Here is a 68,792-nt window from a genome sequence, read left to right as displayed (position 1 = left end):
TTTACAGCTGCATAGCTCTGATTGCAGTATTTTTGTAAGCCCTTTTACTCCTGAATAATTGAATGCATATTCAATATACTGCCAGGTATGTTTTTATTTTTTCATGAAGACAAATGTTGGCATCATGATGAGATTTTAGTAGTATATATAGAATTGTCCCTCTTGTTCCCTCTGACACTATGATATTACTTTGACAAGGTATAAATTATCATAAAGAACAGAATGAGTGACTCAAATAATTTGAATGAAAATAAAACTCAGATCATTATTGGATGTCTATTTGTTTCATGGTAAAACCTTAACCATCAGAAATAGCCTATTCCAGCATGGTTGAAGGATTAATGCAGTGCTGTTTATCAGTTGAACCTTCATGGACCACTCTTCTTCCCTTAAATTCATTTATTTCATTGACTCTTTTTCTCTCTCTTTTTCTCACAGTAGCAGTATCACAGTAGTGTAGTGCCTATACACATGTTACTATGTAATCCATATAGGCTCAATGTAGTAAGATTACATCCCAATACAATAACATCAAACATCTGTATTGATATGAGAAAAAAAGGGTTATTTGGATTTAATTGTTCTTATCACATGATATGGATAAGCCCAGTACCAAATGTGACACCTCTGTGGCCAGCCGATTTAGACAATGAGCCATGTCATGGAGCTAATAATTAGATATCTGGACATTTACAGATATCAGTTATGTCTTTTGAAGGGTCAGGCAGTTTGTGTATCTGAAAGTTCATAGAGGTTTGCTACTGGCAAAAAAGATAAGTGTGCAATTACCACTTAGCTCCTAACTGGTGATCGATTCGTCTTGTCTTCTTGATTGTTGATGTAGCTCTAAGATTGTGAGCTATACCTCGTGAGGGCAGGCAATAATATTCCTCCTTCCTCCTTGCTGCAAAATCACTGACTTACTATGTCTAGTCTACCGCCTGACAGGGTGCAAACAACAAAAGACATCCTCCTGTTTACATGTGGTGAGATAAATTCAAACCATACAGTGTTTCCTGTTACTAATTTTCATAACAGTAGCAAGACGTGTGGTGTTGTCAATGACAATGACGTATCCTAGCCATCGTATTTATGAGTAATCGAGCAGAAACACTATTCCAGTTCTATTCTTCACTTGGGGAATGTTGTGCTATAAGATATTATTGAATCCCGACAGTGGAGCCACAGGCCTGAGCCAATCTCACAGGGGTATTCATCCATGCCATGCCACTGAGCTGAACTGTAATGGCACCATAGAATGTCTATCACTAGGCAGCTTGCCTACATAGACCTCTGCCTCCCACATCTCATAAAAAAATTGTATTATGCCTAAAATAAAAATAAAACTTGGATGTCACACTGTATCTTACACTGTAAGATGATGCAACATTGCCTAACTATGCATGTTTTGACTACCAGATATGGATATGACAAGTTACTCATGATAATGACCTGATGACGTTTATTCACAGTGGAGGTAACAAGTAGGAAACTCTTTGTAGCAGAGGGTGGGGCCCTCCAAAGACACTTCTCATTTTAATTAGAAGTGCGTTAAAGTACATGTCCTTGCCTTTCTTTAGTCTTCCCTGTGCTGGTATGTTTGGAAGGTCAGTGCTTAATTTGGTTTTTAATGAAAGATTAATTTAAATGTACTCCCTTCTACTTTACAATTGATCTCACAGTTAATTAATACAATGCACAAGGTCACTACATTGCATCATACAGATAAGAGACACTGGCTTATTGAAAAGCTCCCACAGAACACACATTCAGAAATTTCAGAATAAGTGCTTGGAGAAGGAAAGGGAAAGTGTAAATTCTCCCTATGCCAATCACACACTGATGTATCACAAGTGCATCATGTTTAGTGAGTATTGTGCTGGTTCTAAAAGAATAAGAGCAGCAGTAATCCAGTCATCAAGTTATTCTCAACATGTTTTTTTTTCTTCCCATTGTTCCTTTGTTTTTACGTGCAGATTTTCTCTGTTATGCAACATTAGCTAGCAACCATTAAGCAGATTAATTAATCAAAAAATGTGTTCTTATGTATCTGTATCGTTCCCAGACACTGGGTGATGTATGGGCTTATTTATCTAGATAAACAAAGCCCTGCTGTACACAGTGAAACTGGTAACTAGCTGGAGGGCTAGAGCGAACCTCAAGAATTTATGACCTGGTACTTGGTGAGAAATGGCTATTGTTGAAGATATAAACAAGAATGATGATTTATTTCAATGCAACAGCCCAAAAGCATATGAAAAATGTGGGGACTTGATATACACAAATAGTCATGCTGAACGTTGTAAAGAAGCCATTTTAAATTCTGAGACTTTAATGCACACAATCCCTGTGATGGCAGTGGAGTCTCTGTGGTCTTACTGATAAACTAGAAGCATGCACAGTTTAGCAGGGCAGGGAGAGTGGCTTAGCTAAAGGCCAGGGGATTCTCCTCAGGGGAGTAGTTCCTGCTGAATAGACAGGAGGGAGCACAGTATGTGAGGCTACATTCATAAACAGCTCAGTCCCTTTCAGTGAAGTAATCAACTTACAGCAGTTACCCCCTTTTAAACTATAATCAGTTCTTGCTATTGATTTCATTATATTACATCATGTCCTTTTTATCTGATATCACTGCCTGAGATCAATCTGAGATCATATTTATTTCAGAATAAGGTTGATCTAAGCAGTGGATTGACATGATTAACTGTGTGGTGTTTAGCTTCCTGTATCTGTGCTGCCTGTATGTGCTGAGTAAAGAGGCCAGAAGTGTCATTATGAAGGGTTGTTTCTGCTGACTGTGAAAGACACCCACTGTCAGCAATCTGCCATGTACAGAACACAAACAACCATGCCCCTTGCTCTCTCTCTCTCTTGCTCTCTCTCTCTCTCTCTCTCTCTCTCTCTCTCTCTCTCTCTCTCTCTCTCTCTCTCTCTCTCTCTCTCTCTGTCTCTCTCTATGTCTCTCTCTCTCTTTCTCTCTCTTTCTCTCTTTCTCTCTCTCTCTCTCCCTCCCCCTCTCTCTCTTTCTCCCCCTCCCCTTTCTTTCTCTCTTTGTATTCTATCTTTTTGTCTCACATCCTGGACTGTAGATCAACAATTCTCATCACTGCCACTACAATTTGACACAGTATCACATTTTGACACAGTTATAAAATAACAGAAAAGATATCCCAGCAAAGGCCCTGGCAGATAGAATTACTATTTTCTCCTGTGCATGTTTATTGTCACCCCTACATTTCATATTTTAGTTTACTGCTCCTTTCTCAGCTACTAATTGCCCTACCCTTCTCTATCTGGCTTCTTACAAACTCTTCTCCTTGGAAAGATACTGCTCAATGAAACTCTATGGCCCCAATCATGAGGAGGTGTTGTTGGGATGGCACTGTGGAAATAAACCTGGGCAAACACTCTAGCAACTAGCCCTGCCCCAAATTGATTTTACAGTAATACACAGGGCAATGTTTGACAATACTGTAGTATACTGTGTCTAAGTGTTTGTGTGTGCGTGTAGTAGCAAAACATGTTTCTTAAATGTGTTCATTTGCCTCCTATCTCTATGTTAAACCCCTGCATTGCAGCACTGCCACTGGGATTTCAGTCGGCACATTCTTTTCTTCTCCAACCTTACAACCTCACAATAGAGGGATTAAATTTGGTTCGGATCTCTCCAGTGTGCAGAGCTCCACACTCTAACATACACATCTTCCAATGTTCATAGGCTTCGCTCCAGAGAGCTTGGGGCAACCGACAGGCCTAAAAGTCTCCCCTAAGCTCCCTCTGTCCCACTTGAATTTCCCTTTCCGGTCTACGTGTGAGCAGTGCAATTGCGGAGAGACACGTGTCACACAGAGAGAGAGATAGAGAGAGTGAGAGAGAGAGAGAGAGAGAGAGAGAGAGAGAGAGAGAGAGAGAGAGAGAGAGAGAGAGAGAGAGAGATAGAGAGGGAATAGTTAGGAGCAAGGAGGATCCTGAGGGGCTCAGCAGGGCTGTCTCAGCAGCTGCACAGTAATCTTGTTAAAGAATAAACTGTAGTTTGGTGCTGATTGGCATAGCCAGTTTTTGTGAATGTGTGGATGCCCTCTTCTCCAACTCAGTGTTGAATTGTAGGAGGTTCATATATAGATTCATATAGAATCCATGTGAGAACTAACACTTACATTTCTTTTGGAATAATACAGTACTGAGGAGGGTCAACCAGACAGAAGGTTACAAGATTGATACTTTTCACAAAACAATTACAGCTGTCCATCAAGTTTTTCTCTTCTGAAAAGTTGAAAGTGCATTAGCAGCTTGGACCAGAGCAGTCTGGTCAGTGTTCTGGTCACTAATTGAAAGTACTTTCCCACAGCCCTGACATGTTTTTCTGTTGATTTGGATCCCAGAGGGCCCAGACAGGCTGCAGAAACATCCAATTATCTCCTCCAGCAGAAAATAAGAAAGCAATTCGCTTTTAAAGTGATTGTCTATCAGAATCTCAGCACTGGTTTTTCCTACATCTGTTTGGATGATCTCTCCACTAGAATGCTAACGGTAATATATTTAAATGTGCTACCGTTCATCTGTGGACAAAAGGTATATACCTGTGTTTAAATGCAAGTCACTGTGCACAATCAGCACTTCTATTCCCTTAACCAGCATTTCTGCAGCAAAACTTTGATCTGAAATAATGAATGTGCCCTTTCTACCTCAGGAGGTCTGAGCAGTGAGCTAATGCTAGGCATTGTTTTTCACCTCCTTGTCACCCTAGCCCTCTAGCCTGCCACAAACAGCTCTGACAGTTTCACAGGTGCTGCAGTGAGGGGGCAGGAAGGGGACTCTCTGAATCATAACTCGATGTGCTGGAACCCGAGCAGTCTCTGGCCCATAAAGCCTGTCTGTTGGCGCAGGGCAGACTGCTCTCCCTGCCGCTCCTGTCACCGTGAAATTACTCCTCGTAAAAAAACATTGATTTTACTTACACTCCTTTGGCATCCACCTTTATTTGTAGATGTTTTGTCCTGGAAGTGATAGGCTTTAGTGACTGTTCCCTCATTGTTCTGGATGCTTCCTTTGTTATTTTTAATTGGAAGATAGTTTTTTTTTATCCAGACAATAAGATAAACAGCAGATTAATCACTATGCAAATATTTAAACAGTATTTTCCAAACAAGTGTACTGAATCTGTCTCAGATGAAATTACCCATAGGATCTCTGTGGGATACACAGTGAATTTTTGGTCCTATGACTCCTGAAATAGATTGATTTGCTAATTACTGTAATAATATAAATTGGAGAATACGTTATTCTCTCTAAGGTTTAAGAAATACTAGCTTGCCTCTTATGGCAAAGAGTGTACATAGTGAAGGCCTCTGTAAGCAGTTTGAAAGAGGTGGTGATTCAACGAAATTAGTGACATGGAATTTCAGAATGTTGTTGCTCTCGTATGAGTAAATGAAACTACAACTTCTGTATACTTCTGACTTTTCTCTTTAGAAACTAATCAATCATTCCAAGTGCTCCTGGAATTTCCCTTCCAGAGTCCCTCACAGCTATAATAGATAATGTCCCTATGAGGGGCTCAGGGGTATTGGATCATTTTGTTTTGGTAATTAAAGTCAGAGCCTGCAAACATGTTCATTCAAATATGCACTCAATGCCAAATATCTATCCCATTCTTCAGCTCTGGAGGGCTTCTCCAAAAGTCATTAGTTAAATGTCAGTGGCTTCATCCAAGCCTGAGAGCTGGATAGGGTTTACCAGAGTCTTTCCAGAGGCTTGTTGTCTTAAATAGATGAGGATTAATGAAACAATCACTTACCTCTGTCCAAACACCAAAGACATGGGGAGACATGCTGCCAATACAATGTATATCCATGTGAATGAGAGTGCATGCTGTCTTATGTGAATTCTTGCTTCTATTCGTGTGTTTCTGAAGCTGACTAAATCAGCCGAAATATGGAGCATGACTAATGTATTTAATTGTACAATGACCAAAATAATGAAATGGTTAGGTGTTTTGGCATAAGAAGGCATAAAAGGGGGAATTTGTAATATCTCAGGAAACCAGAAAGGCTGCTGGGTGGTGCATGTATTGTTTCTAGGGAGAGGACAGGAGAGATCAACCAGGACTGGTCACACTGGGCTTTACCTTCCTGAAAATCACATGTTCAATTGAGATGCCGGTAGGAAATAATTATGAATTAATTCAGTAAATGTGGGTTGCTGTAATCAGAGAAAGGAATAGCCCCCAGCAATGATTCATTACAGCTAGAGTTTGTGAACCCAACAGTGGCCTCTGAGCCAACATCAGCATGTTGTGTGTGGGAGGAAGACAACTGTCAAAACCTCTTAGTGCCTACAAGTCCATTTCTGTTATAATTTATTATTGTGGTAATAAAAGCAACACATTTGAATAGAGCTGGACCATTTTCCAACTCCTAAATGGGTGCTGTCCGGCACTGAAATGCACAGATTGCATGGAAACTAAAGGACTGTTTCTCACCAATCAATCTACTTATTTTCAGAGAGAAAGTAGTATTATAGTAAACTTGCTTACTTTGTATTAATAAATACATCTGTAAACCAATGACCAACTTGCCAACACTATGCTTATAACATGCTTTCACTTTTTCAAACTGGATTCATTTGACAGGGGCAGTCAGGGCCATGTAATGGCTATCAGACCATGGCTGTCATTTTAGTCCCATGCAAATCAGTTATGTGACTTACTTCTTAAGGACTGTGTTGCTTTGGATGATGGCTGTGAAATACCGACTCTCTTACCTATTTTTCTCTGTGGAACAAGATCCATGTAAAACCAGTCCAAACTGATGTGTCTGTATGTGAACGAGACATGGCTGCTACATGCAGCAAAAGTAAAACAGCTGCCCACATATGTCAACACAGCACTCAGATTCATCCCTGGCCTCTTCGAGACACATAGAGACAGTTGACTGCACACTGTCACATGGCCATGTTCTCCACCCTTCCTCTAAATGAGAAAATAAATGTAATTTGTGGTCACTCCACAGCGGCCTCCCTTGCCTCAGTCCTTCTAGTCTACATTTCTGCCATAGCTCAGATGGTGGCCCCACTATGAATTGGACACTGTCATCAGCCATAATGATCAGAGAGAACATCCCTGTTGGCCACACGTCTCTGCAGTGGAGTCAGGAGGCCCACTGTGAGCTAGCCTGGTCAACTAGAGGACAGGCCCTTAATGTGCAAGTCTCCAGCAGGTCCCACTGTCTCCAGCACTCACCTGATTAATCAGAGTCATTCCCTTGAGTGATTGTAGCCTGCAGCCTGAGGGGCCAGAGCTGACTAATACACCCCTTTGGAAAGAGGCCTGGCTGGCACTGCCTTTACAACAAAGCAATAATGTCCACTGAAAAAAATCTCTGCCCTGTGTGTGCCACCTAATCAATATTAGCATTGATCAGCCTAACATCTATTGAGAGGATAATGATACTGCAGCCAGCGACTGTTGATGAATTTTCTTTGAAAATAGTACAATAAAGTTGAGCAACAACATAGTCACGTAATTCTAGGTTCTACTGTTTCCACAACTGGATGTCGATGACGTCATTAAATGAGCATAGTAAGTTTGTAGAAACACCTTCTGTTCTGTTGTTATGTCCAGTGATGTAGCAATCTCCAACCAGATAATATAATATCCATTCACTCTGAACCACACTAGAACCTCTTGTTTAGAACTGTCCTAAACACCACTGTCATTAGGGGAACACTGCTCTAGCTAAAAGGCTTCCATCCTCCTACCCTTCCAGACCTACCACTTCCCTGTCCTCACTTAGACCCACGTCCAGCCGTCTACTGTCTGTCTGCAGCTAGCTCCCTCCCTGAAAGCTATTAGCTTGATGTGCATTTGTAGGGTATTCCCTAGAGAGATTGGGCAGAGATTGTCTGACTGGAGAATTGAAACACTGCTTAGCAGACACATTCAGCGCCCGTTGCACACTGTGTAATGGGAATGTGTGTGTGTATTTGGATAGTGTGTACACTTACTATGATGCTTACCAGTTTTCCTAAATAAGAAGGCAGTCACCGTCTGTCCTCTTGTGTAGCAATCAACTCAAAATGTCATCCTTCTTTCAGATCCTGTAGCACTGTAATACAAATGGCAATGTAAACAAGACTTAGATTGATTTAGAGGGAGCTGGACATCATGTACTACAGGAGTACAAGATAATATCCAACCTTTTTAGACTGGTGTCCTCAGTCTGCTTGAGCGCTATTAAATATTCAGTTACAGTTGAATCTCTCCAGAGGCTCGGCCTGCTTAGTTGAAAGAGAGGTTCAATCTGGTAAAGATCCTTTCCTGCTAAATTACTTACTATTGATAGTGCTGATGATGAGGATGGTTATCAAGACAATGAAAATTACGTTTTTAAAACAGAAAAGAACTGATGAAAACATTGATAGTGGTGTTTATAATTAAAGTACAGTTTGTGACTGAATACGTTTCGTAGTAGAAGTAGCCTGTTTTGTGGCCGATGGTTCTGATACAAAGGGTTTACTGCTGCTGCTATCTCTCCCAGTCCTTACGCTCCTCCTCTCCAGTTTCCAGTCTTGCAGGACAGATGTCGTTTACTGTGACCAGAGGTTAACCACATTTGCCATGGATCAGGTTAGATCAATAGCCTACAGCTGCCTCTTGAGATGTCGGATCAGACCTGCTGTTTTGTCCCTATCTTAAACCTAGAATGACTTAAATGTACTGCTTTACAGCAAATGTTGTAATGCTGCTTCTGAGTTTCGTGTGTATACTCTGTTTCTGAAATGAGGGCAACATACCAAAGTCTCTGTGTATCTGTTTAATTTCAATATTTTAAATACTTGGAAATCCTTTGGACTGCTTCAATGGATTGACATGTATAAGTATTGGATCATTTCCAAAGTCATGCCAGTAATAATTTATCAAACACAAAACCAATTCAAACTATTTGTATTGGCAGGAGCAAGGAACAAATTATACTTGTTCTTGTTTCTCCGGGCATTGGCTGTGAAATTGCAAAGGCCATCCCTCACCTCTCCTTTTCGTTCTCAGTGATTGAGGCCTTATTGATTTCATTTCCAAGTGCTCATCGCTGGTCGCTTAGGAGGCTGCTCCACTTAAGGGAAGATGGTAATTTTCTGTGACACACAATAAACGTCCAGAGAGCTCCAAATGATCTGCCACAGCAAAGAAGCCAACACGTGCACCAAATACATCAAGCACAGAAGAATAAAAGAATAAAGGAAAAAATCCATGGCATCCGCAGTAACCGTCATATTTTGAATGGCAAATGTGTTGAGCTCTGAAGCTGCCCCTAGTAGAAATGGAACTCTTTATACAATAATTTCTCATTTGTCCTCCATGTACAGTATCCGTGATTATGATATTGAATTTGCAGAGCCATTACTGAGGGAGTGGTTTAGGACAGTGGACCAGGATATAACTCATGTGCTGCGGCATAAATGTCCTAACATCTTCATCTTCAAAGAGCAGAGTGAGACTGAGAGAGTTTGTAATAGAGAGTGAGAGAAGGAGAGAGAAAGAGGGTAAGAGTCTGAGAGAAAGAGAATCGTTCAACAGTTTCCCCTTCACTGTTTGACAGTCCATCATACTGCAGTAAAAATGACAGAATTAGCTCTCTCCCCTCCCTTACCCCTTCCGCTTTCTTTTCTCCATCACTGTCTCTTCCTCTCCGTATTGAATCTCTTTACTGTCCCCTCCTTCCTGTGCTGTGCCTCTAGTCTGTTACCTCCTCTTTGCCCTGACACATATTGAGGTATCAGCTCAGAGGAAGTCCCAGAGGAGTTGGACTTGGGTGGGGTTATTTGAAATAGGGTCTGGCTGTGGCTTTGATAGTATTGCATATTGATTCTCCCAGATTACCCTTCAGTGTGTTGGAGCGGGGAGCGGAGTGCTGCATACAGCACCATGTGAGCAGAATCACAAATCAGCAGCAGGCTGAGTGAGTGAGGGGGGAGCGATGGAGTGGAGGAGGCTTGGTGGGGGAGGAAGACAGAGAAAGAGCAGGGAAAGGAAAAAAGGAGGGGGGATCCACTCAGTGGGGGAGTGAAGAGAGAGAGAGAGAGAGAGAGAGAGTGGGAGGGAAAGAGAGAGAGTGGATAGACGAGGATAGAAGGAGGAGGGGACTGAGAGGGGGAGGGTAGTGAGAGAGAATGTGTGTGTCTGCGAGCGTGTGTGTGCATGTATGTGTGTGTATACGACAGAGCGAGTACTGCTGCAGTGGAAACAGTGAGAGGAGGACTGCAGTTTCTGGGGCTGATGGCAGAGCGGTGGAGAGACGATACTAAGACACTGTAACATTAACCCTAAGTGCCTCTCCGGTGAATGGGTTAACCCATCGTAAAGAATAGGATTAAGGAGATTGAACTGGTAAGGGTGTTTACCACTGTCTTCTCTGCCTGGTTTGAACTTTTTGCACGAGGGACATTGGGGGCTTTGTGGTTGAAGAGATTAGAGGGGTGTAACTGAATGTTGCTGTCCAGTGATGAAGTGGAGACCAGTCTATGGAGACTAAGTTTGAGCAGGATAGAGGTTGTGCTGTAACCAGATTTGTCTCCTCTTTTGTTGCACCGTTGGACAGTTTTAAGTGGGACATGTCCTGGTCTATTTAGCGTGCTATTTCCTTCTGACTGCAGAGCAAACTTTAATGGCGAGTTAAATTGTGTGTGTATTTTCTAGGATGGCTGTGTATGTGTTTTGATTTAACGACATTTCAATTTGTAAGGTTAGACTTGTTAACCGGTCATGTGTAGCACCAGGAGTCTGTGCAGGATCATGCTGATGGTAAATTCAGGTTGGTCTCAGTAATCATGGCTCATTTATCCCTGGTGGGTGTAGCACCTATTCCTGGAGAGCATCCAGGAGGCTGGCCCATTGATAGCTGCTGTGTTTACCCCACCAGCCCCTTTCACCACCTCCCCCTGAGAAACAGTGATGTGGAGCCCAATAACACGGCACCCTGCCTACCAAATCGCAGACGGTTCTCTACTATAGAGACTTGGGTTTCACCCTGCTTTTTCCCCGTGCTCTCAGATGGGTTTGGTGTATGTGTGTGACATGAAAGGAGCTGAAAGGAGCTGACAGATGTGTGGGATAGTGTAGACACTGTATGTGTTTTTTGTGCAAAATGCTCCCTCTTATGGTTCTCCCCATGGGACCTAGCTCAGGCAGGCAGGACAGTTTCAAGGACACATCTGGGTGTGCTTGGACCCTTCATGGCCCTCACTATTTGGTTCTGCTTTGCTGGACTCATCAGAGCTGTTCAGTTTGTTCCCAGGACATCGTATTGATGGAGCTCTGCATCAGAACAATGTGACATTCACATTCCGAAGAAGGAGTAAAAGTTGTTGCAGATCTAATTTCCTATTCAATTGAATATGAAAGTATAGTATAGTCTTGAATAATATCTGAGGTAAATCTTCATTCCTTTATAGATTTTCTCCTTGCCACTTAAGGGGCTTCTTGAGATGAGAATCAATTGATCCTGTCTCACTTTCTGCTGTTGTATCACTCAGCCTCAGACAATTACTTTCAGGCGTGAACTGCATTACAATAATGGTTTCAGTCTTCATAAGGAGGACAAGGTGTATCTGAGAAGGATTTTGCATTTCTACATACACTTAATTCATCTAAAGAAAACAACATTTGGTTGATCAACTCCTGAATTCCTTTGCTATAATAAGGGGTGTTATTGTGTTTTCCTCCACCACATATGGAACATGTATGACAGCATTATCAGGAAGATCATGGTAAAGCAAATCAAAGCCCTTCCCCAATACTAGCTTAATTTTTTGTTTTGTCTTTGAACTTTGAATATTTTAGCCCACAGAGACTGAGCAATTAGAGCAACTGAGCATTATTTTTCACACAAACCACCACTACTCAACATACGTACAATGAGCAAGGATTCAATCTTGCTGATACATCATCATAACATTTAACGCAGCACTTTCATTGTATGACTACTCAGCTGTCAGCTTCTCGCTCCAGGTGAGGGGCCTTGTCCATTTGATGTTGTGTTGGCTGGCAGACGGTGGCAGAGCTGTCGGGTGGATCACCCAGACCCGGAGTGCTGACAGTGCATTTTCACCACCCTTTAATCTGGCCAGCTGAGAGATAAGTCTGTTGCTTTCACAGGGCCTCTCCTAAACTCCTTTTCCATCCTATGCCTGGAGTGTAGTTTCGGATGTCGTGCCAAAAGTCCCGATTTAATAACCTAGTGTTGATGTACTAAAGAGGTGTTAATTTAATGCAGGGGGTCAGTGTCACTGTAACAATCACATTTAAATGGATGCATCATTTGCGTGTGGGATGACCGTGTTTTGTCTCCAACATGTAAATACTGTATATTCGTGAGCCGGAACTGTACCAATAGGTCTGCCATCCATTTTAAAACCTAAGGCTGTTGGCTCCCAGTAGATGTGGCCTATCTGCGTTGCTGCAGGAGCGTCCTGCTCTGTCTCTGGTCTCACACAGCCTCACATGCAGATTAGGTCACTATCTCCATGGCAGGATGATTAATCAGTCTATCAGGGGCAAGGCTGGGGAGAGGGGCTGAGCTAGGAGGGGCAGAAGGGGACATGGGGAATAGCTGTAAATGTTTCCAGCTCTTCATTCAACATTCAAGCAGCCACCCCAGCCTTTTGAAGGTTCCCCTCTGATAATAGCTGAGTCACAAGCAGCTGCAGGTAGGAGGCCCCATTGTTTTATCGACACAAGGCCTGAGTGTAAATCAGGCCTCAGGGACTGTCTGGACACAATGTGACACGATTGGGAAAAGCTCTTGATTTGTTAAGGTTGATGACATTATCCATAAGGCTTTTCTTTGACATCCTTATCCGGCTGTTGCAGTCCCAGTCTGTTCTCTCTGTGTCTTCTAATAGGGTCTGTAGTTTCAGGGGCCTCTAAGATTGTGAGACTTAAAAGTAAGTGTGGAAAGGAAATGGGTCCTCAATACAATACAAATACAGATAGGTGAATGGAGTTACATGTGTCTTCTGTGTGTGTGTGTGTGTGTGTTCGTGTGCGTGTGTGCATGCGTGTGTGCGTGTGCACGTGCGTGCGCGTGTGTGTCAGTCAGTGTTAAAGTCCTCTCCTTGGGTACCACTCAAGCAGTGCTGATGACACGGTAGTGTCAATCAATTGCTGTGTGAATGGGTTCCCCTTTCTGACAGAACACAGTGTGGAGATACTGTAGAGGTTGAGGTCATCTAGATAGTGACCTTGAAACAGAATGAGAATCTTGCTCAACTTCAGTACCACAAAAGCTGCGCTCTCGTTAAATGCCAGAGATGGTGGCAGTCGTGAAGACCACAGTGGCGGTTTGAACAGTAGACAAACCGTAAATATTTAAGTATATTTAAACAGACTTTCAGGGCTAGTCTGTTCCGATCAGCCTCTCCATTTCACCCTCAGATGGTAAATAAGCATGAATGCAGCAATCCTTTGAGTGTTTTCTCAGTAATCCTATTAAAACTTTGCACAAACGAGCCCATTAAGGTTCAGGGAGCCCCCAGTCCGTTTCAGCAGGGGTAAATTGCCATGCCAAGGGAAGTTAAGAGTTTTGGAACAAATCTCAACAAGCCTCGTTTCAGCAGAACTGAGATGCATGGAGACTCAAGATACCCATTGGCTATCATTATGATTCAATAATACATGGTCACAAATCATGTCACGTTGTATTATAGAGAAAAGGCAGGGAGAAAACCTGGTCGCCAGGCTACAGCTAAAGGCACAGGTAAAACCACAATTACCAAAAAAGCTCTGTTAAACCTATCTGGTGCTAGATGGACAGTAATGTGGCTTTTTGGATGTTATTTTTTCTAAATGATCAGTTCAAATAGATTCTGTGGAGGGCCAGTGGTCAGTGGTGACTCACTGCTAGTTCAGACAATATTTGTTTTATTTTCATTAGGGACCAATTCACTAATTTAAATTTATGAGAAGTTCCAGTGCAGTGTCATGTCTTGGAGCAATGACTTTTTAATTCCTTTCTTTGACAACCTTTTCCAATTAACCCAGAATAGCTCTGTGCAATATGGCTGAATACGCCTTCTCCCTTTGTTGAAATTGAGAGAGCAACAATGTTTCCCTTGAGGTACATTCAATAGACAAAAGCTTTACTAAGTGGATGCACCACTGCCATCTAGTATTTAGCTCCGTCTGAATTCAACAGACAGTAAAATCGTGATTATTTGTCAAAACATAAGATTGAAGAAGACTCTCGACTGTTCCTTAACTGAAAGAGCTATAAAAATGACGACTACTGGCGACATTGAGATGCAGGGGTGGTGAAGCTGCAGAGACCAAAGGCCAGTTCAGCTCGGGGGGAATGCACACCACCCACACACACCCCATACATTTGCAGATGTCAGGGAACGTTGGTGGCGATCTAATACTTCTATTGGGGTCATACACACATACAAACATGCACACACACACACAAGCTCACTGTGGCCAAGTGAAGGCTTGTTTGTCAAAGACCCTGTGACCAACCACAACTATATAGATAACTGTGACATTCCTGTGAATACAACAACCTTTCCACAATGCCTAACGTCCAATACTTAATTTACCGCCCGAATGCTCTCAGCAACATTGCCTCAAGCCGCAGCCTCATGCTCCTGTAACCAATTTTCTCTTTGGCTACATGAAGTGGCCATTTTAACGAGTCAAATGTATTTTCCATGCTTTAGACTGAAGTATTTCTTTCAAAGAATAGAATATGTGGGAGTGATCAGAAGGTTACCTCACATCAAGGTAGTAACACAAACATACACACTCGCATACACAAGTTTGCACACTGGCAGACAGCTGTTCAAAGTGGAATGGAGGCAGGTTGTCAGGGCCAAGGGAAAACAAAGAACTTGTCCGTCTGGCTGTAGTGTGTTAATTAATTCTTGTCAGGGTACTTGTTGTTGTGTAATGAAACAGCTGCAGTACTACTGCGCACTCTCCTAAGGTTGTTTTGTGTCCGGTCTGACCAGAGTGCTAATAAGCCCTCCTAGAGAGACTCTCCTGCACTGAAACACCTTCTGTATGCAGGATGGGGGGCTGGTCTTGATTTTGCTAGTCATATAGATTGATTTCCATGACCAATCAGAAACACTGATTTGAAACACAACAAACTCTGTAAGTTAAGAATAACTAGGTTAAGTGTGTGTATGTGTGCATGCATTCAAGTGTGTGTGTGTTTTTGTGTGTGTCGGGAGCACTTCTCTCCCTAGCTTGAGGAAGTATTTTAGAACGGAGAGGTTCAGTTTACTCTTTCCTCCTGTTGATAGCATGGCAGCAACAACAGTGTTAGAGTCAGAACACCCGTGTTCAGAAGAGGAACACAGACTAACAGCTGCCAATCCCCTTCCAACTCTGAACCAGTGTATTTAGTGATAAGGGCCAGATCATGCCCAGAGCTGTGTAACTCTGGGTGCTGGAGCACAGCCATTTTGTTTAAACTCATAGTGATGAGCCAAAGAATCTCTCACTATTGAAATGAAAAGCACACTGGGGGACAGGCACCCAAAACTGACACTGATTACAGTATATTTCTGTGAATGGAAGCCCTTAAAGGACAAACATTGTAGAGAGTTAATTTGCCCGGAGTGAGTGGTGAAAGCTGATGATGAAACAGGGATAATGGCCGTCATAAAACAGCAATGCAGCCCCTGTCCTCTGAGTCCCGGACGGTCGCAGGAGAGAGGAGGAGATAAAAGGGTTCACCACACCATATCCCTGAATGTTAATTCAATTCTGCCTGGCCTAGCTTGTCGTGAGGGTCAAACAGGAGATTAATCTTGCAGCCAAAGAGAATGCTGATCATCCCTATGTAATGTCGTCCACACCCTTTATACACTGTAACTGCAGTGCAACCCTAAAGGAGGCGTTAAGATGAAATTGCATGTTATTTATGTAAAGTGTACTTATCTCAGGTTAGTATATATTTAAAAGTGCCCTTGATGCTTCATGGGTGAACTGAAAGGAAATAGGATGGAATTACTGGATCTAGAATCTAAGCAATCTTGCTCAGGAGTGGAACCTATATTTACATTTACATTTAGTCATTTAGCAGACGCTCTTATCCAGAGCGACCTACAGTAAGTACAGGGACATTCCCCCGAGGCAAGTAGGGTGAAGTGTTTAGGTGAGAAAATTATACTTTGTGCAAATTCACTTTATATAAATCTTAGGGTGCTTTCTCAGTGATTCAATGCAATTTTGTCAACCTCTAATGTAAACATAACCAGAACTGCACAAAAGAACACAAAGTACTATTGTAACTATTGTACTACCTCTTGGTAGCAGTTGTTTTGCAGCAGTATCTATGAACCATCTTCTTCTTGCATAACAGACACATAAGTTATTCCACCACCATACATTTAAACAGTCCTCTTGCCTGAATAATACAAAGTATATCCTGTCTGTAGTCATCTTAAATTTGAATTATTGATGCTCACCAACTGTCGGAGACAGGATCTCTGTCATTGACAAATGAGAAATCTGTTCGCTTTAATTACATTTGACTTCTTTTATTCTGCCGGTGTCCTCTGCAACCCTCTGAATCCAGCTCTGGCTCAATCACTCACACCTCGACACTAGACTGCTCTCAGCTGCACTCATCACAGTTTGACTCCTGCTGATAAGAGCCCTGATTGAACAATTGTTTGGATGGGGGAAACATCACTAGAGAGTGATAGCTGTGTTTCTTTTTGCTTTAGCCCAGTAACTCCCATTCCAGACACACTCTACTGGGTTTACAGCAACGTTTTGTTTTGTCACAGATCAGAGATATGCCACACTATGAACAATACATGAAATTGTGCATCATCGTTTTGGGCACAATGATTGCTCTTCACTGTTTGATCTTAACTACATTGTTTCGTGTTTGCAGGGACTGTGTGTGGCCTAGATGTCGGGAAAGTGGAACATTTTGAAGAAGAAACCAGAGGCCATGGTAGCACCCGAGCCCACCGGGGCCAGTGCCTTAACTGTTGCCCCGGCCCCTGTGGCCTCAACCTCAGCAGATAACTCCACGGAGGTCAACAAGAACGACCCCTTTGATGAGATCAAGAACAAGTTTCTCAATGAGATCGACAAGATCCCACGTGAGTGGCTGATCATAGCTGATCATGGGTTAGGTATGGGTGAGGCTTGGTGAGGGAGAAAAGCTGGACAAACACCTGTCTAGATTGCCGGACATTTATTGATATGCTTTGGAACAATGGCTTTGGAATTAGATCTTGTCTCTCCCTGCAGGCATTGACAGACACACAATACCGCTTAGTCTGAATCGATCAACCAAAGCCTCTGCTAATAGCACTCAAATCAAATTTTCGCACAATCTAATTGTTATCTTAGCACATCTTATCCAATGTATTTGGCCTCACATCAATGAGCAGGCTTAGTCACTGGATGGTCAAATGTCAATCTGCTTGCCTTTGTTATGTCCATGTGTTTGCGTGCAACCGTGTGTGTGTGTGTGTCTGTATTGGTTGACGTGTGTGTCTGTGTTTGTGTGTGCGTTTGTGTTTGTGTGCGTGTCCACTTCAGTGCCGTCATGGGCCATCATTGCCATTGCCGTGGTAGCGGCCCTCCTGATCCTCACCTGCTGCTTCTGCATCATCAAGAAATGCTGCTGCAAGAAGAAGAAGAACAAGAAGGGGAAGAAAGGGAAGGGGGAGATGGGCATGACCAACATGAAGGGAGGAGAGGTATGTCCAACCCTGGGGGGGTCATCATGTCAGGCTGCTGGAAACCACTTCCTGATTGCTTTGGTTATCTCAAAGCTCATTTCAGTGCTCTAAATACAGCAATAACGATTTAAAGGACCGTGTTCAGGACAAGAAGAAAACTAAAAAGAAAAGAAAACGTCTGGTATCCCAACACTGTGCTTAATTGCCTGAAACTTACTTTGAAATGACATGTTATAGCATATTGGTCGAATCTGTAAAATGGCCTTACTAGAAAATTGGTCAATAAGCTTATGACCAACTTTTCATAAACTGACCATATCACTAGGGTTGACTGTTGAACTCATAAATCTTGATAAAACAAGATTTTTTCCCTCCCTTCTTTGTTGTGCATTGTATTTTGTCAAAAAGTTGTTTGTTGAGTTACAGGATCTGGGTGAAGAATGACACAACTGAATGAAACTGATGTTCATGCAGCCTCTAATGGCAATTCAAATGACCCAATGGTACAATGGCCTTGGCACAATTCAGATTCATAGTAGCCTTTGGAATCATGTAGCAATTTTAGAAATACAGTTTGTTTTGTAAATGTAAGTTTCAATAAAAAAACATGAATTCATTGTTAATTATAATTCAAGGGCCGGAATACAAATACAAAGTTGTATCAAAGAACAATTCTGTAGACTTCCAGTGTGTCATTTTTCCTCTGTATCCTAGTGTTGTTGATTATGATCTGATTTCCCTACTCTGGTGTCTGCTGTGAGTTCAATCTCTTCCTTTCTCTCTGCTCTCCTTCTTCCTGCTTTGTGTCTTATGTGTGCTCCGTGTATCTTGACTGTGGTGGACTTCTTTGCCTACGGTAGGTCTGACGGCACGCGGCGCCCCTCTCTGGCCGCTTTGTGTAAGCGCAGACCAGGGTGGGGGGAGAGGTGGGGTGGGCTGGGCTGGGATTGGAGGGGTTTGGATGGATGGCAATGATGACAATGAGTGCTATGGCTTCCTTAGTCTTGCAAGCTTAGGTGCTGCGGGTGCTTGAGGATCTATGGGAGCAATTAAGCTGCTTCGCAAATCCACTGAAATGATATGCCGCACTGACTGCCATGTCTTGAGTATCCAGAGGTCGCAATTGGGGCCAAAGATGGAAAAACAAATGTAAACCTTTACATGTCGGTGGAAATGAACTTGAATCTCATCCTATGGTTGAGCCTTTGAATGACGAGTGCACTGAAGCAACTCACTAGAGATCACTAACATGCATGTGCAAAGGGTGAGGTTGGCTATTTGTCAAATAACGGGTTCAACTTTACCTTATTGAGATCTTTGTACATGTTTCCATCATAATATATGTACCATATATAATGCAATATGTTATAAACATATGTGCATCACAAAGATGAAAGTACAGTAAGTCACTGAAATAACTCATATTTCGACATTTCGAAAATCCGCAGTGGTATTACTGCGTCCCAATTGACCAGTGCAAACATGCTCAGAGATCAAGGTCAGATAAAGCGGTGTGTATCTCTTGACAAAGACCAAAACCTGCCCTTTCAGTAGGTACCATTGAATGGCCACAACTTGACTTGAGAGTAACTATCCTGGATGACCCATGCTGCTGACATACGAGGTGGTAGTCAATGAAGCCCTTTATTCCTGAAGCGGTGGGTTGTTACTGAAGACAGTTGGTGGGCCTGACAGTGTGCATGAGTACATATGAGCTATAGCTAAATTGTCTTTTGATGCCCAATTCAAGTAACCACCTATGTGGTTCAATTGGTGACCATCACAGATATCGTATTGAAAAATATTTTTTCAAGCTCACATATATAATGTCACACGTTCAGATGTACCTCGTTGTCTTGTAACCCCACTGCAAGTTTGGTGAAGAACTTCTGCAAAGCATGACCTCCGATAGTGGTGGTCCTATGCGAGTTTATCATTTAGTAAACAGAGTTTTTATAAGCATTGCCAAACAACCAATCTTGACCACCAAGATTATCACTGATATTGACACATGATATGTCTTGTCCTTTAGAATTAAGGCAATTTCAGTCACATTTTGCAATCAATAAGGAGTGTTCTTCTACAATCCTGCATTGTGTGGCCTGGCATGCTTGAATGTACAGTAAAGCATTTACCACAATCAATACCATATATAATGCAAGTATAAGGAGATGACCTGGGAGGAGTGTTTGAGGATGTTTAGGAGTGAGTGTGTCTGCATGCAAGGCAAGCTGCATGCTTAGTTTGTATGTGTGTGTGTTTGTGAAAGAGAGAGAGAGAGAGTTTGTTCCTGTGTGGGTGTGTTTCAATTGTGTGCTAGGGACGAGGATTGTGCATCAGGTACCATATAGTGTGTGAGTCGTTAGGGTGAGTATATAAAGTATAGTATGCTGTATTACATAATGTGATTTGTATGTTACAGTAAATGGGTATCAGTGAGTGGATTATTTGCTTGTGTGTGTGTGTGTGTGTTTGAGAGAGAGAGAGAGAGTCGAACTGGTGTCCTTATTATGAGTATACTGTTCCTCTTCCAGCCATGAATACTGTAGCTGGCCCCTCCTGTCTTGAGAAGCCACCAGTGTTAGGACAGAAGACAGCCATAGTAGGCCACACTGACATACCATCCAGCACCATTAATCTTCTCTTATGATTTTTCTTTGATCTGGCCAGTGCACCAGCACTAGAATGACAATTCTGGTGGTTCTGAAAAGATGTAAATGGTGAGGGTTATAGTGGGTTGCCAGGCCTGGACCAGCTTCATTCTCTCTGAGGCGTCTTTCTGCTTACAGTAGTGCATTTTACAGGTCTTCATGTGTCTCACAGGGACTCTCAAATTATTTTAGAAAGGGTGAGTAGAAATAAGGAGCTAATTATCAAAATAAGAAATGTATCATTTTGCTAACAGTTACATAACTGAGGTGGAGTTAGTATTAGTATTCCCCTTTAAGGAAATGTAGAGGAGGAGAATGAGAAATTGTAGTTTTAGTTCTCCAGCTATTTCTTAGGTTTGTACTTAACTGCGTCAGAATCAGCATGCCTTCACCAGTCGGCCAGCAGGTTCAGCACAGTAGAGCTAGTTCTGAGGTCTGACCTCATCCACGTGTGATGGAAACTGTTTGTGACTGTGCCCCCTAGTCCTTTCAACATGCACTGAGCCATATGCTTACCCTGTATTCATTCTGGTTGGGGACATTTTTGTCTCAAATATCTGTCTACATACAGTATTTACAGCTATTTTCTCTTCCCTTTTTTCAATTTCTATCTTCACCGAGGATATTGACAAAGAACTTGTGTTTATTCATTTTGTAGAGCACTCTAGTTTTTATAACAAAAAGGAAGCCCAACTTCCTTATCACTGATTATCAACAGGAACATGGGTCAAAAAAGACAGCAAATGGTGTCATGCAAGGAATAGTGAAATCAAGTCATGTTGCAACTGTGGCCATCGATGTAAAGATTGCACTAGTAACAGCAGGGTTAACAGGGGTAAGTGGTAGGTAGGTTCTGTGACTAACCTGACTGTCGGCGGCTTACAGAGCTTGAGTTAGGTGTGCAATGTAGAGCCCCTGTCATGGTGTCTGATGCATCCCTTCTGCCCCCACCCTTCCTTGTCATTACAGAAACAGGATGATGACGACGATGAGGATGATGCTGAGACTGGGCTCACTGGAGATGAGAAGGAGGAAGAGGTGAAGGAGAAGGAGAAGCTTGGGAAGCTTCAGTACTCCATAGATTATGACTTCCAAGACAACAAGGTAGGTTATCTGGGACACTTATTATACTTATTCAAGCCAGACACATCATCATGTATTTTTTTTAGAACCAAACAAACGTTTCTGCCAAGAATATAAATGTTTCCCAGTTATGTAAGCTATGCTGCTGGAAGCCTGTACAGTAAGTTGTTGCATTATATTCTGGTCTTTTCATTTATTGTTGAGGGTCGTTGTTTACTGGGCCTACCATCACATATACAAGCCTTTATTGCTGTTAGATCCTAACAGTACAAACATTAAAAAGGGCTGCATCTGTGTGAACAGGATGAGCTGAGATAGACATTAACTGAGTTGTATCTCCTGACCCCAGCTGACCGTGGGCATCCTCCAAGCAGCAGACCTTCTCTCAATGGACAGCGGTGGCACCTCCGACCCTTACGTCAAGGTCTTTGTCCTCCCGGACAAGAAGAAGAAGTTTGACACCAAGGTGCACAAGAAAACCCTGAACCCTGTCTTCAACGAGACTTTTGTCTTCAAGGTAAATTGAGGAGTGCATTGATCTTGTGTCGAAGTGAAAAGTAACATCCATAGACAGAGAGACCAAGGTAGTCTCTGCTCTTTACACTACATACTGTATATCATACAGTATATTTTTATGTTTGCGTAGAATCTTTAGGAATAGTACGTTTTACACAAACACCATTGTGCATTATAGATGTGGTACGGTGCTTACTTGAAGACTAGTGTCAGCATAGTCTCAAGTACCATAAAGTCTGAGCCTAATTAAAGCTGCCGTATGCTTTCCTTGTGTGTGAAGGCTATATGAGTGTTTGTATGTGTGAATGTTTGCATGAGAGAGAGAGACTGCAAGTGTGCAAGAGAGAACCATAGAGGGAGGGCTACTGTAGCATGTGTGCCTGACTCATTACCCGTCATTACTGAGCTCCAGTAAAATACCTGGTGGTGGTATGCAATTGGGAATCACTAGACCTTGGACAATGATAAAGCAAACTTGTGAAGCCTTCTGCTGAAGGGTAGATGATAGGGATTCAGTTAAGGGACAATACATCCTTTGTCCTCCACCACTCCCTGTCTGCTGACACAGTTCTCAATGAGAAGGGATCAAACCACTCAGCTTTCCCTCTTCAAGGACAGGCTGTTCTGCTGAGTGGGCACGCCATTATGGCTAGATCTGGACTCGCACCGCCAACCCCTCGTTCTCCACCACTAACCATGCACACACACACACACCCACACACATGCAAGTGATGCCTCGGGAACATACAACATGTGGTTAGGATGAAAAAGAGAACGGATTCTAATACTGGTGTGACCAAAAAGGTCCAATGAAAATTATCCAGAATTCTGATCATCTTCATATGAAATAAAGCTATTTAAAATAGAGATGGAAATAATACCCTCAAATCCAAACTGAGACACTGAACCTTCTCTCTCTCTAATGTCTTTCAGCTTCCATTCCAAGAGATGGGTGGGAAGACTTTGGTGATGTCAGTTTATGACTTTGACCGCTTCTCTAAGCATGATGTCATTGGGGAGATCAAACTTCAAATGAAAGCCCTCGACCTGGCTCAGCCTATTGAGGAGTGGCGGGAATTGGACAGTGCTGACCAGGAAGAGGTGAGAGTGACGGACCTTCAATTGTTATTCTAATCTTGTCAAGACGCCAAAGACAGATATTGACAGCTGATTTAAAAGACAGATGCTTTTTGATGTGAAAAAGGCGTTTTTGCTAAACTGGTGTTTCACAACTAGTCATAACACATGACATATTTGGATACTGTCCGAATGTAGACTGTAGATTATGTTCCTATCTTTAACCTATTCGCATATTCTCTTCTTCATGCAGCCAGAAAAGCTGGGAGATATTTGCATCTCTCTGCGTTATGTGCCCACTGCTGGCAAACTCACCATCTGTATTCTGGAGGCTAAGAACCTGAAGAAAATGGACGTGGGTGGACTCTCAGGTAAATAGACAGATAGTCAGCTTCCCACAACATATCTATCTATTCTCAGACAAACACAGAGATACAGTACATCCATACTGCAGCACATCGAATGCTGCATGTATTCATGTAATACTCCATTGACACCCTTATGCAGTCTCTCTATGAGAACACTGCGAATTTAGCACATGCAGCTCTGTTCAATCAATTTTTTTAAATCAAATGTATGCATGGAACGTGCTATCAAAAATATGCTTTGGAAGCAATGTGAAGTGTGATCCAGTACAAACCTGCCAGTGGGATCTGTATGGTACACTGCTGCACGTTGCACGCCAATCTTTTTTTGGTGTTTGCTCACGTGCTGACGCTGCAGTACTCTCCATGCAGTGGTTCAACTGCCTTCAGCTAAATTGCACTGGCCCCATCTGTTGGCCATTTGCAGCATTGCGACCCCTTTACTTCAGTTGTGGAGGTAAGATCACCACGGCTATGGTTGGAGCCAGAGGCATAGCCACGGGTAGGCCTGGGTAGGCACAGGCCTACCCAATTTGTTCTAAGGCCTACCCAAAAACAAAAATATCTCTGAAGAATTATGCACCGGGTGCACATCGCAAAGTAAATAACAACACTTTTTTTTTAAAGATGCCAATCCATATTTTTCTAGGCCTACTCAAAAAGTTTATTCTGGCTACGCCCCTGGTTGGAGCTGAATGGTTGATGAAGTGTTGGTTTGCCAATCAATCTGTTTGCAGATCCTTATGTAAAGATTCACTTGCTGCAAAACGGTAAGAGGCTGAAGAAGAAGAAGACCACAGTGAAGAAAAACACTCTGAACCCTTACTACAACGAGTCCTTCAGCTTTGAGATCCCTCTGGAGCAGATGCAGGTAGACCGGGTGAAAGTGTGGGCAGAGAAGGATAACTACACTTAGAACCTATTTAATGTTTGATATGAAAGTACCAGTTGACTCTTTAAATGAGATGTGGTTTGTACTGTACTACATGCCTTTCTTCAACTTTTCTTCAGAAAATCCAAGCTGTGATCACAGTGCTGGATTATGATAAGATCGGCAAGAACGATGCCATTGGGAAGATCTGGGTGGGCAGCAAGTCTACAGGATTGGGGCTGAAGCACTGGTCTGACATGCTGGCTAACCCACGTCGACCCATCGCCCAGTGGCATCCACTGCAGCCTGAGGAGGAGGTAGACGCTTCCCTCGCCGCCCTGAATGCCAAGAAGTAAACCTCCTCCACCCACGTCAACATCAACTACACCTACCTACAGTCCCCCACACCACACGTCCTACCTAAACCCCAGGTTCCGCATATCACCACATATCTAAAACAACACACCCAGAGATCTGCCCGCCCCCCCCCCCATACAAAACAAAACATAGATCATAACTAACATGATGAAAATAAAGAATAAAAGGGGATATGACATCATGTGATCCTCAGCAGTGCCATTTCCATATGGAGACATGTTACAGGATGGACAGATACTATAGTTGATTTCATTTAGATATATTTTTGTATCGGGGTAGTGGTTTCATTGTCATGAAGGCAGAGTACAGTATGGAGAGGGGAGTACTATGTGGGACAAGGAGAAGTATTCCTCATAATGTACCTTTCACACCCTCCCTTCAGAGACACAGTTTGCTTAGAATACTGCTTAATACTTAAAATGCTTTATACTGCCATACAATAGAGGAATAACACAAGCAGGTCCATTCCTTAGGTGTGTTGTGCACCATGTACAACACCTGCCAGTAAACATGTCTATATATGATTCCGTTAGTTTGAAGTACATTCCTAGAGATGGGTAGCACTTAGGGGTAGACACATATCCTAGTTACCAACAAACACACTGCCTTTTTGATCAGCTCATCTTCTCACCCATATTCTCAGGTAAACTGAGAGAAAACAAAACTTCATGCCTATGTTTTCCAAGAAATCTTGTTCCAATTGCTCCACATGATCAGAGAATTAGTTTGATTCAAAATGTTGATCAGGTGTTTTCCATGATCAGAGATTCCTGGCTAGTCTTAGTGGATGAGTGAGTGATGTGACTAAGCAGGTGTCTGTCAGTGATCATGACTGGATGTCAACAGTAATTATGTCAACTTGTAATGACAAGGAGAAATGAGCTGTGACTGCTATGTCTGTCATCATGACAACTGATACAAATTGAGAACCTGGATGGGAACTTAATGACTGGATCAGACCTTGCATAACATGATGCTCTTAAAGTGTCTCTTTTACTGCCTGCAGTCTACCATCATCCCTCCAATGCCTACAATTCTATTTCACTTGTTCAGTGCTACTGCCATTAGTCATGGACTCAAAACAAGGATTTCACTTCAAAGAAATCCCTGTAACCGTCTTACAGTCATAAAGGAGACAAGCCTTCCAAGTAACAAAAATAAGCAATTCTCAACTACCAGGGACGCCTTCCAATTAGCGGTGTTGTTTTATTCCATCTTTAATTGAACTTCAAACACTTTTGATTCCTCAAGCACTTTAAATCAAAATGTTATGTTGTTTTACTCTCAGAAACCAGAGCTTTAACTATTTATTTTGTGAAGATTTCCTGGTCAGAAAGAGCATGAGAGCTGAAACACACTTTATGTTTGGTTTGTTACCTCACCTTTTTGTCCTGTTGTTTTGTGGAAACACTAATTGGTCTTTTTAGTTTTTACATTCTTGACTGCAAAGGTATGGTCTGAAAGGTGGCACTGTTAAATGTGTGTTTTATACACAGATGACCAAACTGAATCTAATTGCACTACTGGATATACATCTGTTATGTGGTACAGTAATTGGCGTTGTTCCTTGATCTATGTAGTTTTTGTAAAGAGATGTCAATGTGAGCTTGAGTTGTTTGTGGCACATGCATGCCAGACAAGTCACCTCATAGTGGAACGTCCTCTAATTGGAAAGGATACACATTTCAAACAAATGCTGCTACTCAAATAATTAAAGGAATGGGGTTGTAGATTTGAGTTCTCAGACAGAGACTCAAATTCCTTGAGACTAAATGTGGTTATTCTATTGAAGACCTAACCTACATAATGCATGAGCTATTTGAGCCATAACATTCTGGACATTGTTGTGGCTTTGTCAACATTGCTAATTGGTTATCTAAAAATACATTAACTGTCCCTGAGCACAATCTTTTCTCTATGGTCTCATATAAGGTGATCAAAGAAGGAAACCACCAGACATGATTGTGTTCAAGAACATGCAAGGTCAATGCACATTCGTGCAGGTTATATTTGATCAGTTTTACAACTTTTAAAAGACTTTGGAATTCAATGAATGTTGACTGTTGAATCATTTTATCTATCAGACTCCCATTTCTTTATCCATTTGTCCAGTAGAGGTCATATTCTTTCCAAATTATGTTTTTCATTGAACTTACTGTAATTTGCTTTCTTCTATGTTAATCAAGCAACACTAAAGAAAAGACAACATGCAAGCAATCAAACAGCTCATTAATGTGTAGTTTTGCCTATATACAGAGTTCATACATGTTGATACTGCATGTTTATACAAAATATTGTACATAAAAGGCATGTTTTAGAGACAACGCAAAAATATCTTGTGTACGTATAAGTGGGTGTCATTTGTCATTTTAATAACACAATGGAGGAAAAAAAGATGCACTGTATATTTTCTAAATGCAACAAATGTGTATTTATTTTCCATGAATGGGTCATTAGAGAGAATGTCATACTACAGTATATTAGAGTCCTATTACTACTAAGAACCTTTCCATGTCTGAAATTCATAAGCAAGTGTGTTGTCAAGTACTGTGCGTGAGTTCATGTAGGATGAACATTTAGTAGCATGCTTGCTATCTAACTCCTTGTGATCCTTTTATAATTTGAAAATGTACATTTAGGAACTTGTTTTGTAATTGTTTATCTTTGGGTCAATACTTGTCATCTTACCAACTATTAAACTTCAAAGGGGGGCTCCAAGTTAAATAATACATATTTGTCAGTTAAATCATAGACATACAGACATTCAGTAATGAATCCAAGCAATTTAAAGAAAGAAATTACTGAATTTGAAACTGAAAACAATCAAAGTGCAGTATTTACGACAAGAAATAATTCAGCACTTCCTCATTGTGTACAAAAGGCTTGGAATCTCATACTTTTCAGTCCTAAATTTGACTTAACCTTTTGTTTCTTCACTTGACACCCTTTCCAATTATGTATATTTTACTATGTTTATTAACACTAAATGTATATGTGTATACAAATAGATGAATAAGATAAAACTTAAGCCATAAGACTCAAGCACTATCTCTTTAGAGCTCAATTGAGTATCTAGAGTTGATTTTGTCAAAAACACTTGTTCATTTTCCTTGGCCAGTGTTACTCTTACACATTCCGTTCAGTGGTCTTTTACCCATCGTGAGGGCAGAATGCATTCTACATGTGAACAATGAGAACAGTTGTGATTTTAGTAGAGCGAATGTGTCTTTTTTCTACTTGTTTATGTCGTTTATAGAGAAAGCTGATTTTTTGGTGATTAGTAATGTGTACGCTTGTTTTGATAGTATGAATCATGGATAATGGATGTTATCTAACAGGAAGTTCTCAAAGACCAAATTATGTCACACTTTGCGTGTCTCTTATACCTCTTTAATGGCACAGAAATTACCAGAGCAACACTATATTTTTACCATTTTGTTACACATGGATTGAGTGAAAGACTTCCTTTGTGAAGCACTCTGTAACCATGTCAATGTAATGTTGACTGAGTAATTGCAGCATTATAGAGGTATAAAGCACCTTGATGTGAAGTGGTGTCCATGGCTGAAACCTACATCCCTCCTAGTTCCTATATAACTATGCTTTCACTAAGCAGCTGGGTTTACATGCTGTTTACAGTAGCTACTCCTGACTTGATCTTTTAAAATACTTGGGGGAGAAATTGATGTTTAACTCATGATTCAGCAACTGTTAGATCATTTTGTTGCTTACATGATAAGCATTTAAGTTATATAGGAAGCATCAAGGATAAAATGAAAAACAGTACCCAGAGATACAGTGATGTATGTTGCCACAACATCCCTAATAGCTGCCATTTTATAATCAAGCCACTGATGTTATTTATTCAATATCCCAATTAATCCCATTGAACTGTGACCAAGGGATGCACTGACTACTGTGGTAATCCACAACAGATTTCAGTATTTCAAAAACATACTGCCAATAGTCATCTCTAATTACAGTTGCTGGTAATCATCAGCAATCTGAATATATTTCAGAGCCATGCTAACCCAGTTTATGCAGTGGCAAAATAGGCTAGATGATGAGACAACTGTGAATGAAGGTGCATTCCAACAAAGTATAGCACATAGAATGATTGTTTCAATGCTTTTTACACTGCCCAGGTCACCACAATCACACATGACCACTTGACAATAGGTTCCATGAGGGACAGAGACTGAGAACTGTGTGTGTTTGTGTGTTAAATAGATGAAGCATAGGCCCTTTATAAAGTTAGCAGTTAAAGTGCAATAATGCAGCACCATAACTTTCTGTTACTACTGTATACCACACAGTGTCTGCATGCGTGGGACACATATTCCGGGTTGTACATGTATGTGGGTGTGAGAACAATCTAAATACGTTTTAATCATAATAAATAGGAAAAGTAATTCTTTCTATACAATTGTTACTTATTTTTTGACTGATACACATACCTTATGTTCAACTGAATTTTTCATTTTCAACAAAGGTTTTAGAGCACGATTCTCACATATTAGGGTTATGGTGCACTGGCTCTTTGTTTTTGCAGGCTTTTTGTAATAAGGTACATAGTTTAATGAAAGGTTCCTTGGAACGATATGTACATCCATCTTCTAAACTCCATAACTACATCTGGTACTAACTGACCTTGCCCAGGTCTTCACCTAGCCAGCTGTTCTTCTGTCTCTGGTGTGGCTCTTTGTTTCTTCTCTGTATTCTATGTGATCACTGTTAGTGTTCTGTCTCTATCCTGTAACTGTAGAATACAGGATTGCATTAGGAACAATGGAAGACACAAATTCAACTGTTCTTCCATTCTCTTATTTGTCTTTGTACCATTATTGTGCTAATGTGGACCCAGCTGACTGGATTCTCGCATAGCTCCATGATGACACTGAATTTAAGTGTGTGGAATGCCGGCCTTCATGTTTACAACATGGATATGTATACTGCCAAACAAGCAGAACTGTTTCACCCTTCCCTCTTCAACTTTAGTCCACCGCATTTCATATCCCATGATAGAATAATATTCTAAAAACTCTTTTCATTTCATTTTCTCCTCTTTCTCTTCATCTTTTTAAGCATCAGGGGACCTTAAGGTTGTGTCCTCTGGCTGTGTTTCTTCGTGTCTAGTGTCGTGGTGCGCGTGTTCATGTCAGTACTTGTGCCTACTGTGGATCGCATGCTTTAGCCCTTGACTGGACACAAAAACATTGCTCACAAATGCCCCACAGCCCTTATGTGGATGAGCATCGGGGATCCTTGTAAAGTTATCAAGGGAACCAAACAACTCAATACAGATTTATCATATGTGTTACCAGTTCTGTAAGAAACAAATAGGAAATAAAGGCCTTTTAATTATCATGACTTGTGTGTTGTCTGTGCCTTGTCAAGCATATGTATTCAAGTAAACAATTAAGAAATATGGCAGTACTCATATCCAACCATTTTCCACCGATATAGTTTATCAAGCATGTGATCAAACAACAGCAATACCATCTCAGCTTTTCGCTCTCTTAAAATACATTGTCCACTGTAGTTGCTTTGATATAGACACAAAGCTGCATCTTTCCTTATTATTTACAACATCATGTAAAGAGATAGCTGTATTGGTCCTTGAGGAAGGCATGTGTAATATATTGTACATACAGATGGGCCTAGAGAGTTGGTCCCCGGGCCATCAGACCTGTTTTACTGGCAATGATAAAAGACAGCATTCGTATAATCACATGCAGCTCTATTTGGTTTCCAAAGCCACTATTGAAAAAAACATATAAGAGTATTACAAGTAAAAATACATTTTACCTGACTAAGGATGTAGAAAGATTATAAGCAAAATGCACAAATAAATACAAAAATATTCCAAAACATATCCAACAAGTGTGAGATTTTATATTCTTACGCTGGCGACCACACTTAAATCTGGAAAAAGCTGGTGAGCAGCTTAGACAAGCAGTGTCTATAAAAGGACATTGTAGCATTGGGCTGAACTTAGTTACATTCTAATCATTCAACAACACCTGTGATCACTAACATGCCAATGATCAGGTATTTTATGTTTGTGTCATTCCAATTCATGTGCCTATTTGACAATGTAGGGAGGTATAATACTAGTTAGATCAAACTGTAATAATACTGTCATGGAATTTCAGCAAATATTTTTACGATTATATATTTATAAACATAATACTGATCAGTAGTTATATGTCCCTACTCCATTGTTGACAAAAATACCACAGGAAGAAGCATTTGCAGTGCACAATAGAGAAACTAATACATGTGAAGCCAGGGGATGTTGGCATGATAAACACTGATCTAAGTACTGATCTATGTACCCCATGATAAAATAACAGAACCCTTCACTCATTACCTTCTCTAGGAGTGAGGCCTGAAAACCCTGCATGGAATAATCCCCAGTTCCATATTACCCTTTGAAGTTCATGGTGGGTGAATGAATGACTTTGCCATAAGAAGAGAGGGGCTAGGAACTGGGGTTTGTACCTGGGCAAGGTTCCTCACGACACACCTGAGCAGCACTGGGTAACACTGTGAACATGAATGTGACATGTCAAGGCGGTGAGTGAGCTTCTGGATGTGATCTCTTCTCTTCTTCACTTGGACAGTTTGCTGATGACTCGGATCAGAGCCCCGTTCTCATCCTTCAGTCTCTGGTTGTCAGATTTCAGCTCTGTCAGGACCTTTGGGTGCAGAAGCAGACAGAATGCCATTAGGTTAAAGCAGTATTTGCCTACTGAAAACATTTACTGATGGTTAAACATATTCAACAATAATGAATATTATATTAACTGTCAACATTAATTTATACAAACAAACACTTTTTTCCTTTTGGAATGTGACCACTAATTGAACACCAGACACCAGAATGAAGTAAATGATTGAAGCTGGACAGTGCTGGATGTGAGCATACAGTGAGATGAGTGGATCTGAGTGAGTGAATGTAAGGAAGACAAACAGAGGCAGCAGGATAAAGAAAGAGAGAGGGAGAGGATGGGGAAGAGTGGGAAAGAGAATGATGACGGAAGGAAGATGAGAAAGAAAATGTCCTCAATCTAGGTCAGTTCTTCCACAGCATGAGTAATGACTAAAAATAACCACAATATTTTTCAAAATGTCCCCAATCCTCCATAGACGTTGAAATGCCTGGAAGAAAGTGGATGTAATACTGTTCTCTAAAACTTGTTTGGCGTTTCACTAGCAATACTGTATTCTGCATGATGTTTAGTGCATAGTGGTGATGCTTCTCAGAAACAAGCAGTGTTTGTCCCTGCTTCGACAGAGAAACATAGACACACACACACCCTATTATGCACATGTTTGGAACAGAGGAAAGTGTTTTTTTACTAACTGAATGCTGAATGAGAGCCAATGAGCTCAGACATTCCACTCCCACTGAACTCTGACAAACAGAAGAGTCCAGAATGTCCCATTTCTTAAGGATCCCTAATGCTGCATTCAGTGCTACAGCATGATACAAACTGCCCAGGGGGATAGTATACAAGTGTTGAGATTGGACACCTTTATGACTTTTCAACAACCTACACTGCATTGACACCACCAGTGAAGCGTCACAGTTGCACAGGCCTTGCCACAGTCATGTTAGTGGTTTCAGCCATGCAGCATGGATGTCTCTATAAATAGACTGAACATGGTCACGAGATGATGTTGGGAGAGAGGGAGGGCGCAGGGGGGTTCCCTCTTATGGCCTTATGAGAGTGAGTCAGGGTGAGGTAGTGGGAGAGACACGATGGTGGGACATGGAAGGAGAGAGGGAGGGAGGAGGGGACCTGCCTGAGAGGAGGACAGCAGGGGAAGGAGAAAGCAGCAGGAGAACCGAGTGGAAGAGAAGAGTAGAGCAGAGGCGGTGTGGTGGAGAAAAGGTAGAGTTGGGTGCAGAACAGAGGAAGGTGGAGCTGGGGGGTTTGGGGACTACAGGTCCTCTGTCTCAGGCAGGGAAGCCAGCTCAGAGAGGCGGGCGAGGACGCGCAGCATGGCCCTGTTCTCAGCCAGGAGACGCTCATTGCCCCTCCGCAGGGTCTGAAGCTGAGCCAGAGCAGGAAAGGCCTGCACACAGGAATACAAACACAGATAGAAGCAGAGTGCAGGGGTAGAGCCCAGTGCAAAGTCGGAACCAGTTACAGACAACATACGTCCACAATGATCTAATGACAGCACCTACAAACACACATACAGACACTCAATCAAACATACTCGCATTCTCTTTCTCTCTATCACACACACACGCACACGCACACACACACACGCACACACATTAACACGTACACAAACATCAAAGAAAAAAACACATAGAAAACAGCAGAAGAAAAGGCTAGGCCAGTACAAATGTAGGTTGAGAACATACACAGTACATAGTTTGCGTCAAGCTAAAGAGAATAATAAGAAGAAAGTTCACAAGAACCTGCCTCTGATTCTGTAAGACCACCCAATAAGTTATAGGTTAGAGGAATGGAAATGATTCATTTCCCTCTCTCCCTAGCAGGGTTTGTGGTAGACCTCTGTGGATCTGTGGAGAGGTCTGTGGTTTGACACTATTCCTTGGAGAAAACCACAACACACAAAGGCCCACGTGGTTGGAAGGGAGGCCTCAGAGGCTTCCTACAGAAGCACAGCTCTGATGGAATGGATAGAAAGGAAAAAGAGGAACAAGAAGAAGGAGGAGAAGAGGACCCAGATGAAGAACTCAATCTGGATATCAAGAGATCCAGCTGCTGCTTACAACCCTGAGGCATTTTTGAGTACACCATTAGTGGTCGTCTTTTTCTGGGAAAATGCATGGGTTTAGCTGTTGGCTGTGTTGTCGACGTAAACCTCAGAAGAACCATAATCATATGTAAAGATGTGTTCTAAAAAATGGAGGGAGGGCAGGAGAGTGAGAAACTCAGAGAGAGGCATACAGTAATAAGCTCTCATTATGTTCTAATGATGTTCTTGGATATTTAACCATATCAGACTTCATTCTTATCAGAAGGAGCACCTAGAAAGTATGTATGGTCAAACATGTCTGAAGAGGGAAAAAGAAGGAAAAAGTGCATGTTGTTTTGTGGTCATGGTCTTGAGACACGTGAATGCTGTACTTAACTTTGCATGTGTGTGTGTTTGCCTGTGTTAATCTGTGTGTGTGTGTGTTTTTGTGCATGCTCACACGTGTGTGCATGCCCAAGTCTTTAGAGTTACGTGAGGTGACAGGCAGGTGTCAATCGCTTGTCCATAACGACCACTCACCATCCCCCTCCCCTCCCCTGAGCCCCCGCCCTGGGGGAGGAGCTGCTTTCAAGGCTGGTAGCCACAGCGAAACCTCATTGGGGCTTCCTGCTGAGGTAACCATGACAACATGGGGTCAAAAAACTCTCCCACATTGTTAGTAAGGGAAGCCTGCTGACCAGAGCAGTCATAACGTTTTTGTTTTGCTAAAGGTGCTTTGGATAAAATGATCATCAGTGCTCGATAATCTAAACCTTGCAACATAGTTCCTCTCAATTTAAACCAGATATTCTGCTAGTTGTGTTTTCTCTCTCTTTGAGATGCAGAATACACACACAATTAGTGCAAGAATGTCTAACAAAAGCAGGTCCTCTGCTTTTGGCCGGGGCTGGGTATTCAGCAGGAACTAGGTCACTGTGTTCACCATCACCAGAACAACGTGCTGAGTGGAGCAGCAGACTCGGAACAGCCTCCCTCTTTGAGCCAGGCGGTGGTGGACCCAGTAGGACACAAGGGTAATGAGCCCAAAGCACATACCTACTCTCTCTCTCCCTCCCTCCTACACCCTCACCTGCATTGCTGCCCAGAATACAGCCCCGTTTAAAAAAAAAAACTAAGGTTTTAGGTTTACTTGATTTACCTTGCTAGACACACTGGATAAGCACTGGTATGCAATCTTGGAGCCGCTCTTATCTAAGCAGTTTGTCAGGCAAGCTAAGTCAAGCACGACAAAAATGATGCTGAGATCAGGTCTGTCACTCACTTCCTGCAGATGAACTGCCCTTACCTTCAACTCGTCCTCCATGTCTGTCACTCTCTTCTCAAGAACCTGTTTTTCCTGAGGAAATGAGAGAATTTTAACAACAGTTCATAGAGTGAATTAGGACGATGATGTCAAGATTTCCAGACTCGAGCCGTTACAGTCGGGGGATGTGGAGACGGACAGGGAGATGTGGGAGAAGAGTTAGAAAAATGTAGATGTCAAGTGTCAAAATTAATAGAGACCATGAAAGATCAAATCGACCAGAACACAACCATGATGATAAAAGCAAAAAGTCATAAATACCCTTTTTTCTGATTCTAGTACACTGGATCTTTCAGATATCCTGTCCTGTTTCTGCAAGAAAGGGCATTAAGAGGAAGTCATTTGTTACACCTATTATTCAGGACATTAGAGGTTCAGTACTGAGAGGGTCTACAGTAGAACTACACCAGTTATTGTCAGTTAATGGGACACCCTACAGTTCTCTTCTACCTGGGTGACTTTCTCCAGCTGTGTTCTGATCTTGGCCAGCTCCTGTTTACTGTCGTCCAGCCTGGACTTGAGCTTCTCATTCTCTGTCAAAGCCTCCTCGTACATCTGCAAATGAGTCCATCATCCACCATGGCTCTACATGAGACAACAAACTCTCTCCAGACCAGATGTATGGGGTGGTGAATGGTTCTGCCATTCACCCCCTTCTAGGTCATCTATATATTCTTAAGTACATAAGACATTGAATTTCCACTACCTTCTTGTAGTCTCTGGGACTGGTGTCATCCTCCTGCTTGTTGAGAGCTGCCAGCCTGGTCTCCCTGCGTGTGTAGGAGCTGGTGCGGCCCAGCGGTCGGTCTGAGCTGCTGTCTGCCCCACTGGAGTCCAACCTTGGATAAGGAACACAGGCCACCGATGTCTATTCCATACAGTATTAGACTCAACATCTCATTACAGGAACTCTTTTGTTTGTAGCTTCAAAAGAATGCAAGACAAAAAAGAATGAATGAGGGCTTACCTTGATATCCTGTCATGCTGAAAAATAAAATACATGCCATATCAGTAAGGTACAAAAACAAGGATTTTAGGAATTGTTTTAAACAACTTTTTGAATGACATTAAAGAGGAAATACAGTTTGGAACCAGCAAGGAGGTTGGAATAAAATTGCATTATACGTACGAGTATCAACCAGAGACTACAGAGGGGTATAGTTTTCCATAAGGAGAAAAAATTAAAACCTATATGTGTTAAGGTATCCAGGTTCCAAAGAAAGGGATTGCACACACAAGTAAGCTGCATTATACCTCACCAGACCCTGCTGTGACATGGTTCACATGGGCCAACCTTCTCCGGAAATCCCCGTTAATCTTTTAGAGGGTGTTTGCCACGCAAATGCCTGGGGCGCAGAGATGACATAATGTCGCTGAGAGGCTGAGTCTCAATAAGATCCTATTTACTGGGTGAAAGAGTCCAATAGATGACCTCAGGGATCATGCTGCTGATATAATAGTGAACTGGCATGAGCCATGCTCTTGCTTTGATTGGGTCTACATGGCTGCCAATGCCAGAGGTGTTTTACTGACATTCATTTGGTTGAACATAAGTGTTCCAAACACTACTGGACAAATCCTGATTTGTATTCTCTGTACCCCACACACAACACTTCTCACCAGACTAGATGAAGCCAGGTGTTTGCTTTGTGCAGTCCCACATCTTATCTGACCTTCTGTCTTTGCTGCGCACACAGAGCTCTGACTGCTAAGGGCCAATAAACACCATGGAGAAGATGGATTCTAATCTTTGTTCAGATCTTATGTCATCTTACATTCTTGAAGATTATGAGCTGTTTTTTGGTCTGAAGGTGGGCTGTGAATTGCATTGTTAAATGGACACTGGGATTGTATCCTGGTTGCAATAACACTACATTATACAAATGAATAAGCCTGTGTGTATACCTTGTGTCCATCTAAACATTAAACCAAAAAAGAACACTGAAACTCAATTTTCTGTTTCCTGAGGATCAACTGACAACAAACCTTTTGAAAGTTCCATTAAAAAACCTACATTTAGGTGCATAGCGCGTGTTGTTTCCCTTCCCCGTTCATGATTGTTTATGCAGCACAGCCAGAGCTGCCTGTCCTTATGTGGTCATGTCTTAGACGCCAGCCTCCATCCAGGAGGGACATAAAGACCCCAGCGACCTTAAAGGAAGCTGGGCCAGGGATGGAGCCAGGAGGAGCTTCTCATAAAACAACACTGGGTGGTCTTATCTGAACACTAATACTGCGTCAAACCCTGGAACTCAATCTGAGGCGCTAGCTCCCTGTGAGCAAATATGAAGAATTTATGTCACAAAGCATGTGAGATTAAGGCATTTATTTTCTCAGTGTTTCTTGAGAAGAGAAATCCTGAACCAGTGCCAAGTGTCTCACAGTGTTTATGGATGCTGAAATGTTATAGGCAGAGACTGCTCTGCTTTGATCTCACCTTCTACAGAAGCATCTGGCTTCATTAACTGTGGACAATGAGTGCTCGATAATGTAAGTCTTGCAGAAATTATTGAGAAAAAAAACTACATGAAATGCAACATTTGTCGAATACAACAGTAAGCTGTATATACTTTCTGAGGAAATCAAGGCATCTTTCACAAGTTCTGGCCAATGTTGCTGTGAGATTATATATATTGAGAGAGAACCAGGATTTGTATTTCAGGCTCACTAAACCATCGAAGGCATAGAAAATGCCTGCATAGACATTCCACCAGGGTAAAAATAACAGAGCCCCAGATTGATGGAAGCGGCCCCTTAACGTGTGCGTGCCTGGACCGTGGGCTCTCTGTAAACAAGGCCCATGGGTTTGAGGCTCGTCAGGATCAACAACGCTCACTCCAGGGGTCTGCATGTGGGGGTAAAGGGGCCTCACTATGCTGCTGTGCAGGGAAACACCTTAAACTCCTACATAAACTACTCTGTTAACAGCACTCCCGAGTATCCAGTACAAACCTTCCATCCCTCCTAAACACCTCGTGTCTTCAGTTGTTATCGGTCTCTGTCCTTAATCTGAGGGAGCTAGGACCCCACTGTATTCCTCTGCCTCCTCCTCCTCAATCTCCTTCACAGCCTCTCAGACCCTGATGCCCTCAGAGCTAAATGGACTTCCTCCTGAATCACCCCACTGGAAAATGTGAGGGCTTCTCCATCCAATGGGATAACCTCCCTGCAATCATGCAAACCTCTTCCTTTCTTTCTCTTCATATCTTTCCATTACTCAGAGTAATACTGTGTAGAGGCTAAATGTAAACAAGTAAATGATCTAATCTGATTCAATTTTACTTTCCAGAGTTAGGGTTAGCAGGACAGGCCAGATGTGGCCGGTTGTCTACTGTATGTTGTTAGCATTGTGTCTGAGGCAGATGTGTTTGTCTGTTTATAGTGCGGCCTGTTGCTTGTCCACAGCTGTGTGCTGAAATATACCAGGAACTCATCAGAAACATTGAGGAACTTTCTAAAAATATCACACCAACAATGTGCCCTTCTACAGCTTTCTTTTTGTCCCAGGCGAATACTGCCAGAGAGGGGAGGCTGACATCATGGAAACTTCATGCCTCAGCCCGCAGGCAGAAAAAAACATAAATGACAGTTAATGAAAATAAAATGAACATAAGTGTGGCAGTAATATGGAGATTTTCTCAACAACTCTACTCTAGGTAACAACGATATTGCATGAGCTATGCACCTGCTTCTAGTATGTCTCCAGCCAGATTAAAACTTCTGTCTGAAAATAGTATCATTATAGTCATCAGTCTTTCACTGTATCTGTTTCAACCGTGCACATTACACAGTGACAAAAGTGTAAAATAGTTATATATTATAGAATTATTCAACACAACCCCTGTGAAAATGCCACTCTAAAAAAACAACAAAAGGAAATCACAGATGGAATGTTTCAATCTAAAAGTCTTTTCCAGACTACGCAGCCACACCAGAGCTCAATGCTCTGGGGCAGAACCTCCCCTCCCCTGTTCTCCCCTCCTCTCCTCATCTCCTCTCCTTCAAGGGTCGTCAAACACTCAGGTGGTTGGCACGGTTACATGTCCGGTCATGTGTTTAGGAGCCTCTCGAGCTCCAATCTGAACCACTTTTTCAAAGCAACAGGCAAAACTTAGCATTTAGCTCAATGAGCTCTGAATCAAATAGAAGTCATTTAAAACGCTGCTGCTATCCACATCAACTTCAAGTTCAGGTTACAACTTACACAAACGTGCACAGCAGCAAACAAAACAACTTTCCCAAAGAGCTCAAAATTCTGGCACGTTAAGAAAAAGACCAAATCTTACTCTGAAGTTCTTGGCGGTGGGTGACGGAGAGGAGGGTGGAGATTCGGACAGTGACTTCCTAGTGCGAGACAGTTCCTTGGTGCGTGGGTAGAAGGATGACATTTCTTCAGACTCTACCCGAATGAGGATGGGACAGGACAGGATGGGCAGGTCGTGCCTTTACAGTACCATCCACTGAGGTGTCCAGAAAGCTGCTGTTCAGACACACAGATCCTCTGATCCACTCAGGCAACAACTGTGCATACACCCATGGCTGCACTCACAGGGGATCCTCACCAACAGGTGTGTGTGTGTGTGTGTGTGTGAGAGAGAGAGAGTGAGAGTCAAGCCGCACAGTCCAGAAAGCAAACAGCAGCTATGTTTGGAAAGATCACAGATTTGAGCTCTGTCCTTCTCCAAAGCACCAATTGCGAATCAATCATGAGATCACTATGAAAACAAAATAGCAATCGTTCTCCGATACAGATGTATAAAACTGAAAATTTGCCACGCCCTCTCAAAACTCTCTGTCTTATGTAAAAGAAAAAAAGGAATTCTCACACCTAAAGATAAGAGCAATTCTCAAATCTCCACAGAGCAAGGTTGGTTCCCGATGCTCATGTTTCCTCTAAATATACAAACTCACTCTCCATCTCCTTCTCTCCCCTTACCCCTCTCACTCTTTCTCCTCCCCTGCTCAAACTCTCTCAGTCCACTCCTCTCACCCCCTCTCTCTCCCTGTTCACTCTAGCTCTGGCAGTGCTGTCTGGCACAGTGCCAGAGGCTCTGCTGTGTACGGCCTCCACTCTGGGCTCTGGGGCTCAGGGCTAAAGCTGTCCACTGATGTGGACGAGGATAAGAATGGGTAGTGGGGGGGGGGGGGGGGGGAGCTGAATTAGAGGTCCCAGAGAGGGTCGTATTTGCCACCAGAAGAGTCGTGACCAACCACTGAGTGGTCAAGTAACCCTGCCCTCCATAGCATGCTCAGGGAGAGGAAGGTTTGGCAGAGTGTGAGTATTGATATCTACAGTAAACACAGACTGATCTATTTAATCTACTTGCATTGCTGCACTGGGCAGCCTTGACATTGACATCACTGTCTAGTTTAGGACAACACATCAGAAGTGACTCAGACTTTTTTATCACTCTGAAAAGGTTACCTAACACATAATCTCGTCGACAATCCCTGAATCAGAGACCAGTGGAGTTTTGGAACAGTGAAATATTAAGTTGCTGTGTGCATTCTTCTCCATCTTACACAACCATAACCCCTACCATTCTCCCTCCCTGCTTCTCAGAGTCAGCACAGGCCAGAGGCTTGCTGGTACCTTCCTTTTATAGAGAGGTTTGCAGCCTTGCAGCTTTCCTGAGTTCTTATTTCCCATCTACTGGGGCAGAGAGGAAGAGAGGGAGAAGTAGGAGTGAGAGAAGTGACAAAAAGAGAAAGTGTGTCTGTGTCTTTGAGTGAGAGAGAGAGAGAGAGAGAAAGAGAGAGAGAGAGGGAGGGAGGGAGGGAGGGAGGGAGAGAGAGAGAGAGAGAGAGAGAGAGAGAGGGAGGGAGGGAGAGAGAGAGAGAGAGAGAGAGAGAGAGAGAGAGAGAGAGAGAGAGAGAGAGAGAGAGAGAGAGAGAGAGAGAGAGAGAGAGAGAGAGAGAGAGGATGAGTGCTGCTGGCACTTCAGATCTGAGCTCTCATGCTCCAGTCTCAAGCTCTGACTCACTCAGAGGATAGAGGTCTGGCTCTTGTTCTCCTTCCTCATTAGTAGTCGTGGAGTAAACTCAGTAACTGCTTCTTTTTGGGCTAGTGCAGGCACTCACCTGCATTGGAAATATTGTTGTGTACAGAAGACGTAGGATAACACAAACACACAAAACTTAAACGTGAGAACTATGAATAATGATGTTAACTATGTTCAACTTTGTTTTTAACCATTAATATTATTTCTCCTAATGGCACATTGGGCATAAGCCATAGAACAAAAGCCTAATTCTGCCGATGGTGGTCTTTTCATCCTGCACATTGAGACTCTTTTATTTAAAGTCATGGTGTGCTGAGGAGCTCTGCCTTGTGCCATGTCATATCGATATCAGTGATACATTATGTGTTCTTTATGACCCATAGTTTAAGACAAGCACAGAAGAAGTTTCACATACATCATGCCCTGAAACAGGAGATTCCAGTGCGCCAGTGTGTATTGTTCTTGTGCAAATTCACCCAGCTTCACAGAACATGTGAAGAGTGAGAGTTTGAGTTTCAGAGAGCTCATCGGGAAGTCCAATGGCTTCCCTGTGGCAGTGAACTGCACTGGCCCTGGCTGTGGAGACTGGCCTTAGGAGGCCTATAAAGACTGGATTTCAGCTGCAGTTTTTGCCGAACTTTATATGACTGGACTCTCTTTCTCTTGCTCTCTCTATTTTATGAGTTTCCATATGGAACATTCTCCTACATCTCCTGACAGGCTCTCCTCTCCCGCTCTAACTCCACTTCCATTGAATTCCCCTCATCTTTCACACTCTTTGAAATGAACTCTTATGACGTATTTTGGTTGGTGTCATCGGTGTCCTGCCATGTGTTCTCCTGGCAGATGTGATGGGCTAAAGGCTGCAAACTGTCCCATACACATCTCTGCATAACTGTATGGAACCCCAGTGTGTTTACATTCAAACAGATTTTTCACAACCTTGCATACAGTAAAACCAATCATAACTCGAGATAATGTCTAAAAGCATGACATTAGTTACCTTACAAAGTTCAGGAGGTGCAAGACCTCTGTCTGTCTGTGACACAATGTACTACGGCTGGGCAGCAGGGGTGGTGGGGTTTAAAGTAGGCCTACATCAGTAGCCTAGAGTTATTCCCAAATTGTTACTGGCAAGGAGAAGTCTGTCATTGTCCACGTGTTACTTTTTATTGTCTTTTACATATTTCTAAATTTTCATCCATCGACAGAGCGGTGAATTAATTTGCAAAACATGCTTTCAAGGCTTTTCAGAAATCATAACTCACAATATAGTTTTTTGTTATTAATAGACACACACACACATATGCACATACACTGCTGTAAACAAATACAGGACACATAATAGAGATACAGAAAACATCTGTTGTCTCACAGTCGCTGGGCTGTCAATAACTTTTTTTGTGGGGGACAAGCTGAGGCTCACAGATGGGAGATGTGGTCTGTGTGATGTCACAGTGTGCTCAAAGTTTCTACACTAGGACCAGTCCAACCCAGCTGCTCCATCACCTCTCCATACAACACAGCTGAGCTCTATGGCTCCTACTTCACTTCATCTTAAACAAATAAGTTGAACAGGAGGCTTTTTCTGATCTTCTGAACTTTATTCTACAATCCCCAAGAAGAAATAAGACTGTCAGCTACATCCATCTCTGAAGCACAACCACTAATCAGTTTTATGAGCAGTAAGAAGTTTTTAGCAGAATATCACCACACCTGACTTGTTATTGAAAAGCTATGAGGAGAAGGATCTGCTTAGACTATTACCAAGTCAAGCCCAGGTCACAACTGTTTAGGGGTGGACTCCACCAGATGGAACTAAGCTTTCTGGAATGATTATGGCAGACACATTTAGTCCCTTGTAATGCTGTGAGGGAGTCATGTTACCGACCATCCCGTGTGTCAGATCCCACCATATGACATCTGAGCATGGAGGCACTGACCTCAGACTCACTTCAACTACTACTGCCTGCAGTATCAGTTCACAATCTCAGTGGAATTATATGGTCCCCCCCCCCCCCCCACTCCACACTCCACACAGGCATACAAACATGCATGTTATGCCTTTTTTTTCCTGAAGCAGAAATGATTTGTTTGGGAATAGACACTCTGATTCTGAGGCCCATATTTATGTTATGGGATGTCTATAAGAGGTAAAGATATGCAACCCATAGGTGGTGAGAGCACAACACTAAAGGGAGAGAGAGAAGGAGCGAGGGCACAGTACAATTCGGCCCAAGACTCTTTTTAAATCCAAGTCTAAGACGCAGGAGACATGCTCCCCATTTTGCCCAATATGGTATGGAATGTTGAGATCCCACAACCATGTGTGGTAGTGGAGGGAGAGAGGAGACAGGGGATGTTTGGGTCCTGTCTGTCCTGGATTCTCTCCCGGTATGAGAGCACCAACATTCAATCTACAAATACTGTCTAAACAGACTACATTAATATACAGTCCATCCGCAATGAAACAGGTTGCAGGTTGCATTTGTCAACATTGCATCATGGGTTTGTCCACAGTGAAAATATTCATGAATCTGTGATCCCTTATCTAAGATGTGGACATTACACTAGTGTACAAGTCATTTACACTAAGACCTAAAACGGGCAGTATTGCATGACACTTTAATATAATTGTGGATTTATAAAGTAAATATAAAAATACACAGTGCATACACAACGGGACATGCATGTGCTCAACTGTTTGGGGATTTGTTTCAGGAAAATAATACTAGGAATATCTGTTGGCACCACCTAGTGGTACATCTAAGATAAGTCATATATATTTGTTTGTCCGCTTTATTTCTGCAGACATGGGTACTACATACCTCTGCAGTGTTGTAAACAGAACCAACCACGTGAAGGCAGTGTGGAGCTTGTGTTGCGAGGAGAGGTTTGCAGGAGTCTTCAATGGGATTAAAGTTTTCATCTCTCCGTTCATTATCTACAGAACACATACATGGTTGATAAATTCACTACGTGCTTTGTTCTCATGCAGTGGACTGGATTAGCATTAGCGAAAAAGGGACTGGGATAAAGACAACTGTATGCACAATGAAAAATATAGCAAGGCTTCTGACCTCTGGGGGAGAAGTGGTTAGTGAGGTTGGAGGGATGTGGAGACGTGGTGGAAGCACTGGCAGAAGGAGACATGAGGTCTTCTGTAGGAGACTTTGTCTGGGCCTCCAGTCCGGCTCCATGGCTCCTCAGCTTGACACAGGGAAAGAACAGTTATCGTTTGACAACCTCCTTGACAACAACCAGCGACAATATTAACATCTAATCCATGGTGAGCGGATGAGTGGCTGAATTTGCTTTACCTCACTGATGCCCCAGCTCCATGTTGGATGTTGCTCCTCTGACTGCCTTGGCTGAGCCAGGCTAGGCAGGCTTCCTCTGTTTTCTGGAGCCCCTCTCCTCAAATACAGCTTCTCAGACAGTCTGCCACCATTTTCTGTCTGTCTATCCAGAGGTGACAGGCTAGAGGTCATCTGAGCCTCCTTCAATTCGGCCAGAGTCACCCCCTGAATAACAGAAATCCCCTCAGATTAAGACATTCATAAGCACAACACAATAACATCAAGATTCAAGAAGCAGAATGTACTTACCAACGAGGACTTTATAGGTTTTATGAGGGCACAAGTACTGTACAGGTTTACCTGTGTTGATCTGCGTGTCTGCCTGGCCTGGCGAGACCTGGCCTTCCTTTGAGATTCTGCTTCTTCATCTCTGACTGGTGTGCGATATGACCTGGAGCAGAGAGTGTGCACCACAGGCTATAGTACAGAGATATGAATGGCATAACTGATGTGCCCTATAAATAGGTTCCAGTGACGTGACTGCAGACTTCTAGTCACCTGACACACTCAGTACTAGAGAGGGCTCCCACAGAGGACATGAGAGAAGAGTGAAGGGTGGCTTAGCCTCAGATTACCATAGCATGATTACAGACCTGGACCCCCATCTGATGTGTGTCAACACAGTATGTAATCCTGAGGGAGGTGATGCTCTGACTACAGATTACATATGACTACTGTACGACTGTATGTCCTCATAATCAAGATGACGGTAAAACTATTTATAGAGCTACTTACTGCACCGTATCTGATGACATGTCCATACTGAAACAATAATGATACCTTAATAATAATAAAGCAATGGAAATAATACAAGTAACAAGTACGTTTGCCACAAATAAGTGCAACTACTTCAGGAAGGGCAATCGGGCAGCGCGTGTCATCCGCTTATTACCACACCTGTGTTAGCCAGCACAAGCCCATTGGGCCACGTCCGATAAGACGGCATTAAAAGGCAGCACGGATACGCACACACACGCACACACTCTGCCCATTTGTTGTATGATCATGTTGCTGCCGCCCTCCACCATCCCTTTCTCCCCCATGCTGTCTGTATGTATTATCCATCAGGGGGATTATATCTCTATTGCTCCCTCTTGACTGAACTACTTTGAGGTTCAAAAACATCGTTGCAGGCCTGAATAGTGTGATATTCCTTTCTAAAGCCATGTCTTGGGGCGTGGACAGTATGCAATTAATGACATTTCAGTAGCAGACATAGTCCCTGCTGTCTCCATAGACACAGAAGAAATGCAGAGGAAGCAGTCAAGCTAGAGTTTCATGTTATACCCGGGGAGACCACCCTCCACCGCCATGCTCTTAGTGTGTATTGATTAGCCTCTACATCCGGAAAGAAAGCTTAAGTCGACAAGATTGGCAAGACATCACTTCTACTGCAATACCTAAACCACTATGGTGTATCCTAAATATACTGTAGCTCCTGAGAGACTGGGAATCGGTTAAAACATATCTTCACTTCCTCACACGCAGTTTGGTGGGAAAAGTGTCATTTGTCTAGATTTCCATATTTCCTCTATAGAAAATGTTATTATAGACCCTTATGAGGCACAGGAGCACAAATACAAATTAAACTTCTGGAAATACAAGACAAACAGTATAAAATAAATGCTCATCGGGTCAAAATAAGCAGAAGTCCACTTCTTCTCAGTCAGAACCCAGTATAGAAAACAAGTCCAGAATATGAGGAAGCATCAGTAACTAGGAGGGTTTACATGCAGGGGATAAATGGGTCAGGTTCAGTACTATACCTGGGCAGACAAGCTTGCATGGTCCCAGTAGGAGGTAGGAGACTGAGCCAGCACAGAGATTGCAGTAACGAGGCACTGGGTAGGATGACTGTAAGAGAGATAAAGAGAGAGAATGCTTCCTTCTCATCAGCGCAGGGCGAGGCACTGTGCAGTCAGCCAGTTCACAGCAGACTCTCGGGCAGGACACTCCTAACTGCCTGTGTCTTGCAGACTAATGCAAGCGCTGCAGTTTACACAGAACATGACACTTGGACATATTGAAAGCTTTCCTCACAAACTTTGGGGAAGTGAATATACCAGGCATAAGGCTTGCGTGCAAAATGGAAATCAGTATTGAATAGCAGTCATTCCTAAATTTCAATATTTCTGGCAATTCTTTTTTTTTTTTTTTTTTTTTACAAATAATTAGCCTACAATAAAGTACATTTTGCTGTTATACTCGACAGTCCTTGCATCAGTACAAATATTGTATTACTATTCCATACTGTAGCTCATCAGAAAACAGCTCATCAGAATAATGGAAAACCTGAGTTGTCATTCTCCAAAACCAGAGGACAAAGTCCTCCCTCATGAAACAATGGCTGCAGACACATGTATGCAAATTCACACTTACATGAAAGGCATGCTTGACATTGTTGTGCACTGATGTGACTGTGAACATGACCTGTTTTCACTCTCCCACAGTAAATGTATGCTACCTTGCTGCTGTGTGACTTGTGGGACCACAATTTGAAGCAAAGAATCGTTATGAATAATTTAACAATCAAGTCAGATCTTTTCTTAAGTGGCAGGCTCGTTTTGACCTTGGCGAAGATGATTCCCAGACTGAAATGTCTGTATGGATAAGTAGCATTTCACAACACAGTTACACTATCTCTCAGAGCTGCACGGCTACAATTATTCTTAATCTAGGGCAATAAATATAAAACCTATTATGCAAAAGATTGAAGTGAATCCAATAAAATACCATAACCCTCAGAGACAGAAATCAACACTTTAAATTGAGTGATAAAAAAAGAAGAAACGGTTTATTATCTAAAACGTACATCAGAGAATTCAGTGAGATGAACTTTGGGAGTATACCCAATCCTTGGCAGTAACAGTGCGTGTTGTAAGAATACAGACCAGACCTAAAATACTGTAAAATACTTAAATTAAATGCTTGCATTGAGATTGATTCATAGTTTGCCAGTGCTCAGTGGAGTCAATGGAATCATATCAAAAGTGCAAACTCTGCCCATCCAATGAGCCTAGCAAGCCAAATCAGTAACACCTTCAGTCTTTGAAGTATGTATGCCCATGTCTGGCAGACAGAAAATTTGAAAAAAGTCAGTAAAAAAAGAAAACTAAACAACTAGACCCTACTATTCATACAGCCTACTAAAGTCAAACTTGAAATAGTTTTTTCACAGGTATCACTTTCACTACTTTTTCTAGGCTTGTTTGCCTGTGTAAACAAAAAGGATACAGAGTTTAGATAGCTGTGTCCCTTAATCCAATAAAAACCCCAGACACATTTCAGACAATGACAAAGGGAAAGCAATTCACATGTTATCGAGACAGGCACAATTTATGGCTGTTATCTAGTCTGAAAACATGTCAGTTTTGTTCCTGGGACTAATTACAGAAAAATAGTGATCTAATTTAATTTATGGAACAAGTTGTTTAGAAAGTCATGTTTTTAAAATAGATTAAGGCTTAAGAGGTTAGTATTGGTAGTTAACCCCTGAATACAGTAGTCATTGCCTAACCTGATATCCCTCTCATACAGACACTACATTGAGGTAAAATACAGTTCTGACTCTAAAACATTGATTAAATTCTTGTGACCAGATTTCCCTCTGAGATAAACATGGTATTGCACATTTAACATGAAAAATGCCTTCACATTTGTTATGTAGGAGACTGAACGTGTCCATTCTCTTCTGAGTTTGGTGACTGTGGAAGAATGTCCTTTCCTATTACATTCAATCTGCAAAATATAATAACATGGCATTAGGCAGGACACTACTGAAGAGGGATCATTTATTCATGCTCAGTATTTGGGTACTACTGTATTAGTAACCTGTCTGTACAGTGACCATAGTACACAGAAAGGCATTACTATAGTGTGTGATGTTCAATACTTACATTCTTCTTCCAGAGGATCATCGTCCTCAACAGTTTGCTCTAATTCCTCTTCTTCTTCAATGATCTCTTCTAGCTCTTCCTCCCCTTCAGACACCACCTGTTCCTCCAGATCCAGGCTCTCCTCTCCTATTGGTTCCTCTTCAAATACCTCCTCTGGTGCCGGATCAGCCATGTCCCCCTCTTTTATTGGAGCAATGTGTTCCTTTTCCTCATCCTCCACAGGGGCTAACTGCTCTTCTTCCACATCCTCCTTCAGTTCTCCTTCTTCCTGCAACTCCACCTCCTCCTCTTCCTCTGCAGGAGCCGTCTCCTCCTTTTCAACGTCCTCCTCCAGTTCTCCTTCTGCCTGCACCACCTCCTCTTCCTCTGCAGGAGCCGTCTCCTCCTTTTCAATGTCCTCCTCCAGTTCTCCTTCTGCCTGCACCACCTCCTCTTCCTCTGCAGGAGCTGGTTGCTCGTCTGCAACATCCTCCTCCAGTTCTCTTACCTCCATCACTTCTTTCTCAGCAGGAGCACTCTGTTCCTCGGCTACCAGGGCCTCCAGTTCTACAGGCAACCCATCCAAATGAGGCGCCTCCTGTCCTCCAGCAGCTTCTTCTGGCTGGGACTCCTCTGTGTCAGCTGCAGGAACAGTCTCTTCTTCTACCTGCTCTTCAGGGTTTGGCTGCAAAAGAAATACCACAATGTGACTTTCTGGTCTATAATAATATCAGAGCTATGGGCCCTCAAGACTGGATCTTGATAACTATACCATGAGGGAAACACCATTGGGATTATGGAACTGTGTTAATTTCATTTTCATGATTACGTTTTCATTTGGTCTAAAAATGCAGCACTGTAAAACGACATCATTTACTTTGAACACATCTGTGGATTCACACCAGCCAATTAGCCCTTTTTTAAACTAAGGGGATAGAAATATATTGAAGGGTCCCAATGGACACATGCTGCACTATTATAGTTCTGGATAAAAAGTAGGCTCTTCACCCTGACAGTTAATGTACTACGAAACAAAGCAGGAATACTTATGATGTCAGAAGGGAATAGTTTGGTAACTGACCTGCAGTAGGCCGTTTCTGATATATCTTTTTTTAACCCACATTAGTTCTATGCTTGCTCTTTTCCCAGTCACTCCCACTGAAACATTACAACAGAGTGAGCGAGTTCAAGAGATGTTACCTGAGCAACCCGTTTCTGGATGTTCTCCAGCTGAGCCCTGAGTTCAGACTGGAGGCTTTAGGCAGCTAAGCTCTGTTCCTGCACACTGGGACGTACCGTACTGAGCTGTTCCTGCACACTGGGACGTACCGTACTGAGCTGTTCCTGCACACTGGGACGTACCGTACTGAGCTGTTCCTGCACACTGGGACGTACCGTACTGAGCTGTTCCTGCACACTGGGACGTACCGTACTGAGCTGTTCCTGCACACCAGCCAGCTGGGCCCACTGGGAGTGCTGCACCTCCAGAAGCTCTCTGAAACACACGCAGCAGCCGGGAGCAATGACACAAATACTGTCACGGACAGAGGACAGCAGAGACAAAGACAACAAGGTGGCATGCGATCTGTCCCTTATCTTTATAAGGACACACGTTTAAAGCCAGGACAACGTCATCATCAAGACAAGTGATGCATAAGGGAAAATCTCAAAACACAAACCTGAAGTTTGCAATCTCCAGTGTACTGGCCTCCAGCTGAGCCTGGTGATTCGCCAGCTGCTCCTTCAGTAGGAAGAGCTCAGAAGCCTGGCCGTCCAGGCTGGAGCTCAGAGTGTCCACCAGCTCAACTCTCTCATCCAGCTTGGACTCGGCAGAGGCCAGGTTGCCTGTCAGGGCCTCCACACTCTGGGCCAGCTCATCGCTCATCCCCGACAGACTCTCCACATCCAGCCTGACAGCCTGGAACTCTTCACTCTTCCCCTTGAGCAGGTCCTGGAGCTGGGTCAGCTGCTCCATAGACACTGTGGCCTGCTGCATCTCAGAAAGACGTGCCTTCATCTCAGTGTGGAGGGAGAGAACCTGGGCAGGGAGGTCAGAGGTCTTCAGTTGCTCGGCCGTGGCCATGGCCATGCCCACTTGCTTCTGCGCCAATGCATAGGACTCCTCCAGGACATTTAGGCGGAGCTCAATGGCCTCAGAGCTTTGCTGAAGAAAGAAAAATAGTGTTTCACAATGAGTGGTCATCCCACAATATCAAGCCTATCACAACTTTGACTCGAACATCACCCATTTGATGTGACATTTACAGTCAAGTACAGTCCTGACTGGGTCTGAAGTATGATTGTATTACAGAAAACCCCAATCCTATTTGGGCCAGTAAAATATAGAATGACCTGTCCAAAATCTGAATGAGTCAAAGAACAGTTGCCAACAGTGACCTAATGTAGCGGTAGTGCATCCATTTTCCAACTTTCAAAATGAGTTACACAAGTTTAAGCTATAAACGTTCACCTGAATTCCAAACTATGGGAATAGGAAGGCTTCACAACTGAGGTCAACAATATCAAATGGTTAGTCTATTTAAAACTGCTTTTTAAATTTAGCAACACCAACAGGCGTGCCACTAAACTGCCAGAGTATAAACTGAAATACAACCTTACTTAAAAAATATTTAAAGATCTCTCTCATACATGTGTTCATGTGGCTACTCTTCATTTAGTGGATCCAGTTCTACAATTCTTGACGCAGTGTTAAAGGACAAGTACTGCACAATCCTCATTACAAATGCCAACAGCTGCTTCACCTTGTCAAGTGGTTTAAAATAGCATCATTTTAAATTCACTTTAACTGACCGTCTTAGCTTGAATAAAACAGTCCAACATAGGACCACAACTGTGTAACATTTCTATAATCCAAAGGCTTAAATACAGGGTAATAATTTGCACTATACTATACAATTATTAGAGGACCATGGCTGATTATACGAAACAAGGCAGGGTGTGCTTAAGCAAAAGGTTCTTTGCTCGTGATGAAGAGAAATAAGTCAACGGAATTTGGAGATATTTGCTGACGCATGGAAACATACTGCTTCATAATAGCACTATAACATGCATCGTTTCTGTTCAGGAATTGGACATTATCAAGTTAAACTGACTAAATGCATACCTTGTTACTTGACTGTCGGATTTCTTCCTGGAAGGACTGTAACTTCACAATCTTCATCTGCATGCCCATGAGGTTATCTGCTAAGTAGGTTATAGTTTGGTGCTGCTGGACACAGAACCATGTTGCGGTAGCACCCCCGATTACAATCATTAGAAATAAAATGAACAAAAGTGTGTAGTGATGGCCTCCACCACGCGACTCCGACTCCAGGACTTCGTGTCTGAAAGAGTTCTCTTCATTTTTATGGTTGTTTTTTCCTTTTCCCCGATGCTTTGCTGTCATTTTCACACAATGTTCCAACAGGCCAGAGGGGTATTTAGCAAACCGATTGTTAAAAATATTTGCAAGAACGCATACAGTGAATTACTATGACGAAGTCCTATTCAATTTCTCACTAATAATTGATACGCCGCGCTAAGGGGTCCTCATTCAATCGGCTGTAAAAGTAGCCTAAAAAGCAAGTTCGTGTGGAAGGGGGTTGGGCTGCAGACTGTGCAGAGGAGAAAGGATAAAGGCGTGGATGTGGTACCCTTTTCCAGGAAGAGAAGCACAGGGTAAGGGGGCGTTCCAGGACCGTGAGTGGCTGGTTTCTTTGTACCATGTGTGCAGTTTGGAAAGCCCACACGTGCAAATGTATGGGTGTTTTATGCGTAAACGATAAATAAATCTAAATATGAAAATAATAACGAACACATTTCACATCCAAAATCATATTTTTGACAATGGTTTATTCTTTGTTTTTTAGGCATAGAGCAATGTTCATAGCTCAAAAGTTTAGCTATGAATATTGCTACTTGTGTACTTGTTTACTTGAACATTGTTACATTGTTACTTGTTACATTGTTGTCAGGTTACTTTTCACCCTAACCTGCATTGGGTTTCTCACCTTCACGAGAAGCAGTTTTCATCAATGCTTATTATTATTCAGTCACGAATGGGCTTCCAGAGGAATGTTGAATCAAATTTATAAATGTTGAAACTCGTGTTTTTAAAATGTAATCAATACGTTATAATGGTATTATGCCTCCATGGATGTGGATTTCGTTTGTGTAATTGTCAGATAGGGTATTAAAGACACGCTTTCAGTTTCCAATGTTGCACAGCATAGCCATGCATTAAGATAATTTTTTCAACCAAGACATTCATTTCAATATCACACCCAACATGATGAAACATCAAAACATGGAATATATAAAACTATGAGAATGGCATTTTCTTCATTCTGTGAATACAAAGAAAAAAGACAATTTGAATATTTTCACAATTCATTTCATCAGTCGTGGTTAATGCTATAACATTAGTTAGCCTCTAACCTCTGACAGAGAACTTGGTGGAACACTCAGCCCTGCCCATGGCATTCTCTGCTATGATGGTGTACTCGCCCACATCCTTGGGCCCCACATGGAGGATCAACAAGGAGCATACACCACATATGTTGGAGATGTAGTAGTTGGTGTTTGTGTTGAGGCTGACGTTATTGCGGTACCAGGTGATGCGAGGCTTGGGATCACCCTTCACGGCACAGCTGATATAACACTCATAGCCTTTTGGAGCATTGTGCTGCTTTAGCGGAACGAGGAAGGCTGGAGGGCTCCTCAAATCACAGGTCTTGTAGATTGGCATGTTCACCACAAACTTTTCTGAAAAGGAATAGAAAAGAGCTGTCAGGATTATATGCGTGGGGTTATTCAACCTACCGTATACAGTATAATATTCGTATAAAGTGAACAATAATAAACTTATTTTGGGTTGTGGACAGTCAAAGCAACTGAATCTCTTTTCTGGTTCACGGTACCTTTCCTTCTTTCTATGCCCCAGGTAGGTGACTCAGACGGTGCTGACATGCCCATGTCATTTTTGGCATAGACACGGAAGTGGTACTCCCTTCCGGGCATGATGTTGCAAACGGTGTACTTGTTGTTGAAAACCCTATCGGCCACCGAGCTCCAGGTGTTTTTGGTTGATTCAAGTTTAGAGACCGTGTAGTGGAGGTGGTCGTCCCGCTTCTCATCAGGGGACGACTCCCAGATCACTGTCACTGTGCCAGGGACGTTCTCCTCCAGCTCCACTGGTCCAGGAGGCTTTGGATCATCTGTGGCCAGGGTCAGAGACATTGTCAATAGACTATGACTCTATAGGAAGACATCCTTTACCTGAAGATGCCTAGATCTATGCAACACCAAGAAGTAAAGCTACTATATCTAAAGATTGATGTCCCTCCATTAGTTTGTGTACCTGTAACCCTGACTTCCACACTGAAGGTCTCCTGGCCCACCAGGTTTTTGACCATAATAGTGTAGACCCCAGAATCTGAGCGCTCAGAAGAAGGAATAAGCATCTGTGATGACCCATCAGAGTTGCTGATGGTTACCCGCTTGGTCACAGGAACATTGTCCTTCAGCCAGTCCACTTCTGGCCACGGAGAGGCCTAGTAAGGTGCTCAGAAAGTTAACAAGATTCTGTGACACAACACATTTCAGCTCTTAACGTTTGACCAACTTTACTTTACTTTACTTACCTCAAAGTTTATTGTGATCCTGACTGTGTTTCCTGCTCTCACGACCATAAAACTCTTCACCTTGTTGTTTGTGAAGCGTGGTCTCACTGAAAGGAAATGGTAGATAATATTTGGAATTAATGGTGTATAATGCAAAATAGCTTACTATACGGATTGATTTTACTTTGAATTATCATTGGGAACATCCACTACCAGGTGGGGGCATAGCCAGAATGTAGTTGTCCATGTCTTGGGGCACACCATCGCCTCCCTCATTGGTGGCAATAACCCTGACCCAGTACATAGACAATGCTTTCAAGCCTTTGACAGTGAAGGAGGTCAGGAGGATGGGGGTGACATTACAACGGGCCCATTCAAGGCTCTCAGCCTGACGGACTTCTACATAATAGCCTTTGGGATCATCTTGGACCCCCTTCTCCTCTCTTGGTTTAGTCCATGATAGAGACAGGGTGGTGTAGCTCGTGTCTGTCACCTTTAGATCTTCAACTTTTCCTGGGGGCTCTAAAACATTACATTTGAGTTATTACAAGCTCTGTATTAGCAAACATGTTGAATTATTTTGTTACATTTGTCAATTTGTAATCTCATATGTTGTACACACTATACGCACTCTTAGGATCTCTTGCAAACACAAACTCTGAAGGGTTGCTAGGTTCGCCAGGTCCAGAAACATTGATTGCAGTCACTCTGAACTCATACTCCATCCCTACTGCAATGTCTTTTACGACATACTTCTTTTCTGAAGTTGAGATAAGAGTAAATTTAGGCATTTTGAAATGCTAAATGTCGCCATATTTTCTACATTTTAAGATGAAAGAAATATCTAGAAACCTTGTATTGGCTCCTCAGTTGGGTTGACGTAACTCCAAAGATTACTCCCCTTCTTGCGCTTCTCAAGGGTATAGCCTACGATGCGTGAGCCACCAGTGTTGGAGGGTGCAGTCCATGTTAGGTTTATACAGGTGTTTGAAGCACTGACCACTTTTGGTGGAGCAGGGACTCCAGGGAAGGCTGAAATATTGGAGACATGACATACACACATTTTTAGGGCATAGTGTGGTGACTGGTATTTCAATATCCCTGTGTTGTATTGTGTGCCACATCGCGAAACAAACCTCACCCAAAGTTCCAGCTTGGATGTCATCCGTTTCTATCATCTCACTGATGCCTTCCTCGGTAACAGCTCGTATACGATAACAGTACTTCCTTCCATGATCCACATCTGTATCCTTGTAGGTGGGTACACCAGGGATCTCCCCAATCTTTTTCCAGGTGTTACGCCCCACCTGTTGGCGTTCTAGCAGGTAGTTCTTCACTGGGCGCCCACCATTATCCTTTGGTGACCTCCATTTGATGTCTATGCAGACAGCAGAGCTCTCCAGCACCTCCACAGGGCCCTGGGGCGGGGTAGGCTTGTCTGACAATCAGAGAGAATGATTACCACACAAAATGCAACATCCATGGCTCTTTGCCTGATTAGAAAACTGAGCAACAATAGAAGCTAGATTACGTAATTGTATGACTATGAAAGAGTAACAGTTTGTCTAACCTAGACAATGAAGTATGTGATCTGTACAATGACTGATAATAGTTGAACTTTTTTGTTTAGCCTTTTAACCTTGTCTGCCTTTGAACTCACCAAGCACAATGAGTTTAGACACAGCTTCAAGGATTCCATGCTCATTCTTGAGTCTTATCTTGATCTCTCCTGTTTCTTTGCGTTGACATTTGCTAAGGAGCAGACGGCTGTGGCTTGTTGACTTCTCTATCTTAACATTGCTCTCGTCCAGAAGCTCCTCTCCATCTCTGTACCACTGGATCTTCATGGGCTCACAGCCAACAAAAGGCAGCTTGAAAATTGCATTTTGACCAACTTTGACTGTCACAGGCTTGGAGAATGCATCCAGGTCATTTTGGTCAAACCTAGGGGGATCTTCAATAGTACACAGTTACATTGTGTTACATTTTTTTAATGGGATTTTACTGGTAAGATTTCATTTTGTGGCAGTGGGAAGTAATAATACAATGTCTACAAAACAGTTTTCAAACCTTTAACATTGAGCATTGCTTCAGTTTTACGTCCATCTGCCTCAAAACGGTATTTCCCTGAGTGTTCCTCCTGGCAGCTGTTGATGAGCAGCTTGTGGGTTGATCCATCCTTAGATATTGTAAGGCCATCCTCTGTAGATATCTGAAATGAGAGGCATGGGAGTACAATACATATTAATGTAATGGGACCATAAGACATGTAAAAAATAATTATGCGCATGCACATGTACTGTACATACATACTGTATTCCCTGAGGACTAACCTTTTTGCCATCTCGGAACCAGGCACCCTCACATTGTTCACTGTTCACCTTGCAGAGGAGCTCAGCAGGCTGGCCCATCAAGGCAGTAACGTCGGAAAGCCCACTGACAAACTGAACTCCTGGATCTGACATACACAACAACAACAACTCAGAGACTCTTAACGGATCCACAAGTGGTCTAGTGCATACTTACCAGAAACGTGGGAGATTTTTTCTCTTTGGTCTGATAGTTAAAATGATCAAGTAATCAATTTTTCGATACTTTTTAGTGAAGAAAAAGAAAGAAAAAAAGAAATGAATCCACAAGAATATTGTTTGTCTTGTTCGGATGCCTAGTTTTCTGTTTAGTTTCTGTTTCTTGTCTTCATGCTCTTCACACAAGTCTTCAGGTTTTTGCATCTCTTCTTCTGTTAACTTTTTGCTCTTCTTTTCTTGGACATGGATATTAGATTATATCATATGTACAATTTCGTTTCTTCATAATTATGAAAAGTTTCATAATTTATTGTCATAATTTTTCATAATTCTTTGTACTTAAAGCTGCAATAAGTAACAATAAAAAATATATCTAAATGTGAGAAACAGTGCCCCCAATTCTTGTCTGAACTTCTCCGCTTTCCTCAAGCTCGAGTTGATTGACAGGGGTTTCACAAAATAAGACACTTTCCAAAGGCGACTGGTGGAACAGGATTTCTGGAAAACAATTGGCTGTAGAGTATCTGGCTGCTCCACTGGTACGGAGCTGTCTGTGTTGCTAAATAATGTTCAGAGTGCTTCAGATTAGCTTACACAACATGTTTATAGGGGACAAAACTAAAAGAATCTCACTTATTGTACTTTTAAATGCAGCTAAGTAAAGGTAGAGGATGTGAATGGCCCTGCTGTTTGCACATTCCTTCTGTATCACCCCATGGACAAACATATTGCAAGACAAATACTGGTGAGTTTACTTAGGTTAGTGAGACTATGTACTTCATTTTGTAATAAAGGTGTCCTTTATTGAGGTTCAACTCAACATTCCCCATGTAGGAGTGTTTCAACTGACATTGTCAAATGACAACTTCTCTTCCATGCAGTCAGTAAAGAACGTGTGCTGTCTTACCAATCACTGTATCTTTCAGTAGTGGGCCCTGTCTTGTACGTCCTGAGCGCTTGTTAGACTCAGGTGACTCCTCAGGCTCTTCTGGCCCACTTTGACCCTCTTTTGGATCTGTGATTTGGCCTTGGGATAACATGTATTTTTGTGGATGCAGTTAGATTTGATGTAAAATATCAGACTAAATGACATTAACAAGACACAACAAAGACAAACCAGTACATATGTTGTGACAAAAAAAACTCACACTGTGACAAAATAACACTGTACTGTTCAGTGTATAGAGATGAACCGAACAAAGACTCAGTTAATAGAAAGAAAGGAATAACAAGAACACCATTGCTTCTTTCTTGGTTGTGGTGTAGGGAAATCTAATAGAAAAGGCAATAAACATAGAATTAAAAAGAAATACCTTTTTAATAAAATGAATAAAGGTATTTCTGTTTTCCTATACCAAAACCTTAGCGTAACATCTGCAGATGCTTGCTAGTCAAATAGTGCCCATAACATACAAAGATACATTTGCATGCATAAGACATTATCCATGGCAGTTTTCTCATTTCAGATTTGTTATTGTTGTACTTCATGTTGGTTTAGGCACAACTTCCTTTCTACACAGCATCGAACATGAGGGTAATTCTTTTTAGTCTGTTAATTACATAGTAATACTAGGTAAATAAAGTGTACTCTACATAGATGAGGCGGGTCGGGGGGTTCAATATTTCGTTGTTGTTATGCCTTTTTCGGCTGAGATTGGATTTATGGTTAGATTTTGTCCAGGCGTGTTGCTCTCTGGTTGGATTGTTAGTCAGGATGTGGTTCACTTGTGCATGACCTGCTGGTATTCAAGCCCTGCCAGGATAGTGCATTCGGAGACAGAAGATATGTTACACTATGAGGGCTACACCTCTTGTCTTATCTCTCACTGAAAGTGATTTAGTTTTTTCCACTTTCTGTCAAATGTTTCTCTGTCTTTAATTGCTGATAGAATGTCTTTTAATTTGTCTATTTTTGGGCAAATGGAATGGGCCCCATATGGACATCCTTTAGACATCCCTTTAAACACCTACCATTTGTGTGATCTTTCATTGCTCATTTGTGTTTACTGTTCCAACAACTCTCAGTTGTGTCCTCAAGAATTGTGTCTAACAATAGTTAATAACAGTGACAATATATTGTAGAAACCAATACATTGTTACTACAGATGAATACAGTGAATTAATACAGTAATTAATTGTAATTAAAAGAAAAGCATTACCGACATAAATTCTTAATGGATGTCCTTGATGGGATTAACTTCAAAATTTTCCTTGCAGGAATGTTGTCTGTTTCAAATGAACTATCTGTGTGAAATGACAGTTATTTCCAAACTTCAGAACTTCATCTGCTCCATGCAGTCATAGCAGAATGTGTGTGCTTACCAATCACTTTATCTTTCAGTAGTGGGCCCTGCCTTGTACGTCCTGAGCTCTTGTTAGACTCAGGTGACTCCTCAGGCTCTTCTGGCCCACTTTGACCCTCTTTTGGATCTGTGATTTGGCCGTGGAATAAGAATAGGCTTGGTGGAATCTTTCATTTGGTTAGATTTAAAATGAAAAATCAGGCTTCATGACCGTGATGGTAACACCAAGGAAACCAAAACAAAGACAAGTCCCAAAGGACATAAACTGTAACAAAGACGGCATAGGCTGTAATATACAATATAGCACATTGATGTAACAAAGACACTGTACAATACAACATCAACCCAACATGAAGAACACAAACACATACAACACATAACAGGGACAAGGTCAAAGACACAAAGTAAAGAAAGATTGATCAAATAGCCTCATAACATGCACCTCAGCAAGTAGTCTCGTGTTCATGGTGGTTTTCTAATCATAGTTTATAGTCTGAGTTTATTAGAGTTGTTGTTTTTTTTACAATAATTTTTGAAGTTTGGTAACTGAGTTAGGCTCATACAAATTAGGAACAGTAATTGCACAAAACTCATAGGGTTAAAAAAATGTCTACTGCCCGTTAATTATACAGTAACACTAGGTAAATACATAGTAACAAAGTATACTTGTAAAGTAAAAACCAAAGTTTTTGTTATTCTGCCTTGCTTTAGGTGTTGCAGATTATAGTACACTGTATTGGGCTGTACAAAACCAGCCTTGTTTAAGTCTCTTGGCCTTGCAAGCTCTCAAGTGTAATGAAACGTAATATAAACGTACAAGATACAATACGTTTCACAAAACTTTTGCAAAGCCCAATTACTGTGACATTATAGGGAAACATAGACATGCAAATAATTGTTCTTATGTATTCACTTAGTTATTACTAATTAACTGCTTATAAAACACAAGTTTTCGCACATTTGTAGATTATTCAAAAAATCTCAAACATTCCCTCTAGAGGAATGTTTCAACTGTCAGCGTCCAATGACAGTCATTTTCCAAGCATCCGAACTTCTCTTCCATGCAATGCGGAACGTGTGCTGTCTTACCAATCACTGTATCTTTCAGTAGTGGGCCCTGCCTTGTACGTCCTGAGCTCTTGTTAGACTCAGGTGACTCCTCAGGCTCTTCTGGCCCACTTTGACCCTCTTTTGGATCTGTGATTTGGCCGTGGAATAAGAATAAACTTGGTGTTTTTTCATTTTTGCTCAATTTGAAAAATAAACGTCAGGCTTTGTGGTCATAGTAACACCAAGAAAACAGAAACAAAGACAAGTTACGAAGGACATACATGTTTACACTGGAACATACAATATATAAAGATGAACAAAAAAGAGACACGGTGAGTCTTGCAGTGTAGAACACCACAAAAACAAATGAATACAACATTTATCACATATGGGTCATTATGACCCACCTACCAAACTTTGACACAAAGGAAGCTGACAAAATTCTCAAAAGAGAAACATTCAAATTCACCTGCATGCGACTAGTTATTTTAACACACATGTTGTTGGTAAATTAATTGTTATGTTTACTAAATTTTCAGTTAGCTGCACATTTCTAAACAACTCAAAATATGAGGAGTAACTTCTGACAGGCTGCTAAATAGATAAAGATTCTAGGTAAATACATAAAACTTGTTTACCATTTCTTTTTTTTATCTTAGCGCCAGTACATATGAATGACCATGTAGACTAACTGTTGAGTAGGCCATGTAACCAGGCTGAACATGTGTAAAGTACAGTGTGCCTGGCTTTAACCTGTGCAACAACTCTATTGTGCCTCCTGTTAGATTTCTCTAACATTGATATAAGCAATGTAAAAATATAAATTGTGTTACATCCTCTCAGCGAGTATTGCTTAGATTTTATATATGTAAAAGTACTTTACAACAAGAAAAAATATATATTATTTTTTTGTTTGCATATGTTTTTACTATTTAACTAGTCAAAAAAGTCAAAAAGTAAAAAAAAAACAAGAAAAAAAAGGCACCCAAAACCAAACCATATACTTTTACAGTACAGTATTACTATGTATGTTGGTATAAAGTAATACTCTGTAACACACTTGTCTGTTCTGTTTGTGCTCTGCAAGCCGTGATCATACAGTATTATTGAATCTAATGGAAATGCTGATTGTTCTGTACTGTAGTGAGTATGTAGTGAGTATGTGAAATGATTGAGATGGAAATTGATTAATGAGTATTCTAGAATTAGTTAATAATTCAAAGTATTCAACATTCATTTGTTTATAATTTATACAGTTAATATAATATTCAGTCCTATAATAACTTCCTTATACTGCCTTCTTATAGTTTAGACCTGTGCGTCCATGCAGTAGCCAAAGGGACCAATTTAGTGTACAGTATATCTTACCAATGACCTTGTCTGAAACTGGTGGACCAGTATTTCTCTTACGTCCAGAGTTGTCACCCTCGCTTGCTTGTGTGTCTGGTTCAGGTACATCACTTTTTGGTGGTGCTATCAGTGATCATATAATACAGTGTCAATACAATAGCAATATGTACATTGTACATTGTGATCAACCATGCGATATTCCTGACATTGACCACAAAATATGTATATTTGTATGATATGTTAACTGAAATAACAAAATTACAAGATAACATCTTACCTATGACTTTGTTAGGAACAACTGGACTTGTTTTAACAGGTTTAGGACTTGCATCTACTTTTGGCTCCTCCTTTACAGGTTTCAATTGGCCCCCATCACTAATTGAACTTTTCACCACAGGAGGTTCTTGTTTTTTGGGGGGTATCTCTGTTTGTTTATCTTTAGATGTGTCCCTTCCCACTGGGGGGTCTTCAACTAATGCACTATCATCGGCAGCCTTCTCTTCAACCACATTTTCAGCAATTGTTGCCTGCTGTTCTTCTTTGGCCTTGATGATGGCTTCAATTCTCTCCTCCTTCTCCTTCTGCAGTTTACCCTGCTGCTCCTCAGCTAGCTTCTCCAAATCAACCCCTGCCCCTCCTGCTTGGGTTGTTTTGCGGGCCTTCTTTTTACCAGTGGGTGCAGGTTCAGTGTCAGCTGGGGAAATTACAGTGGGAGCACATAAAACAGTAAGCTTAGTTAGTATGGGTACTGAAGGTGCAAAATGTGTACTGGTACGAATAAGGATTCTGTTCATTACCTTCCACCATCAGCCAAGCACTGCAGGACTTTATGCCAGCTGAAGCAGAGTAAATGCCTTTATCCAACTGCATGCAGTCCTTGATCAGCAGTCTGTGAATCAGTTTGTCCTCTGATGCACTGATGCTGTACTTGTCACCATGCTCCAGGGGGCTGTTCTTGCCTGTCCACTTGATCCTGGCTATTGGATGGGACAAGACACACTCAAAGAGGGCATCCTCTCTCTCTTTGGCTTTCACCTCTTGGATCTTGACGATGAAGTCAACGCAGGGAACTGGAAAAGAAAAGCAGAGAAAAGCCCACAGGACAAAGTAATCAGGACACAAGAGGACATACAATTTTGAGCATACTGTGAGTAGCATTGGCAATCTGACACATCACCCAGCATATCAGCTGCTCTTTTGTGATCTTACTCTTGAAGTCAGTGGAGAAAACATTGACCTCCTCAACATCCACTTGATACAGTCCAGCATCTTCTGGCAAGAGGTCTTTGACAGTGAAGATTAACTTTTTTCCTACAGTCTTCAGGTTGTGTTTCATTGCCATTTCATCGCTGAAAGGTAACATCACACCGTCCTAGAGGTGTACACATTTGTGTATAAAAACAAATAGAACGGCAAGATTCAATACCACATTGTCCTTATTTTTATGTCTCAAACTCCTGATCAAACTCAATGTGATTTGTGTGGTAATGAATGATTATGGAAATATAGTTTCACATTGTAAACTGAATTCTATGTTAAGAATTCCTTGCCGTAAAATACTGAATTACGTCTCACAATGTTTTCATTGTTGGAAAGTAAGACTTGCATGATGTGGAAATCTAAGGTCAACCTCAAGCCGTCTCACCTTGTAGAGGAAAACTCTACTGGTTGGATCTTTGAGCTCCATCTCAAACTCAAAGCTGGCAGAGCCATCTCCTTTCAGGTCAATATGTTTCAAGTTACTGAGGTACTCAACATACTGAGTGGAGAACAATGCCCAGAGACAGAAACAAAGGGATGGATTGGTGGGAATGGATAAGAGCATGAGAGGAATGGAAAGAAATGAAAGTTAGAAATAAGATGATGACATGATGGGGACTAGACAAACTATATACTGACAGGGCCCTCTTCTCAAACCTTGGCCTGCTCCACCTCTCTTTCTTCTTTCTTCTCGTTGAGTTTCTTGAGCATTACACGGAAGTCTTTGACGCCATACTCGGCGCAAATGCGCTCATAATCCTTCCTATCTGCGCTCATGATGACCTCCCAGAATCTCTCATCGATTTCTCCATCGTGCTTTTCTTCTTTCTTCTCTCCCTTAGCCCTGTTTGAACATTATGAGAGAGATGAGAAATGCAGAAAAAACTAAAGTTATGACGAATGCTAAACAGGCACCACCAACTGTACCATTCTTTACATCATTTTGTCATAAATGTAAAAAATATTGTAGTTTATCTTACCTTTTTCTCAGCAATTTTCTAAACTCTGTTGGGTTTGTTGATGCTAAAGATATAACATATTCTGTGTGTCAATGGATAAATGAAAGACTGTAATATACTGTTCATTACTATATAATTACTGTACATGCAGATGATGATTGTGAGTGTTTTCACATCCAAACTGTATTTTTAGATCCTACGGTGGGAAACTCATGTCATTAGAGAACCTAAATACTCACAGGCATCCATCTCTTCCATAGCCTTCTTTTTCTTGAATCCGACTAACAAAAAAACGATGATGACGATGAAGATTAGCACAAAATCTCCATTCGAGTAAGTGATGTGTACTAATGTTAAGAAACAGGCATCCAGTCCACATTCAAACATCCTTCTTGATCTTACCCTCTATGACATTCAATATTACAGTGCAGACAGCCTTCCCATATTCATTGGATGCATAGCATTTGTAGGTGTCTGCTTCCTCACTGGTTACTTTCGGCATCTTGCATTATAAATGAAGTGCAACAGGAAATATACATATAAGGACAACAGGAAAGGTTGGCACACATGCAAATATTCACTCACACACACACTGGGATGCTTACCTCTAAATGGTATTCACCAGTAGCTTCATCAAATTTATTTTGAAATTTCTCCATGTTTGACATATCTCCCTGAGCTCGTCTCCATGTCACCTCTGGTTTGGGATCCCCACTCACCCTTGCTTTAAAAACAGCTAACTTCCCTAGATGCGATGAACAAACATTACCAGATATTTATGTAATGTTCTGTAGTAGGAAACTCAGTCCTTTTGATAAAGAAATGCAAGCTAGGGGCTCAACCCTGACAGGAATACCTACCCTCTTGGATGGTTAAAGCTATGGGTTTGCGTAGGAAGTCTGGGGTGCTCTTCCCTTCTGGTAGTTCCTCTACATACTGTGTGATCATCACTCCTGGAACTTTGGATTTCCTTTTGATGCCAGCTGTACAACAGACAGACGGTAGACAAAATATCAAAAACCAAATCAAGAAAACATATCATACTGTATATATGCTCTCTTTATGGACATGGACAGTATGGTTTGTGACATGCATGGATACATTCTTCATCTTTACCAGCAGATGTCAGTCATGTTCTTTAACAGAGATGATGATTTCACTGTAGTAGCTCACATAATGTAAGATTGTTCTTCATCTCAGTTTCATTTAACATTAGATTGAGAGATTTTAGCCTGTCCTATACATTGAAGATATATTTTCAGGGGGTCATTTTGTTGACTCCAGCCTGTCTCAAAAATGTGAAGAAGTTTTTTTTATCGGATGTGCAGTAGTTGTAGTAATCTCTTCATTATTCTTCCAGGTGAACAGTACAGGCCTTTTTTTCATAGAGAATGAAGTTTGAGATTAAAATGTTGAACTTTGGCCAAAAAGTGCAGCACTGTAATTTGTATGAATATAAAGGTGAATTGTATTTTTCCTACTAAAGTGTATATAATTAATTTGACCTCTACAAAATTTTATAGTTGAGGAAAAACAAATTAAATTACACTTTCTTTCATTAAAAAGGGAAAAAACATATGTTTATGAAAAGCAAGGCTTGATTTCTGATTCCCTGCCTACCTCTTTTCTTGTGGGTCATGTCCTGCTCAGGACCTGGTTGTGCATAAACAGGGGGGTCACATGGAAGGAGATGCAACAACGTTAATCCCAGGATGGACGGGTAAATGACAGGGAAAGGAAAGTGGATATGACGAGGACAACACCTTCCTGGCAAAGGCATGGCGGAGGCCTACTGCTTTGGCAGGATGGTAAGAGACATGTGGATTATTATATAGTATTAAAAGACAGTACACACATTTATGTCGTACTAAACTGTTTTTAGAAGATCTTTGTTTACATGTACAGACATTTGTTACACAGAATGTGTTACACAGAATGTGCACAGTGGACCTTGATAGACTTGTAGCTTCTTGTGCTCATGTACTGTAATTACTCAAGGTTGTTATTCATGTTCTGATATTGAATTAGATTTGTAAAACAGTATATTATATATATATATATATATATATATATCATATTTTACAAATTTAGAATTGCATTTCAAAATTCTCTTCCACTTTTTCCACAGTGTCCTGCTCTTCATCCTGTGTTCTTCTTTGCTTTCTGTCATGGGCTTCTTTGATTCTAAAATTGATGATGACTTGATGATGATGACAAACAAGCTGGATGATCATAGTTCAATTGAATTGACAACTGTTTTTTATGAGAATTGTTCCATAGTTTAAGAGTGGAATCCTTAATGGTACTGTACAGTTATTTATTATGTCATGAGCATATTTTTCTTCAGATCTTTCCTCAAGAAGATTGTAGTATTATCTGCTTCAGTATATGCAAGCCAATTCTTGTGGGCTCTTATTACATAATTTTCATTTACATGAATATGCAATCAGCTGAATGTAGATAGATGCAAGTGTTCCATCCACAATGTGTCCAGTCTTCTGACTTTTACAGTATGCTAAACCTGTTGGGGGAATAAAGAATGCCAGGGGTCAGAATTGACGGATGTTGCCTCTCATCTCTACCTTGGCCGTTTGCCGTCTGGTCTGTGATCTTCGACTTCTTCCACATCTTGGACTGTATCTAAAATCCAGAGGTCCAGAGGGTCTGCTGCAAGGGAAATATACCCATTGTATAACAAGCTATTAATGTACATAATTTACCAATAATATAATTTTGCTAATTTGCAAGGCATCACATCATGCTGAGACAAACAAGAACCAAATTTGACTTTCAAGTTTACCCTCGGCTGGAATATAAATGTTTATGTATTACAGGATCCCTCCACTGTAAACCCCATAAATTCAGAATACTCATAACTGTTAAGGGAACTGATTACTTCAATTTATTTAAGTAATATGAACCAAGTGAAAAGTCATTTATTCAATAAATGAATATATCAAATTTGTAGTTTTTTTTGTAATTTATTTCAGATATGAGATAACTTAAATAAGTTGTATTTAGTTTCCACCAAAGTTTTGAGTAGACCTCTTATCATGGTTTACAGCATTCTGTGTAATTTCACTAAACGCTCAAAAAACACAACAACTTCTAATAATTACATAACAGTATGTCCAAAACGTTATTTTCAAAATTAAAGAGCAACAGTAACTCAATGTTAAATCAAATGCATCGTTCACTCAAGTTGAGCAAAAACATCCATCTGTTTCTTTCTTTGTAGTGACATGCTTGTATGTTTGAAATATTGACCATATATATGCATGTGTTTTGCATATGATCAAATGACCTCTTCATGTTGTGTCATCTCTTTCTCTGTATCTCTCCTCTTTCTGTACTTGGGGGGGTGAACATGTTTGTGTTCATGTGACCATGAGCCTCCCAATTGTCAATGTTATAAGAGTAATCAAAATAGAATATCATGCAATGTGTTTCAATTTTCTGCGATGTTGTCAAACTGCCAATAAACATTTAAATACCCTGGATCTAAAGGATTTATTGCAATTCCTTTCACAGCCAGAGCTAACCCTGTGTGACATTTCACATGGGTCATAAAACTGTGGACACCATACCTCAGACTTGCAAATACCTCGTGAGCTGAACTTCAAACATTAACCTGATATAAATAACATAGTCTAACGTCATTTTCGGTCCATTGGCACCTTTGTCCAAAAAATCTAGATTCATTCAAATCTTATTCTCTATTATCTGTGATTCTACTGTATTGTTTACACTGCTCTGTTTGCACTGTTTATTTGTTTAATGTTAGGTACATTTCACAGTGCTTGGTACACTGCTCCCTTTATTAGGGCTTCTGTGTTTATTTATATACCAACACTCATCTCATCTGTTTGCTGGTGCATGCTTTTCACTGGTTCATGCTATTTACTGGTTCATGCTATTCACATCACATGCTATTCACTTCTATTCGCTGTTAGCAGTATTCCCTGCGTCACCTGTCTGTCTCCCCGTGTGTCTCCCTGTCTGTCTCCCCTTGTGTCTCCCTGTCTGTCTCCCCGTGTGTCTCCCTGTCTGTCTCCCCGTGTGTCTCCCTGTGTGTCTCCCCATGTGTCTCCCTGTCTGTCTCCCTGTCTGTCTCCCTGTGTGTCTCCCTGTCTGTCTCCCCGTCTGTCTTCCTGTGTGGCACCTGAGTTAAACTGTTTTGTACAAATATGTTTTACCCTGTGATTTACCCTCTGTACAGCCCTGTATATATTGGGTATGTTTTCCTAGTCTTATTTTTTCCTCTTGCCTGCTGCAACATCACCATTTCCCTTTGGGAATTTACAAAGTACATAGTACTAGGCTACTACTACAATACTGTATTGTATTACCAATGTAATGTATATTATCTTACATTGAAATCAGTTTGACAACTGTACACAAACAGACTTAAAGAAATGTCCTTCCCCGAGTACAAATCTGGGCGCAGCCTTTCTAATTACGTAGACAATTAATTATAAATGTATTCTTAATTTGAACCTTATAGTTTTAGAATAAAATGTACTAAACCATTTGACACCTTTCCCCGGTCTCCCTGTAAAGCAGGGTCCGGTATAAATTGGGCCGCCTTGACATTTTGAACCAGAGAGCAAAGAACTGTGTATGACTGGCATAGCCATTGAGAGGCCAAGCATTCTCTTCTCGTCATGCTCCTCTCTACCTCATGATAGTCATGATAAGAGCAGGACATCAAGACACTGGCACGCTTTTCCATCTATACTTAGCTGTTACCCAACTGCAAGGACTTCATAAGGCATGCCATTGCCAGACTACAAGTGGTTCAGCACCATGGATTAGTCTTAAACTGAAACTAAGAAATCATATGTCCTTGTTGAAACAGGTGTACACATCATTAGTCAATAGAAAATAAACTTGTGAAAAGTATTACTTTAATTGTTGACTTGTAAGCAAGTGTAATCATTCATTTAAATATGAGTTTCCATAGATGCACCAAAGCTGTGGATTGTTAGAAGTTGACTAGTCAGCAATATTTTTTGTCATTAATAAAACTGTGGGTTAAAGCGTAAACAACAACTAGCAACAACTACAATAAAATATAACTATGAATAAACATGCAGTGGTCTCACAGAAAAAAGACAATGTTGGAGTGCCCTTATACCATCCTATTCTTTCACTTAGAAGATCATTATTTATCTTCATGGCGGTACCCAAGGTACCATAGACTTACCTGTTGCCTGTGTAGAGCTAGGACCCCTCAAACCTTTTCTGACTGCTTTCTGGATATTTGCTGTCCTCAAGGTTTTGTTGGATAGTAAATCCTTTGGAGAAATTAGTTTTATTTTGCTGCCAATCTGCTGGTAACGAGACACAGTGACATTGAGGTGAGGCTCTCCTGTATTTAGGCAGATGGATCCACACAAGGGGAGGGTTGTACAGGCAGAGGAAGAGGAGGGGGTGGGGAGGGGTTGGTGACATGAGAAAGAGAGGGGCACCAACAGCCAGTTGGCGGTGAGTTTTCCTCACAGTAGTAATTACTGATGACAGTCTAACTATCTTTCCCAAAACATTTGCTGACAAGAAAATGAATGGTGTGTTCTCAATTTAAAATTGTCAGGCATACAGTAACAACAGGTATTATATCTTCACACACAACTTACAGTATGTCCTAAAAATCTATGGATAAAAAAATATTTAATCCCTTAAACCTAACTCAATATGCAAACTCAAAAACAATAGAAGGTTCTTGGATATTTAAGACTTACATTAAGACAATTCGGTTTCCACTTACTGTCTTCTTCTATTTAATAACTTGAA

General features: G+C 41.6%; 4 protein-coding genes across 15 annotated transcripts; 1 reads left to right on the top strand and 3 right to left on the bottom strand.

The window, feature by feature from the left end:
- Positions 1 to 10,220: 10,220 nt before the first annotated feature.
- LOC134018955 (synaptotagmin-2-like) lies at positions 10,221 to 30,014 on the top strand. Of its 3 annotated transcripts, none has more exons than XM_062459360.1 (9): positions 10,221 to 10,384; positions 16,902 to 17,115; positions 17,561 to 17,721; positions 21,330 to 21,458; positions 21,787 to 21,954; positions 22,887 to 23,054; positions 23,284 to 23,401; positions 24,133 to 24,266; positions 24,407 to 30,014. In XM_062459360.1, exons 2-9 carry the CDS (start codon positions 16,920 to 16,922, stop codon positions 24,620 to 24,622), a joined length of 1,290 nt encoding a protein of 429 aa, XP_062315344.1. In that variant the 5' UTR covers positions 10,221 to 10,384; positions 16,902 to 16,919; the 3' UTR covers positions 24,623 to 30,014. The 3 variants fall into 3 exon arrangements, with proteins under 3 accessions (XP_062315344.1, XP_062315343.1, XP_062315345.1); XM_062459359.1 differs by having other exon boundaries at positions 21,324 to 21,458; XM_062459361.1 differs by lacking the exon at positions 10,221 to 10,384 and adding an exon at positions 18,564 to 18,601 and having other exon boundaries at positions 16,974 to 17,115; positions 21,324 to 21,458.
- Positions 30,015 to 30,091: 77 nt separating this feature from the next.
- LOC134018956 (protein phosphatase 1 regulatory subunit 12B-like) lies at positions 30,092 to 39,773 on the bottom strand. 2 transcript variants are annotated; one of them, XM_062459364.1, is made up of 7 exons: positions 38,979 to 39,768; positions 35,660 to 35,676; positions 35,399 to 35,531; positions 35,143 to 35,247; positions 34,954 to 35,004; positions 34,675 to 34,725; positions 30,092 to 31,345 (listed from the first exon to the last, which is right to left on the bottom strand). In XM_062459364.1, exons 1-7 carry the CDS (start codon positions 39,078 to 39,080, stop codon positions 31,259 to 31,261), a joined length of 546 nt encoding a protein of 181 aa, XP_062315348.1. In that variant the 5' UTR covers positions 39,081 to 39,768; the 3' UTR covers positions 30,092 to 31,258. The 2 variants fall into 2 exon arrangements, with proteins under 2 accessions (XP_062315348.1, XP_062315347.1); XM_062459363.1 differs by lacking the exon at positions 30,092 to 31,345 and having other exon boundaries at positions 34,013 to 34,725; positions 38,979 to 39,773.
- Positions 39,774 to 42,738: 2,965 nt separating this feature from the next.
- Positions 42,739 to 44,658, bottom strand: LOC134019555 (protein phosphatase 1 regulatory subunit 12B-like). The gene is made up of 6 exons (XM_062460515.1): positions 44,647 to 44,658; positions 44,354 to 44,470; positions 44,015 to 44,218; positions 43,775 to 43,904; positions 43,523 to 43,638; positions 42,739 to 43,120 (listed from the first exon to the last, which is right to left on the bottom strand). Exons 1-6 carry the CDS (start codon positions 44,656 to 44,658, stop codon positions 43,112 to 43,114), a joined length of 588 nt encoding a protein of 195 aa, XP_062316499.1. The 3' UTR covers positions 42,739 to 43,111.
- Positions 44,659 to 51,760: 7,102 nt separating this feature from the next.
- LOC134018953 (immunoglobulin-like and fibronectin type III domain-containing protein 1) lies at positions 51,761 to 68,390 on the bottom strand. 9 transcript variants are annotated; one of them, XM_062459352.1, is made up of 29 exons: positions 68,206 to 68,390; positions 65,582 to 65,666; positions 64,620 to 64,652; positions 63,860 to 63,982; positions 63,605 to 63,744; positions 63,402 to 63,501; positions 63,239 to 63,280; positions 63,021 to 63,063; positions 62,698 to 62,884; positions 62,426 to 62,539; positions 61,990 to 62,152; positions 61,578 to 61,850; positions 61,058 to 61,474; positions 60,799 to 60,903; positions 59,470 to 59,577; positions 58,400 to 58,507; positions 56,985 to 57,104; positions 55,883 to 56,007; positions 55,620 to 55,761; positions 55,210 to 55,503; positions 54,691 to 54,987; positions 54,402 to 54,581; positions 54,181 to 54,309; positions 53,763 to 54,071; positions 53,571 to 53,656; positions 53,288 to 53,480; positions 52,848 to 53,144; positions 52,366 to 52,692; positions 51,761 to 52,274 (listed from the first exon to the last, which is right to left on the bottom strand). In XM_062459352.1, the coding sequence occupies exons 2-29, from the start codon at positions 65,625 to 65,627 to the stop codon at positions 52,270 to 52,272; spliced, it is 4,506 nt and encodes a 1,501-aa protein (XP_062315336.1). In that variant the 5' UTR covers positions 65,628 to 65,666; positions 68,206 to 68,390; the 3' UTR covers positions 51,761 to 52,269. The 9 variants fall into 9 exon arrangements, with proteins under 9 accessions (XP_062315336.1, XP_062315334.1, XP_062315337.1 ...); XM_062459350.1 differs by having other exon boundaries at positions 58,400 to 58,520; positions 59,471 to 59,577; XM_062459353.1 differs by having other exon boundaries at positions 56,985 to 57,092; positions 58,400 to 58,520; positions 59,471 to 59,577.
- Positions 68,391 to 68,792: the final 402 nt, after the last annotated feature.

This window comes from Osmerus eperlanus, chromosome 4 (assembly GCF_963692335.1).
Source record: "Osmerus eperlanus chromosome 4, fOsmEpe2.1, whole genome shotgun sequence".
Lineage (NCBI taxonomy): Eukaryota > Metazoa > Chordata > Actinopteri > Osmeriformes > Osmeridae > Osmerus > Osmerus eperlanus.
The sequence above is the reverse complement of the archived record's forward strand: the minus strand, read 5'-3'. Positions and strand labels throughout refer to the sequence as shown.

Excerpts from the sequence above, each read along its gene's own strand:
- LOC134018955 (XM_062459359.1), top strand. The coding sequence starts at position 16,920 with ATGTCGGGAAAGTGGAACATTTTGAAGAAGAAACCAGAGGCCATGGTA. Across the intron at positions 21,459-21,786 it reads ATGACTTCCAAGACAACAAG|CTGACCGTGGGCATCCTCCA; the intron begins GTAGGTTATCTG and ends TCCTGACCCCAG. Across the intron at positions 24,267-24,406 it reads TCCCTCTGGAGCAGATGCAG|AAAATCCAAGCTGTGATCAC; the intron begins GTAGACCGGGTG and ends ACTTTTCTTCAG.
- LOC134018956 (XM_062459363.1), bottom strand. The coding sequence starts at position 39,080 with ATGTCATCCTTCTACCCACGCACCAAGGAACTGTCTCGCACTAGGAAG. Across the intron at positions 35,005-35,142 it reads AGCTGGAGAAAGTCACCCAG|AAACAGGACAGGATATCTGA; the intron begins GTAGAAGAGAAC and ends CCTTTCTTGCAG. Across the intron at positions 34,726-34,953 it reads TACTAGAATCAGAAAAAAGG|GAAAAACAGGTTCTTGAGAA; the intron begins GTATTTATGACT and ends TCATTTCCTCAG.
- LOC134019555 (XM_062460515.1), bottom strand. Across the intron at positions 43,905-44,014 it reads GGAGCTGGGGCATCAGTGAG|CTGAGGAGCCATGGAGCCGG; the intron begins GTAAAGCAAATT and ends CCCTGTGTCAAG. Across the intron at positions 43,639-43,774 it reads TAACCACTTCTCCCCCAGAG|ATAATGAACGGAGAGATGAA; the intron begins GTCAGAAGCCTT and ends TGTGTTCTGTAG.
- LOC134018953 (XM_062459350.1), bottom strand. The coding sequence starts at position 65,627 with ATGTGGAAGAAGTCGAAGATCACAGACCAGACGGCAAACGGCCAAG. Across the intron at positions 62,153-62,425 it reads GTAGAGTTTTCCTCTACAAG|GACGGTGTGATGTTACCTTT; the intron begins GTGAGACGGCTT and ends GTACACCTCTAG. Across the intron at positions 61,851-61,989 it reads TTTCTCCACTGACTTCAAGA|TTCCCTGCGTTGACTTCATC; the intron begins GTAAGATCACAA and ends TTTCTTTTCCAG.